This window comes from Carassius gibelio, chromosome B9 (genome assembly GCF_023724105.1).
Source record: "Carassius gibelio isolate Cgi1373 ecotype wild population from Czech Republic chromosome B9, carGib1.2-hapl.c, whole genome shotgun sequence".
In the NCBI taxonomy this organism is placed as follows: Eukaryota; Metazoa; Chordata; class Actinopteri; order Cypriniformes; family Cyprinidae; genus Carassius; species Carassius gibelio.
The window spans coordinates 4,693,101-4,765,189 of NC_068404.1; the positions used below are offsets into that span (position 1 = coordinate 4,693,101).

The 72,089-nt window shown below is 37.9% G+C and overlaps 3 protein-coding genes across 27 annotated transcripts in view; all 3 read left to right on the top strand.

Annotated features, from left to right (window-relative positions):
• The first annotated feature begins 25,498 nt into the window (after positions 1–25,498).
• On the top strand, positions 25,499–33,198 carry si:ch211-222f23.6 (uncharacterized protein LOC100141493 homolog). 10 transcript variants are annotated; one of them, XR_008155256.1, is made up of 8 exons: positions 25,499–25,685; positions 25,981–26,310; positions 29,215–29,517; positions 29,881–29,986; positions 30,611–30,750; positions 31,495–31,592; positions 31,695–31,811; positions 31,923–33,198. XR_008155256.1 is itself a non-coding variant. In XM_052565669.1 (7 exons), the coding sequence occupies exons 1-6, from the start codon at positions 25,601–25,603 to the stop codon at positions 31,581–31,583; spliced, it is 1,053 nt and encodes a 350-aa protein (XP_052421629.1). In that variant the 5' UTR covers positions 25,499–25,600; the 3' UTR covers positions 31,584–31,592; positions 31,695–33,198. The 10 variants fall into 10 exon arrangements, 6 of the variants coding, with proteins under 6 accessions (XP_052421629.1, XP_052421628.1, XP_052421627.1 ...); XR_008155255.1 differs by having other exon boundaries at positions 31,495–31,817; XR_008155254.1 differs by having other exon boundaries at positions 31,495–31,811.
• Positions 33,199–41,010: 7,812 nt separating this feature from the next.
• Positions 41,011–51,173, top strand: rbm45 (RNA binding motif protein 45). 2 transcript variants are annotated; one of them, XM_052565672.1, is made up of 10 exons: positions 41,011–41,426; positions 41,498–41,620; positions 42,259–42,385; positions 42,470–42,589; positions 42,674–42,850; positions 45,087–45,210; positions 45,528–45,624; positions 47,058–47,221; positions 48,126–48,342; positions 50,771–51,173. In XM_052565672.1, the coding sequence occupies exons 1-9, from the start codon at positions 41,160–41,162 to the stop codon at positions 48,316–48,318; spliced, it is 1,392 nt and encodes a 463-aa protein (XP_052421632.1). In that variant the 5' UTR covers positions 41,011–41,159; the 3' UTR covers positions 48,319–48,342; positions 50,771–51,173. The 2 variants fall into 2 exon arrangements, with proteins under 2 accessions (XP_052421632.1, XP_052421631.1); XM_052565671.1 differs by lacking the exon at positions 50,771–51,173 and adding an exon at positions 50,368–50,684 and having other exon boundaries at positions 41,013–41,426.
• Positions 51,174–60,909: 9,736 nt separating this feature from the next.
• osbpl6 (oxysterol binding protein-like 6) overlaps positions 60,910–72,089 on the top strand; it is a 73,682-nt gene continuing 62,502 nt past the window's right edge. For 12 of the 15 annotated variants that reach the window (XR_008155076.1, XM_052564815.1, XM_052564814.1 and 9 more), the window contains exon 1: positions 61,486–61,713. The gene's annotated coding sequence lies outside the window, so the exon portion shown is untranslated. Of the gene's footprint in view, positions 60,963–61,471; positions 61,714–72,089 lie in introns of those variants that run through there. The other 3 variants (XM_052564825.1, XM_052564826.1, XM_052564817.1) reach the window with 2 other exon arrangements.

Sequence of the window (72,089 nt, forward strand, 5' to 3'; positions counted from 1 at the left end):
AGGCTATTCCAGAGTTTGGGAGCCAAATGTGAGAAAGCTCTTCCTCCTAGTTGACTTTGCTATCCTAGGAACTACCAAAAGTCTAGCGTTTTGTGACCTTAGGGTGCGTGATGGGTTGTAACGTGGTAGAAGGCTAGTTAAGTACACAGAAGCTAAACCATTTAGGGCCTTATAGGTAAGTAATGCTAATTTGTAACTGATACGGAACTTAATAGGTGCAGAGACTGTAACATTGGGGTAATATGATCATATTTTCTTGACCTGGTAAGGACTCTAGCTGCTGCATTTTGGACTACCTGTAACTTGTTTATTTGAAGAAGCAGGACAAGCACCTAGAAGTGCATTACAATAGTCCAGTCTAGAGGTAATAAATGCACGAACTAGCTTTTCTGCATCAGAAACAGATAACATGTTTCGTAGCTTAGCAATGTTTCTAAGAAGGAAGAATGCAGTTTTTGTAACATGAGAAATATTATTTTCAAAAGACAAATTTCTTTCTTATATAACACCCAGATTTCTCACTGTAGAGGAAGTAACAGTACATCCGTCTAGTTGCAGATTGTAATTACAAGATTCTGTGTAGTGTTTTTTGGTCAAATAATTTATATCTCTGTCTTATCCGAATTTAATTGGAGAAAATTATTTGTCATCCAATCTTTTACATTTTTAACACACTCTGTTAGCTTAGATAATTTAGAAGTTTAATCTGGTCTATATAGCTGAGTATCATCAGCATAACAAGCTAATTCCGTATTTTCTAATAATATTACCAAAAGGCAACATGTATTTTGAAAATAGAAGGGGACCTAGGACGGATCCTTGTGGCACTCGATATTTTACTGGTGATAAATGAGATGACATACCTAAAAAAGAAACCTAAAATTCTTCATACAGATCATTTTTGTGCAGGAAGGTTCTCAGTTGAGCAGACACAACTTTTTCTAAAATTTTAGACATGAATGTAAGATTTGAAATAGGCCTATAATATGCCAGATCAATTGGATATAGTTTCATGTCTGGGAGATGGATGGAGTCAAATCTATAGCAATCTGTGTTGCAAAAATGTAGTTCCGGTTCTAATCCGGGAGGCCATGTAGATATTTATGTGGTGATGTTCTACTGTGAGGTGTGAATGGCCCCTTCAAGTGTCTCCAAATCCATCTCCCACATTTCAGGTTGTGTTCTAACAATTCTGTTGTCCTGGTTTGATGCAGATGGGACCAGACTCCTTCCTGGTATCTGTTCTCCAAAGAATTGCAGTGGTCAACCTGAGACAGAAACAAATACAAAGAGAACCACAGTTAATTTTGAACTTTTCATCAGTTTCATGTTCAGGCATGTGGAATTATTTTAACTACATTCATCCTCATGTATTGTAGTTTTAATCCAGATGTCACATGAAACGGAGTTCCGTTGGTCAGATCTGAATTACTGCTACTGTTTCAGTGCAGTCTGAGTCTGTAACACCTGATGCTGCTCTTGCAGTTGAGCCTTCACAGTCTGCTGTGTCATGAGCATTAGAGACCCCAGTTCAGCTTGGGACATTTTCTAGATTAATTGGTGTTTTTATCACTCATGTTATCAAGAATTCCAATGGACCAATGTCCATGGCTTTAGTTGCATTTGCTCTAATTACAGTCAGATCGGTGGGCAGAAATGTGTTCATCTGTTTCAGTGTTGTCTGTTTGACAAATTTTGTTTTATGGTGTTGTTCACTCATTCAGATATCTGTGGCACATGAAGACCTCTAGTATTTTGGTCTGATGTTTAGTATTTTTACACCCTCCTTTCATTATTTTTCAAGTCTATTTAAAAGATCAAATGGTGTTTTGTGACTGCATTCAACTGTGGCTTTTTGTAAATACAGTCATGCTCCAAACAAAGGCAACAAAGTTTTACAATTGTGATGCAAATATTGTCCTGTAGTAACACAGAGCCAGCCTGAGAATGTGAGTATGAGGTGTGATCTGGCTGAAAATGCTTCCATACCAATGTTTTTTGTTAAGGGGGTCACACTAAATTAAAACAAACCTCCTCCCATTTTAGGGGACTGGGTAGCAGACCAATGAATTTTAATTTTAAGGGTTAGCAAATCACATTCCTTCATGTTTGGTGATTATAATATAATGTACATTATAAATTGATTTATAATACAATTATATTATATCAAAATAGAATATATATATAAATAATATTATTTCTGGTCTCTGGAGAGTCTTTGGAATAATATAATTGTCAATTTTTCCGTCTCGGAGAGGACCTTGTGATTTCGCCATGTAGTCACTGTAGTACACACATTTACATTGTATACACAATAACTAGTCCTTCTCAAAGCCAATGAGAGACTCTGAAGTTGTTAACACTTAATGCAAGCAAGCATATTTGGAGTATATGGTCAAATCACAACTTGTCAGAAATAGTCCATCTGCAATAAGGTCTAAGTTGACACAAATTGCATTCTCATGTCAATTCATTTGAATATGAAATGGTGCTGAGGAGCTGGGAAAGCTCAGGGCTGATGCAATAGACAAGTCACCTTCTTTATGTCTCAAATGTTTGTCTGTTTAATGTAGTGTGTTTAAAGACTAAATGAAGGCCCACTAGCCATTTGCTTGGTATAAGGTGTGATATGTTTAATTGTGTCTATTTGGCCATAAACACCTCCCATTCAACAGGGAGAGAAACATGAGTCTTCTGAGTGAGTGCTTTGATCCACTCTCAGAAACAAAGCCATTTGTTTTATCTTATCATCTATTGTTTTACTGCAGTCAAGAGGAGTTCTGCTTTGTAGTGGTTAGTCCTCAAGAGCTTAGGTACCATTTTGGCCTCAATTAAGCTTTCGTGGAAGCTCTTTTATCTGTGTTGTGATTTTATCACTCTGTTACTTGAATGTAGCAAATTAAATTGTCTTCCCTTATCCACTTAATCACAATTGATTTTCCGATTGTTTATAATTTAGCATTTTATTCTGTTTGATCATTATCGTTAAAATGTTACTCATTTGTTACAATGAAGCAAATAAAACAATATAGAACACAGTTTGCTGATTAAAGCCTTAGGTTCTATTTTGAACTCTCTGTTGAATGACAATAATTTGGATGATGATTTTCCAATTTTAAGTTTCATCTCTTGTTGCTTAGGCATACAAAGAGATATTTCCATTTCAGAACAAGGGATATCATTCCTCATTTATGCTGTGGCTATCATGTCTCTGACAAGTTCATGGTTTTGTCTAATTCTTAAATCCACCGGATCCGGTCTCCGGTCTAACAATATGAGTATTCCGACTTGTTTTAGATATGTATATGTATGGGATGCGTCTGTCTTTACCTCAATATTTCTAAAAGGCAAATAAGAATTGACTTACCACAGCAGCTCTACGCGCTGAAAGACATCACTAGCCTGTTAAGCAGATCACGTTGCCGTTGCCGGTCACCACTTTGTAAGAAGATCACGTCGGGGTCACCACTTTGTAAGGTCCAGGCACTCGGCCTAAGGAAGGTATCCGGAGCTGAATGAAGGTTTACTGTGTGTTTGGTCTTTCAGTGTGTAGAGTTATTCATTTTAAATTAAACTAAAATCCAGTTCTAATCTGACTCAATTTTAATATTTGATCTGACTCCATTTTATTATGACCTCGAATTTAGGTTGAAAGGCAAATTGGTTGTTTGTCGGTCTCTAATTATTATTATTGTTATTCTTCTGACATTTGATTATTCTAATTTAACTCTTTACCTTATTTTACTCGTTCATTAGGAATCTGTCGCTCAGGGTGCCCCATGACGGCCGTTCTTCTACATGTGCCCCACGATCACAAACTTAAACAGTAGCCAGAGGTTATGACCAGTAGTCCCCCTCAGTTACCCATGTAGCTAGCGCTGCGCGGTTAAGAAATTTCCCTTGCGGTTATTATGGGTGGCTCAGTAGCACGATATGCAGTATTACCGCCATTTTTTTTTTCTTTTACATACCTAATTTATCCTGATTTTGCTACAGACAAAGCTCTATCATTGAGTTATGTAGCATATATTGTTGCTTTTTTAACTGACAGAGAGACACATTTTAAAACATTTTTGTTTATTGTTAAATAAGAAATCAAAGAGTTCTAACATGTATTACACGTATTTGCGCGCGACGTTGGACAGCAGCGGAAATCTAGACTGATTATCACGCCACCACTGGCCCACCAGGACAATGGATTCGCGTTGGAGTCGATGCACTCCTCATGCAGATAACGTGTGAGCTCGTTATCTGCTCACACTCTCTTGGGTATGGGCACTGACGCGGAGGTTGTCCGTGACTTCAGCAGGTATGCCTGTTACTTTCACGGCTATATTTAACAGATTTCGCAAAGGCTTCAGCTACTCCTAACTGTCGGCCGGTCTCAGCTGTTCTTTTTGATGTTGCTCCGCGACCTGATGCTTGAGGGGACAGCTGTGCTGGATGACAGGGGACACTCTAAAACGCTTAACGTGAAAAACGCTTAACATGGCTTAATGTACTAAAACAGTGATATTAACAGACCAAACTCACAAAAAATCATACTAATAAAGTATACTATCTATAAAAAAAATCAGATGAGCCCTGAATATGAATGCAACTCATTTAATAACACGTTAAGCCTTTTCCTCCCATAGAAAACCGTTATAAGAAAACACTTAATGTGGCTTAATGTACCAAGACAGTGATTTTTAAAAACCAAACTCACTAAACATTATACTAATAAAGTATTCGATGTACAAAAAAAACAAAGAAAAAACAAAAAACAAAAAAAAAACAGATGAGCCCTGAATATGAATGCAAGTCGTTTAATAACACGTTAAGCCTTATCATGGTTTTCTATGAGAAGAAAAGGCTTAACGTGTTATTAGGTTTTGGGAGGAGATCGAGCGCCTCCCATCGTTTCAGCCGGCCTATTCAAAACAAATGAAGCAAAAAAAAAAAAAAACTGAACCTCTGCGGTTTGCTTGTCAATAGCGCGGTATTACAATATTACGGTTATCGCGACAGCCCTACATGTAACTGTGTTTTAAAGCGGATGTACTGCTGACCTAAATGGACGTTCAGAGCGTCTGGGGGAAGTTCCCTGTTTGCTGGTTTAATCCCCTATCTTAGCGCCATCTACTGTTTTGGAAGAGGAAGTTACTTAACTACATTTGTGAGAAAATATTCCTGTATGCATGTGAGAAAATCTGCTTGAGCGCGTGTGAGAAAATCTGCTTGAGCGCGTGTGAGAAAATCTGCTTGAGCGCGTGTGAGAAAATCTGCCTGAGCGCGTGTGAGAAAATCTGCCTGAGCGCGTGTGAGAAAATCTGCCTGAGCGCTTGTGAGAAAATCTGCTTGAGCGCGTGTGAGAAAATCTGCCTGAGCGCGTGTGAGAAAATCTGCCTGGACGCGTGTGAGAAAATCTGCCTGAGCGCGTGTGAGAAAATCTGCCTGGACGCGTGTGAGAAAATCTGCCTGAGCGCTTGTGAGAAAATCTGCCTGAGCGTGTGTGAGAAAATCTGCCTGAGCGCGTGTGAGAAAATCTGCCTGAGTGCGTGTGAGAAAATCTGCCTGAGCGCTTGTGAGAAAATCTGCCTGAGCGTGTGTGAGAAAATCTGCCTGAGCGCTTGTGAGAAAATCTGCCTGAGCGTGTGTGAGAAAATCTGCCTGAGCGCTTGTGAGAAAATCTGCCTGAGCGTGTGTGAGAAAATCTGCCTGAGCGCTTGTGAGAAAATCTGCCTGAGCGCGTGTGAGAAAATCTGCCTGAGCGCTTGTGAGAAAATCTGCCTGGACGTGTGTGAGAAAATCTGCCTGAGCGCGTGTGAGAAAATCTGCCTGAGCGCTTGTGAGAAAATCTGCTTGAGCGCGTGTGAGAAAATCTGCCTGAGCGCGTGTGAGAAAATCTGCCTGGACGCGTGTGAGAAAATCTGCCTGAGCGCGTGTGAGAAAATCTGCCTGGACGCGTGTGAGAAAATCTGCCTGAGCGCTTGTGAGAAAATCTGCCTGAGCGTGTGTGAGAAAATCTGCCTGAGCGCGTGTGAGAAAATCTGCCTGAGCGCGTGTGAGAAAATCTGCCTGAGCGCTTGTGAGAAAATCTGCCTGAGCGTGTGTGAGAAAATCTGCCTGAGCGCTTGTGAGAAAATCTGCCTGAGCGTGTGTGAGAAAATCTGCCTGAGCGCTTGTGAGAAAATCTGCCTGAGCGTGTGTGAGAAAATCTGCCTGAGCGCTTGTGAGAAAATCTGCCTGAGCGCGTGTGAGAAAATCTGCCTGAGCGCTTGTGAGAAAATCTGCCTGGACGTGTGTGAGAAAATCTGCCTGAGCGCGTGTGAGAAAATCTGCCTGAGCGCGTGTGAGAAAATCTGCCTGAGCGCGTGTGAGAAAATCTGCCTGAGCGCGTGTGAGAAAATCTGCCTGAGCGCGTGTGAGAAAATCTGCCTGAGCGTGTGTGAGAAAATCTGCCTGAGCGCTTGTGAGAAAATCTGCTTGAGCGCTTGTGAGAAAATCTGCCTGGACGCATGTGAGAAAATCTGCCTGGACGTGTGTGAGAAAATCTGCCTGAGCGCGTGTGAGAAAATCTGCCTGAGCGCGTGTGAGAAAATCTGCCTGAGCGCGTGTGAGAAAATCTGCCTGAGCGCGTGTGAGAAAATCTGCCTGGACGTGTGTGAGAAAATCTGCCTGAGCGCGTGTGAGAAAATCTGCCTGAGCGCGTGTGAGAAAATCTGCCTGAGCGCGTGTGAGAAAATCTGCCTGAGCGCGTGTGAGAAAATCTGCCTGAGCGCGTGTGAGAAAATCTGCCTGAGCGTGTGTGAGAAAATCTGCCTGAGCGCTTGTGAGAAAATCTGCTTGAGCGCTTGTGAGAAAATCTGCCTGGACGCATGTGAGAAAATCTGCCTGGACGTGTGTGAGAAAATCTGCCTGAGCGCGTGTGAGAAAATCTGCCTGAGCGCGTGTGAGAAAATCTGCCTGAGCGCGTGTGAGAAAATCTGCCTGAGCGCGTGTGAGAAAATCTGCCTGAGCGCTTGTGAGAAAATCTGCCTGGACGTGTGTGAGAAAATCTGCCTGAGCGCTTGTGAGAAAATCTGCTTGAGCGCGTGTGAGAAAATCTGCCTGAGCGCGTGTGAGAAAATCTGCCTGAGCGCGTGTGAGAAAATCTGCCTGAGCGCTTGTGAGAAAATCTGCCTGGACGTGTGTGAGAAAATCTGCCTGAGCGCGTGTGAGAAAATCTGCCTGAGCGCGTGTGAGAAAATCTGCCTGAGCGCGTGTGAGAAAATCTGCCTGAGCGCTTGTGAGAAAATCTGCCTGAGCGCGTGTGAGAAAATCTGCCTGAGCGCTTGTGAGAAAATCTGCTTGAGCGCTTGTGAGAAAATCTGCCTGAGCGCTTGTGAGAAAATCTGCTTGAGCGCGTGTGAGAAAATCTGCTTGAGCGCTTGTGAGAAAATCTGCCTGAGCGCTTGTGAGAAAATCTGCCTGAGCGTGTGTGAGAAAATCTGCCTGAGCGCTTGTGAGAAAATCTGCTTGAGCGCTTGTGAGAAAATCTGCCTGGACGCATGTGAGAAAATCTGCCTGGACGTGTGTGAGAAAATCTGCCTGAGCGCGTGTGAGAAAATCTGCCTGAGCGTGTGTGAGAAAATCTGCCTGAGCGCTTGTGAGAAAATCTGCTTGAGCGCTTGTGAGAAAATCTGCCTGGACGCATGTGAGAAAATCTGCCTGGACGTGTGTGAGAAAATCTGCCTGAGCGCGTGTGAGAAAATCTGCCTGGACGTGTGTGAAAAATCTGCCTGGACGAGTGTGAGAAAATCTGCCTGAGCGCTTGTGAGAAAATCTGCCTGAGCACGTGTGAGAAAATCTGCCTGAGCGTGTGTGAGAAAATCTGCCTGAGCGTGTGTGAGAAAATCTGCCTGGACGTGTGTGAGAAAATCTGCCTGAGCGCTTGTGAGAAAATCTGCCTGGATGCATATTATATATGGAGTGAGTAATTTAAGTAAGCATGCAGTGTAATGTAAGCGAGGAATGTGATATAAATGAGCAGTGTTATATAAGTGATTTGTGTAATCAGTGATTTATGTGACTTCAATTATTTCTTATTAATCTTAAATCAAAGTAAAAAGTTTTTTTTTTTTTTTTTATTATTACTGTAGTAGTTCAGTTCCCTTTACATCTTTAACTAGCCGTTGATAAATTCAACTGAATGGGTGACCTTTCCTCATTAATCAAGCAAACATTTGCCCCCCCCCCCCCCCCCCCCTGAGATAACTGGCAGGAGCTGCCACTAGAGTGAGCCATCACTTTACTCTCAGGGACTTGCTGCTTGTGTCAGGGACTGTGGTGAGCATGATTTCACCAAGTACATGTTTCTGGATCAAGGGATGATCAACAAGGATGATCCTGGAACAACATTCCAATCAACCAATCAGAATTAAGATATAACTTCTCATAAAATATCTCTTTTAGGCTTATAATCAGTTAGGTGCTTCTACAGCCTTGTAATCAGCTATCATTTCACACTGATTTAAGGAATAAATTATGGTTAGGGTTAGGTTTAGGGGCAGGGATTGGGTTAAGTCTATATTTTTTGAAAATAATTTTGATCTGGGATCATCAAAAGATGTTGATCCTGGAACATGTCTTACTTGGCAAAATCCCGGCGACCCAGGGACTGTCAGGGACTTTCTGTTGCTTGGAGCTGTTTGTGCCAGGTGTAGACACAATGTAATATATTGAACACTACATTTATTGTAATTTTAGAGAAAAACAGTTCAACACATCAACCAGTAGTTTGTTATGGCACCATGCAATTAAACACAATTTCTACCAAGGGGGGCCCCCAGACTCCGCTTGCTTAGGGCCACAAAAATTCTTAACATGCCCCTGACATCTTGACAACTCAAGGATTCAAATGATCCATTTAATGTGAGTGTCCAGTGAACTAAATTCACAATTAAGAACCAGGAGATCTTGTGAGCGTGCACGCGACTGATGCTGCTAAAACTCAATTACTAATGTCTAATTTTAGGTTTAATTATTGTAACCAAAAATCATATTAAGGTCAAAACTGTCAGTTTGTAAAAATTTGCTGTAAAGGGTGATTTATTGAAGCTCACTGAAATACTAGAATACAGACATCATCATGAGTGTCACTATGTTTTAGGTAAAAATAAAAAAACACAAAACATTAAAATAACACAGATTAAATAAAATAACCCTTGCACGTTCAAATTCCCCTGCTGCCATAATGTTAACAGTTTTATTGAAATGCTACGCATGTCCTATGTGACGTCTGTTTTTATATTGTTTATCAATGGTATACATTTTATTAACTAGCTGAGTAGACAGATATACATTTTTATTCATTATACTGAAAATAAGTTAATATTGGTAGCTGATGCTAACTGTCTAGCTAACAAGCTAGTTGTTATCAAGTTGAGGTAATTTGTAGTTGTTATCAAGTTGAGGTAATTTTTAGATATAAAGTCCAAATATTTTTATTCAACCACCTAGATAGATTACATCTGGGGGGAAAAGAAAGCATGCGATGTTCAGAACATGGTAACTACAGTGATTAAAGTTGGCCAGGAAATCATTATGAAAATATAATTATGTTTTCCTCAAAATGTTATTTCTAACTTCAGGCCTTATATTCTTATGTCATATATAACTGTGATGTTCTGCAAAACAACCTTTTTGAAAATCAGATGGTCAACTCTGTTTTCTCTCATGTAGATTGCAGTGTAAGCTTCACATTGTCAGTGAACATTACTGCATCACTTTCGTCAATGTGGTCCATATCTACAAAAATATATCTTGACTCTTGTATTTTGAGCAGTAGGATTATAAAAAATATGTGCTAATTTAAAATTAAATTATGTAGCTATAAAATTGCAATATACATCGATCTATCAGTACTTTATTTTACTTAAGTACATAAAAAGCCTAAGACTTTTGTACTTTCACTAGAAAAGGAGTATTTTTACATTTAAAGGAGTAATATTTTATTACAGGTATCTGAACTTTACTCAAGTACTTGATTTTTGAACTAAATCAGTATAATTATCTTCTTAAAAACATTGCAAGAATTTTTGTTTCCAGTCTCCAGATTGGAGAAACTTCATTCCTTTATCACCAGCAGTGAAAACTGTTGCAGCTCATCCAGAACACTGCTGGAAGGATTCTGACTAGAACCAGAAAATCTTAGCCTATAACACAAGTCCTCGGATCCTTAAACTGGCTTCCTGTTACATTTAGTGCTTTACTGCATCACCGATTGGTCGACACCCAGCAGCCGGCACAGAGCGGCACCCTCAGACAGATGGGGAAAAATGGAAGCGTCAACAACGGCAAGCTCTTTTTCAGAGGAAGGTTCCCAGCAACAGAAAGCTAGTTTCGACGGGTGGAGATGCAGTAATTATTTTGTAGGGGTGCTCCGATCACGATCGGCCGATCGTTATGCGCATCTCGTCAGTAAAGCCGGTTCTCTAATCAGCGGTTAATTCCATCAGGTGCGTGATTTCACATAGAGCAGCTGTTACTACACAGAGCCGTTGTTAACGGAGAAGATGTGCCAATAAACGCTGAAAATGAACGTGGATTTGCGCATCTTCTCAGTTAATAACTTTGTATGTTCTCCCTCCATCTGATGCATCTCAGGCAATCATAGAGTAATTAAGAAAAAAATGTAACTAGTAATATAACTAGTAATATAACTAGTTACTTTCTCCAGGGAGTAATAAAGTAAAGTAAGGCATTACTATTTTGGAGAGTAATATGTAATATGTAATATATTACTTTTTTTAGTAACTAGCCCGAACACTGTTTGTAAATCACTAAATGGCCTAGGACTTAAATACAATGCAGACATGCTCACTGAATATAAACCTTACAGACCACACAGATCATTAGGATTGAGTTAGTTAGAAGGGTTCACACAAAACAAGGGGAGTCTGCTTTTAAGTATTAGAAAGAAGAGATCAGATGTGCTAAAACATTAGCCACATTTAAATGCAGACTCAAAACTCATCTGTTTAGCTGTGGAATTATTGAATGAGCACTGTGCTACCTTCAAACTGATTGCACTGCATATTATATATATTCGTTTTCTATCTTTAATCATTTTAAATACATTTTAAATACATTTTTAATTCATGTTATAGTTTTTTTAATTCCTTGTTTTATTGTTGTGATTATTTTACTTCCTTTTATGTAAAAAACTTTGAATTACCATTGAGTATGAAATGTGCAATATAAATGAAGGTGCCTTGCCAATGCGAAAGAGACCACTGCAGCAGTCACACTGAGACATTTCCAGGCATTTCCATCTCCAGGCAACTCAAACTACAGACTTGGGTTGAAAACTCCATCTGCAAGTGTCTTTCCTCAGTGAACTACAACTAGGCAGTGTGAGTGTAATCTGTTTTCAAGTCCATGTAAATATGGTACCGTTAGTAGTGTAAGGCATGGGGATTTAGCTGCCCGTGGGTTGATGTGAATAAAGACACACATCATGGACTTGAAAATATTGATGGCTAGTAACTTTTTATTTGGCGAAGTCCTTGAACTGGGGAGGAGAGCAACACTTGTCTCCATGCCCGCCACACTCTACTCTCCTTTTTCCCGCACTTCTCTTCACATTACAAGATCCTCCTTCTCTGAGGATGAAAGACCAAAATAAAAGTCCTTGGCAAAAACAGAATACATCTTGTTACGTATGTAACCTTGGCTCCCTGAATAGACATCCAGACAAGTAGAACTTTATGAAAGTGCTAAGAGAGGACTAACCTGCCACAGCACAGACATCTCCATACAAAGTTCTTTAAAGAGAGCCTGAAAAGAAGCCATTGCTCTTGTAAAATGAGCATGCACCTTAGAGGCAAAGTCACACCACGCGCCTAATAGGCTAAAGATATAGTACTATCTAGCGAACAGTGTTGAAGCAGTCTTATTATATACTAGGCCTAGGAAGCAGTAAGACTTAACCAACCTTGGGGAAAAGTCCATACAAGAGGAGCTGACAGAGCCTGCAGATCCTCATTCCTCTAATAGAGAAGAGATTATTTCTAAAGTTATCTGACAAACTAAAATGGCTCAAATGGATGGCCTGCAAGGCTTTCCAATCGAAATAAGTCCCAAAAAGGACCTGTGCAGGGTGAAAAGGCCTACACCTTCTCGTCCATGCATAATGGAAAACCAGAGGGTGACATCCTTCTGAAACACAGCTCAGCAGATATGGCAGCTACATAAACCTGTGGCAGGTCCTTAAGGGTAATGGACTGGGTCCAGAATGTGCCTACTTAAAGGCATACAGTGCCATGTACGAGTGGGCCAAAATGGCACCACCAAAAACAGATGTTCACTCAGACCAACCTTACTCTGAACAGAATCGTTTGGAAACAAACAGGTCGATGGGAAGGCAGAAGACTGGTCCTGGGCCATTCTTTGCTAGAGCGTCCACTCCCAGAGGTGACGGAGGGCAACTGGGTGACGGTGAGGCAGCGTAGTCATGGGTCAAAACACTGCTCTTCTGTTCCGATCAAAACATTAAACAGGTTCTCCCCACTCAGTGATTCATCCAATGAGAAACCTGATGAAAGTGCTCCAGTTATTGGTGATTCTATTGTACGGAACGTGAATATAGAGACACCAGCCACCATAGTCAACTGTTTACCGGAAGCCAGAGCGCCTGACATCTTGGCAAATTTAAAAGTGCTGGCTAATGCTAAACGTAAATACAGTAAGATTGTTATTCATGCCGGCGCTAATGATGTTCGACTTCGCCAGTCGGAGATCACTAAAAATAACTTTAAAGAGGTGTGTGAACTTGCAAGCACGATGTCAGACACTGTAATATGCTCTGGTCCCCTCCCTGCTTTCCGTGGTGATGAGATGCATAGCAGATTGTCATCACTCAATGGCTGGATGTCTAAGTGGTGCCCACAGCATAACATAGGTTTCATAGACAATTGGACGAGCTTTTGGGGCAGACCTGACCTGTTTAAAAGAGATGGTCTTCATCCCTCCTGGGGTGGCGCCACTCTTCTCTCTAGAAATATGGCAAATAGTCTTAGTGTTTATACTTGACTAACTGGGGCCCAGGTCAGGAAGCAGACAGACTGGCTAAACCGACCGTCTGCTAGCTGCATCACGTCACAGAGGTCAGTTAATTCTCAGCACATAGAGACTCTTTCACCTAGATATCACATTATAGAGACTGTGTCTGTTCCCCGAACTAGAAAATACAAAAAACGTCCAAACCAAGTTAAGGTTAACAATTTAATTGAGGTTCAACAAATAAAAAACAAATGCAATATGGATAAACAAATTATAAAGCTTGGCTTATTGAATATTAGATCCATTTCTAAGAAAACACTTTTTGTAAATAATATGATAACTGATCATAATATAGATGTGCTCTGTTTGACAGGAACCTGGCTAAAACCTGATGATTACATTATTTTAAATGAGTCCACCCCCCAAGATTATTGTTATAAACACGTGCCACGTCTAAAAGGCAAAGGGGGACTAGTTGCTTCAATTTATAACAACGTTTTCAGGATTTCTCAGAGGGCAGGCTTCAAGTATAACTCGTTTGAAGTAATGGTGTTATATATAACATTATCCAGAGAAACAAATGTTAATGATAAATCCCCTGTTATGTTTGTACTGGCTACTGTATACAGGCCACCAGGCCACCATACAGACTTTATTAAAGAGTTTGGTGATTTTACATCCGAGTTAGTTCTGGCTGCAGATAAAGTTTTAATAGTTGGTGAATTTAAAATCCATGTCGATAATGAAAAAGATGCATTGGGATCAGCATTTATAGACATTCTGAACTCTATTGGTGTTAGACAACACGTTTCAGGACCTACTCATTGTCGAAATCATACTCTAGATTTAATACTGTCACATGGAATTGATGTTGAAAGTGTTGAAATTATTCAGCCAAGTGATGATATCTCAGATCATTATTTAGTTCTGTGCAAACTTCATATAGCCAAAATTGTAAACTCTACTTCTTGTTACAAGTATCGAAGAACCATCACTTCTACCACAAAAGACTGCTCTTTAAGTTATCTTCCTGATGTATCCAAATTCCTTAGCATATCCAAAACCTCAGAACAACTTGATGATGTAACAGAAACTATGGACTCTCTCTTTTCTAGCACTTTAAATACAGTTGCTCTTTTACGGTTAAGGAAGGTTAAGGAAAACAGTTTGACACCATGGTATAATGAGCATACTCGCACCCTAAAGAGAGCAACCCAAAAAATGGAGCACAGCTGGAGGAAAACAAACTAGAGGTATTTCGTATTGCTTGGCGGGAAAGTAACATATCCTACAGAAAAGCATTAAAAACTGCTAGATCGTATTACTTTTCTTCTCTTTTAGAAGAAAACAAACATAACCCCAGGTATTTATTCAATACAGTGGCTAAATTAATGAAAAATAAAGCCTCAAAAAGTGTTGACATTTCCCAACACCACAGCAGTAGTGACTTTATGAACTACTTTACTTCTAAAATCTATACTATTAGAGATAAAATTGCAACCATTCAGCCGTCAGCTACATTATCACATCAGACAGTGCACTATAGACCCCCTGAGGAACAGTTCCACTCATTCTCTACTATAGGAGAGGAAGAATTGTATAAACTTATTAAATCATCTAAACCAACAACATGTATGTTAGACTCTATACCATCTAAGTTCAATTCAATTCAATTCAAGTTTATTTGTATAGCGCTTTTTACAAAATAAATCGTTACAAAGCAACTTTACATAAAATTATGTTTATACAATATTTAGTAGTAGCTAGTAGTTTGTGCACATTTGACAGGATTTTAGAAAAAATTAAAAAAATAATAATAATACAAAGTTCCTAAAAGAGGTGCTTCCAGAAGTCATAGGTCCTCTTCTGACTATTATTAATTCCTCATTGTCATTAGGATATGTCCCCAAAACCTTCAAACTGGCTGTTATTAAGCCTCTCATAAAAAAACCACAACATGACCCCAAAGAACTAGTTAATTATAGACCAATCTCGAATCTCCCTTTTCTGTCCAAGATACTAGAAAAGGTGGTATCCTCACAATTATATTCCTTCTTAGAGAAAAATGGTATATGTGAGGATTTCCAGTCAGGATTTAGACCGTATCATAGTACTGAGACTGCTAGAGTTACAAATGATCTGCTCTTATCATTTGATTGTGGGTGTATCTCTTAGTTTTATTGGATCTTAGTGTTGCGTTGGACACAATTGACCACAGCATTCTTTTGCATAGACTTGAACACTTTGTTGGCATCAGTGGAAATGCATTAGCATGGTTTAAATCGTACTTATATGACCGCCATCAGTTCGTAGCAGTGAATGAAGATGTATCATATCGATCACAAGTGCAGTATGGAGTACCTCAAGGCTCAGTACTAGGGCCGCTACTCTTCACGCTTTATATGTTACCCTTGGGAGATATCATCAGGAAACATGGTGTTAGCTTTCACTGTTATGCTGATGATACTCAGCTCTATATTTCTTCGCGGCCCGGTGAAACACACCAATTTGAAAAACTAATGGAATGCATAGTCGATATAAAAAATTGGATGACGAGTAATTTCTTACTGCTAAATTCAGAAAAAACAGAGGTGTTAATTATAGGACCTAAAAACTCTGCTTGTAATAACCTAGAACACTGTCTAAGACTTGATGGTTGCTCTGTCAATTCTTCGTCATCAGTTAGGAACCTAGGTGTGCTATTTGATCGCAATATTTCCTTAGAAAGCCACGTTTCTAGCATTTGTAAAAATGCATTTTTCCATCTCAAAAATATATCTAAATTACGGCCTATGCTCTCAATGTCAAATGCAGAAATGTTAATCCATGCATTTATGACTTCAAGGTTAGACTACTGTAATGCTTTATTGGGTGGTTGTTCTGCACGCTTAGTAAACAAACTACAGCTAGTCCAAAATATAGCAGCAAGAGTTCTTACTAGAACCAGGAAGTATGACCATATTAGCCCGGTCCTGTCATTGCTGCACTGGCTCCCTATCAAACATCGTATAGATTTTAAAATATTGCTTATTACTTATAAAGCCCTGAATGGTTTAGCACCTCAGTATTTGAATGAGCTCCTTTTACATTATACTCCTCTACGTCCGCTACGTTCTCAAAACTCAGGCAATTTGATAATACATTGTTCGGGAGGCAGACACAATCTTGCAGTTTACATCTAGATTAAAGACCCATCTCTTTAACCTGGCTTACACATAACATACTAATATGCTTTTAATATCCAAATCCGTTAAAGGATTTTTAGGCTCCATTAATTAGGTAAACCGGAACCGGAAAACACTTCACATAACACCCTATGTACTTGCTACATCATTAGAAGAATGGCATCTACGCTAATATTTGTCTGTTTCTCTCTTGTTCCGAGGTCACCGTGGCCACCAGATCCAGTCTGTGTCCAGATCAGAGGGTCACTGCAGTTGCCCGGATCCAGTACGTATCCAGACCAGATGGTGGATCAGCACCTAGAAAGGACCTCTACTGCCCTGAAAGACAGCGGAGACCAGGACAACAAGAGCCCCAGATACAGATCCCCTGTAAAGACCTTGTCTTAGAGGACCACCAGGACAAGACCACAGGAAACAGATGATTCTTCTGCACAATCTGACTTTGCTGCAGCCTGGAATTGAACTACTGGTTTCGTCTGTTCAGAGGAGAACTGGCCCCCCAACTGAGCCTGGTTTCTCCCAAGGTTTTTTCTCCATTCTGTCACCAATGGAGTTTTGGTTCCTTGCCGCTGTCGCCTCTGGCTTGCTTAGTTGGGGTCACTTCATCTACAGCATTATCATTGACTTGATTGCAAATAAATGCACAGACACTATTTAAACTGAACAGATATGACATAACTGAATTCAATGATGAACTGCCTTTAACTATCATTTTGCATTATTGAGACACTGTTTTCCAAATGAATGTTGTTCAGTGCCTTGACGCAATGTATTTTGTTTAAAGCACTATATAAATAAAGGTGATTGATTGATTGATTGACAAGGAAACCAGAGCGGGCAATGTGCATGCTCGAAGCAAACAATCCACTTCCGCTCAGCTGAACCTTGCCATATGAGACTCACCCAACTGAGGGTGCAAGAGTAAGTCCACTCCTGAGGTCAGTAGACCCGGAACATGAACTGCTCTGATCGACAGGAACCTGATCTGCATCCAAAAAATAACACATCTCACCAACCTGACAGGGGGCAAGAGCGTAATCCATTCTGACCAATGTATAGTTCAATAGAATAATAAAGTATTGGCAAACTTCATTCAAAAAGCAAACCTGAGGAGCTTCCTGTGTCTCTTGACGATCTGGATGCAGAAGTATGCATCCTAGACTGATGGTCACAAACCAAACTCTGGTTCAGATAGAGACAGGATGAGATTCTGTGTCCGCATCTTGATATTGCTTACTCCAAGCATAAGGTTAGGTGATGCAAATCCAATCAACCCAAATAAGCTGGATGGTGTAACCATATGACAGCCTGATCCTCCCTCATGAGGCCCCAAGACACCTGAAATGTGGGAAAAACCTCTGAAACAGGAATGGATACTAAATCAGGCATGCCAGCACCAACCACAGAGTAGGGACTTGGATGTCAACATAGGCCCTGCACCAATGGCTTCAGGGCTATCCTCTCCATCTTCAAGCTAAAGTGCGGAGAACGGTAAAATCAGTCTGAAACACAACATGCGGTGGAACAGCTGATAAAGGCAGCAAACTTGTAGGTTGTCCACATCTATAAACAGTTCCAGCTCAATGCAACCGTGGAGCTGAAAAGAACAGAGTAATGAATCATGCAAACCACTGCTTGGTAGCATGAAGCACCCAACATCTCTAGTGCACAATAATGTATGCTGTAGTACATAATGTGGCCATTCATGTTGGTAGCAAAAGCCCCGAATCAATCAATGAAGTAGGCTGACCAATGTGAGCATTTATAGCTTGCCAAAAGATAGTTTTACACGTGAACTCATTCACAAAGTAGCTTAGCTCAGAGTAACTCAGTTGGGATGAGAAGAATAATGCTTAGGCCAATTATGAAAATAGTTTTGATAGTCTGAAGTGCCAAAAACCATGTTGCATGACAAATGTGTGTTGCAAAACTCCACAGATCCAGCTCATAGCACAGAAAAACAGTGGAGCTGAAGAATTATTATTAGCTGGACAGTCTAGTTCTTGGTAGCATGAAGCACCAAAAACCAAAGGGCACTGCAATGTCAGCTGTGGAGTCCGTGATAAAAACGGGTCACATGTAACTAGAGTTGGAAGCGTAAGTGCATTAATTAATGCAGTGCAGGAGCAGAGACAAGAAAACCCCTTCTCACTCTGCAGCTCGAGTCATTAGGTTTTTCGTAAAAACATCTTGCCATAGTAATCTACTCAGATGTGAGCTCACCCACTGATTTGTTCCAGCTCAAGCATCAGTGGAGCTGAAAGAAAAATTAATAGCCGGGTAGACTAATGCTTGGTAGCATGAGTCGCCAAGACCATATTGCAAGACAAACATCGGATGCAGAATTCTTAGAGTCTAGAAGCAGTACACGAAATAAGAACTGGAAGTGTAATCACCAATTCAACGAACGTGTCTGCATTAGTACAGCTAATGAGTTTTGGATGGAATGTAGGAAAAGAAGCACAGAACATAGAAAAAATAATATAAATAGTAATCCCACAGTGGTAATACCATCAATACCTCCATGGCTTTTCCCTAGACCTGATGTAGATCTAACATTGAAAGACAAGATGAAAAAAAGGAAATAATCATAACAAAAGATATAGTTGTGAAGCAGCACCTAAGTCAAGAATAGTATAATAGTATTCAAACATTCACAGATGGATCTAAAAATACAGTCACTGGACATAAAGCAGCATCAGTTTACATTCCTCATTTTAAATATGGTATTGAAAAGAGAATTACAGATCATGTTTCAGTATACACCACAGAAATGATTGGAATTTTAATGGCACTTCAGTGGGTAGATGTTCATCCTACGGATGTAGTGATTTGCTAATATTCCTATTCAGCTTTAATGAGTGTAAACAGTGGAAAGTCAGCATCCAGGCAGGCTATTTTGTTTGAAATACTACAAAATCTAAAACTGGAAGCAATAAAAGACCACGAATCATCCAAATGCCACATCCAGGTAAAAAAGAGAGCGCAGGGAAAAGCAGCCATGGAGAATATGGCTGCCATGACGGCACTTACCAGCATGAAGACGGCCCAGTTGGATATGATGATACTGTTTCGGAATGTCCACGCAATCGCGAAAAAAGGAAGGCCATTTCAAGATTACAAATGGCAATGCAAGTAAGTCTTTTCTTTTTTGTCTAGAAAATGTTGAATAGTAGATTTTATATTAAATGCTGTATAAGGTCAGAAGAATATAGCACCCATCTAATTAATGTCAGTTAGCTAGGCTAGTTTATATGCATAAAGTAGCCTATAACGTTATTGCTATGATACGATTATTTGCGTCTTTTCATTGTTTATTTTTTCATTTTCATTTTATAGATTAGATGAGAAAAAGGGAATTAGCACAGGTAGCACATACGTGAATCAGAAGCAAGCCAGGGTGTTTATTGAGCACATAGTTGCAGCTGAGAGGAAGACCCTTCAATAAAAGATAGCGACATCGTATTTCCTCTCCATTATGTGAGCGTTTTTCATGTTTTGCAACTTCATGCATGATTCAAACCTCAGCTATCACAGTGGCTGAAGTACACAGCCGCCTGACAGCCACCCAAACAGTGCTCACAAAATACAAAACCAGGAGTGTGTCAAAGTGAGAACCGAAAAGTTGTGTTAATGTGTTTGCTGCTTAGCTGAATATCTTAAATCAGATTGCTCTAAAGGTATGTGGTTTAGGTTCATACATAACATTTCATCTACAAAGTCATCTAACTCAATGCTTATTCATTATGTCTGTCTCTTTTCAGAATTTGTTGAATCAGAAGTGGAGGAATTAACTACACACTTCCAGAGCATCTCGACATCCTTGGGGGTCATGGTGAGCTCATCCTAGATCAGTGGATCATTCTCAAGACAAGACTGTCTGAGACGGGAGAGAGTCTCCACATGAAGACCTGGCCAGAAATCAACAGGTCTTTGCAAATGCAGTGCCCCGACGTCCTCAGCCTGGTTGACCTCATTCTCACTGTACCAGCCTCTACTGCAGACTGTGAAAGAGGCTTCAATCAAATTAAGTTAGTGAAAAGTTACTGGAGGTCCAGTCTTATAAAAAGAATCCTCTGTAACCTGCTGACTGTCCCTCTATTAAGAATTATGACCACACCCCTGCTATCCAGCTCTGGCATCAGGCTAGCATCCGGCCTAGAAGGCCACAGTTCATAGACGGGAAGAAGAACGCTCAGAAAAACACCTCTGAGATTTCAGAATCTGATAATCACCAGCCACAATTAACACCAATGGCATGACAAAACAAGAGCCACAATTGGGGGCAGTTAGATTATGTGGCAAGCAGGCTGAAGACGAGAGCTGTGGGAATGGAGCGAAGCTGAGGGAATGGAATGAATGTTAATGAAAAACAATGGCACACCCCACTGTACTAATAAAATCTTCCAAATCATCAAATAAAGACTTTAATTACAAAAATAAACACAAAACAGCGCATCAGCCCCAAACACAACTTGGGGCAAACACAACTTAAAGCCCAGGCCTGGTCCTCTCTCGTCCTTCACTGTTGTCGCTCCAGTTTTATATCCTTCCATCTCCTCTATGGGACTCGAGACCGGTGGTGGGTCACAGGTGTCACTCATTTCCCAATCACTCCACCGGCCTCGCTCGTTCCCACATCCCTCGGCCCCGCCCCACTCTTCACATACCGCAGGTGGGGGGTACTCTCGAGACTGCGCTCTACCCCCCCTTCCCTCTGGGGGGGGACCGCTCACGGGGACTTGCGGGGACCTGGGGGTAGGACAGACGAGGAGAGAGAAAAGGAGATGGAAGGAGGAGCAACAGAGACGAGAGAGGGGAGAGAGGAAAAAAATGAATTCCGGTTCCCAGACGCACTGCTGCTCGGCCCTCCACCAGCTGGCTGATCTCCTCCGTGGTGCCTGGCGGTGGCACTGGACGGCCCTCGGCGGACGGCGCGACACTCCTCCACCGCCCGGAGGATGGCGACGGCTCCTCCAGTTTTGGGCAGCCGGCAGGATTCCCCTGTTCCCTGCCCCTCCGGATACCTTCATGGAGGCACCAGGCCCCGGCCCCCTGGCGAATGGCGCCGACTCCTCCGCTCCCTCACGGACGGCAGCCGCCCCTCCACATCGTGGGCGGCCGGCAGCAATCTCACCCGTCCTTTCAACTCACTCCAGCCCACCGCCTCGAGCGTCCATGGCGGCACACTCCTCGCCTGCTCGATGGCACCGCGGATTCACCACAGCGGCGAGGGATCTTCAGCAGCGCGTCCCTCCTTCTCCCTAAAATCTTCCTAATCATCGGGAAGAAGGAGGCGGGAACCGGCAGACAATCAAATAAAGACTTCAATTACAAAAATAAACACAAAACAGCGCATCAGCCCCTCACGGACGACTGATGTGCACAAATAAAAGGCAAACACAACTATAAGCCCAGGCCTGGTCCTCTCTCGTCCTCACTGTCGTTGCTCCTTGTTTATATCCTTCCATCTCCTCTGGGTGACTCGAGACCGGTGGTGGGTCGCAGATGTCGCTCATTTCCCAATCACTCCACTGGCCTCGCTCGTTCCCACATCCCTCGGCCCCACCCCACTCTTCACACCCACCTATCTCAAATCCCACAGAGGAGCTCCAAAGGTTATGCTAGGATAATTATTGGGTGTTATTCATACCTTCCAACCATGATTTAAGGAACCTTGTTTATGAACAGGTCACACAGTTAAATTGACTTTGCAAAGTTGGTCTTTATATCGTTTTAAATTCACCATTTGCTGTATACACTTGGTAAATGCATTGCATTGCATTATTGTTATTTGAGCAGCAGGAAATAACGTCACACTTGAAAGTGGTTTATGATACTCAATCTCCAAACTCCATTTTTTGGGAAAGCTATATTATCCAATCTAGTTGATCATATCTGAACTAATTCCAGACAGTCAAGACTGTGCAGATATAATGACGATGAAAATTTGACACTCTAAATTTTAATTTGATTTTCTACACTGTTCAGCTTCGATGCAGGTTGATCTGGTTGTTCTAAAATTTGAGTTGGCATACCACAAAACAGCCAACATCTAAACTGACTTCCATTATGACTTTATTGTTGTTCATGGCTTCAGAGCAGGCTGGCAGCAGAAAGGTTTCTCACAATGTAGTTGCGACTGAAGGAAGAACCATTGCAGACCAGGCATGAGTGTCATACTCATTTTAAAACACCTCAATCACAGATACAGCCAGAACGCAAAGTCTGTGGATTAACTGATAGATTCTGGACCTTTTTTGCATGTTAATGTTTAAGCTATATTGGAGAAGGGTTTTTAGAAAAGGTTAAGATGTGTGATGTCAGGCATAATTTGTCAATCTGATTCTATTTAGTTGTGAAATACCAAATGCCATTTTATGACTCTTTCTAAATGTTATCAAGATGTTTTGGTTACAGTTGAAAACTGCACACTGCTGTCTATATGGCACATAAAGAGTTAAAACATACTTTAAAATCAGAATGGCAAAATATGGAAAGACAGCGCTCATGCTGCCTTCTCGAGCTATCCTCAACGTCCTATTTTCCACATGTTTGTGACGATTCCTACATTTCAGTCAAATAAATGCTATGTTTGCTCTGTTCAATACATACAATATGCATCAAATGATTATTTATATTCATAAATCTGCATGACTGAATTGGCAGTAGAAAGCAATGTAGAAAATGGATAAAACTTCCCACCTCTGCCATGTCTTTGGCCCAACCAACTCGGAAACTCAGGTTTCATAATTACCTCAGAGTTTCCCAACTGTAACTATGATTCATGTTCAATTTTTGGAAACTTAACAATAATTAACATAGCATGTGAAGGCAGCATTACATGGTAATTGCTCATCCATTACTTCTGTGCATTAGGATATGTCCCCAAAACCTTCAAACTGGCTGTTAATTAAGCCTCTCATAAAAAAGCCACAACTTGACCCCAGAGAACTAGTTAATTATAGACCAATCTCGAATCTCCCTTTTCTGTCCAAGATACTAGAAAAGGTGGTATCCTCACAATTATATTCTTTCTTAGAGAAAAATGGTATATGTGAGGATTTCCAGTCAGGATTTAGACCGTATCATAGTACTGAAACTGCTCTCCTTAGAGTTACAAATGATCTGCTCTTATCATCTGATCGTGGGTGTATCTCTCTATTAGTTTTATTGGATCTTAGTGCTGCATTTGACACAATTGACCACAACATTCTTTTGCATAGACTTGAACACTTTGTTGGCATCAGTGGAAGTGCATTAGCATGGTTTAAATCGTACTTATATGACCGCCATCAGTTCGTAGCAGTGAATGAAGATGTATCATATCGATCACAAGTGCAGTATGGAGTACCTCAAGGCTCAGTTCTAGGGCCGCTACTTTTCACGCTTTATATGTTACCCTTGGGAGATATCATCAGGAAACATGGTGTTAGCTTTCACTGTTATGCTGATGATACACAGCTCTATATTTCCTCGCAGCCCGGTGAAACACACCAATTTGAAAAACTAATGGAATGCATAGTCGATATAAAAAATTGGATGACGAGTAATTTCTTACTGCTAAATTCAGAAAAAACAGAGGTGTTAATCATAGGGCCTAAAAACTCTACTTGTAATAACCTAGAACACTGTCTAAGACTTGATGGTTGCTCTGTCAATTCTTCATCATCAGTTAGGAACCTAGGTGTGCTACTTGATCGCAATCTTTCCTTAGAAAGCCACGTTTCTAGCATTTGTAAAACTGCATTTTTCCATCTCAAAAATATATCTAAATTACGGCCTATGCTCTCAATGTCAAATGCAGAAATGTTAATCCATGCATTTATGACTTCAAGGTTAGACTATTGTAATGCTTTATTGGGTGGTTGTTCTGCACGCTTGGTAAACAAACTACAGCTAGTCCAAAATGCAGCAGCAAGAGTTCTTACTAGAACCAGGAAGTATGACCATATTAGCCCGGTCCTGTCCACACTGCACTGGCTCCCTATCAAACATCGTATAGATTTTAAAATATTGCTTATTACTTATAAAGCCCTGAATGGTTAAGCACCTCAGTATACTCCTCTACGTCCGCTACGTTCTCAAAACTCAGGCAATTTGATAATACCTAGAATATCAAAATCAACTGCGGGCGGCAGATCCTTTTCCTATTTGGCGCCTAAACTCTGGAATAACCTACCTAACATTGTTCGGGAGGCAGACACACTCTTGCAGTTTAAATCTAGATTGAAGACCCATCTCTTTAACCTGGCATACACATAACATACTAATATGCTTTTAATATCCAAATCCGTTAAAGGATTTTTAGGCTGCATTAATTAGGTAAACTGGAACCAGAACACTTCACATAACACCGTACTTGCTACATCATTAGAAGAATGGCATCTACGCTAATATTTAATATATACATTGTCCTGAGGCAAATGTACTTCATGGTGATACAAGTACCAAACCCCAACAAACAGAATAACAGGAAGTTCAGGAAGCTCAGACTTCCTCGTTATGTTCCTCATTTGACCTCACTATGTTTCTTCTAGAAGAGCAGACTAAGGAGACATTTCATGAACTACATTCTGAGCTTTAATTGTCACAATTACAGTATATAAGGTACATGACTAAAGAAACTTAGGCAGAAGTTAACTGTTTCCTTTTATCTTTTGGAGTGTTTTAAAAGTCACAGAATTGTAATACACACTTAAAAGGCCAATCAATGAACAGTGTCTTAAAGAGTTCAGCTCCAACCAGCTCCAAACCTTTCTATAAAGGTTTTTATAATCTCTAAACTTGATCAGCTAGTTCAGGTATGTTTAATTAGAGTTAAAGCTAAACTTTGCATGACACTGACCCTCCTGGAACCGAGTTTGACACCCCCTCTCTAAAGGTATCACTTCCTGTTTTCATCTGCAGTATTTCATAAAAGTATTTAGTAAGACATTTCTTCTTTTTAATAACATAAATGAATGTAGAGGAAAGCATGACTCATCAGACAGGCTTCTTCTGCTCTGTGGTTCAGTTCTGATGCTCACATCCCCATTGTAGGCAATGTCTTCAGTGAACGGGGTCATCATATGTAACAAACTGCAGCTCAGAAAATGTTGTTTTTATGTGTTTCAGCCATGCATTTACACAACAGCAGCATTTTGGGGCCCTGAAAATGGTTTTTGAAAACGATTGTCTTAGTGTAACTGAATTTGTGAAAACAGTGATGAACAGTGAGCAAACACATTTTTTTTTTAGTCTTCGTCCGGCCTCCCCTTCCTTTCTGCTCATCCAATGGTCTACTGATTTTTTTGTCTCATGTGAGGGTAGTCAGCAACAGCACACAGTCTAGAGCGAGAGACCTGATAGTAGTTCATTAGAAGTGGTTTTAACAGCTTTTGGACAACATGCATCTTCTGCTTTGGAGAAGAAATGTTTTTGACTTATTCTTCAGTCTGTTTTTCTTTTATCTCAAATGTAACAGCATAACAGGCAAGTTGCTTTTTCTGTATTTACTATATGTTAACTTTTATGTATTGGATATAGGAGTTTATGATCTTGGGGTTTAATGATTTTTAAATTGTGTTACATCTTTTCAGTAAAAAAATAATAATAATAAAATTAATTTGGGTCATTTGTGTTATTATGCTAAACAAAAAAAAGAAAAAAAAAACAGCCTCGATTCCATTTTGAATCGTGAGAACAACTCACTTTTTTTTCAGGAGATATTTATATGTTAACTCACACTTTTTTTTTTCTTCTTTTTTTTTTTTTACATATTTTGCAGCTGTTGGTCATGATGTATCAGTCAAAAAAGGAGGAAATATCACTTTGTTTTGTCATCTGATTGAGACAGAGGAGAATTTAATTCATATTATCTGGCAGAAACAGACGAGAGAAACCCCTAAACAGGAAACCTTCTTAATCGTTGACAAAGATGGAAAAACTGAACACAAAAACGATTTACTGGACAAGTTCAAGTTTACTGGAAATATTAAAGAGAAGAATGGATCGGTTCAGCTGCTAGGAATGACACTGCAGGATGATGGGATCTATACTTGTATCTCCATATTTCCTAATGGAAAAACTCAGACAGACATCAATGTCACCGTACTTGGTAAGACCGTAAATGTTCTTCTCTGAATTAAAGCTGCTTTAAAATACAAACTTGTAAATGCTTAGGATTCAACAAAAAATTATATGTTTTTCATTTACCCACCCATGTGCCCAGAAAAGCAATTTTTTGATTAAAAGACATCTATTAGTGGTCTAAACACACCCAAGATGTCTAGGCTATTAAAAGACTACATATATACATTTAATAGACAACAAAATGTCAATCCATCCAAACTAATCAAATATACAGCTTTTAATAAGAAAACTAAAGACAATACTAAATTATAATAAATACAAAACAATTAATAACAAAAATATTTTTTATAAATACAATACACTTAAATATAAATATAATAATGATAAAAAATCTGTAATTTTTAACAACAAGATAATAAAAATATAAAAATGAATATATATTAATTTTCTATGCATGAGACTAGGTTTGGCACGACATGCAGCAGTCTCAATCTCTGTCTGGTGCAGGTAAAAAAATTACAGTGCTTAAGGTGAGGTACAATTCATATTTCTTCATTAAATAACTAACAAAATAATTTGAAAACTTTAAGTGAGGCATGAGTGCACAAATGCACAAATGGCTTCACATCACCACATCACGTCTGCACTTTGAGTGAGCTGCACACAGTGTTGCCAGATTGGATGGATGATTTCCAGCCCAAAAGCTCACAGAAACCTGCCCACTCTAACAACAAAAAACACCCAAAACTTTAACCGCCAAAATAATGTGATAGAATATGTCATTGAAGGTTGTTAAGAGCCATTTTAACTCCTTAAAACAAAATAATTATGACAAAATAAACCATAATAACGTTGGATACATTTCCCATGGATCAAATCGGGGCAAATGCATTAAAAAGAATTACCAAATATGATTAAAATATGCAAGCAGTCACCATCAAAAAGTCAATCAAGTAATTTAACGATACCCTCGAAAAACAAATTCATCATCATCAATGTCAACATACAGAATTTAAATGAAAAAGAGTGCCCAATATAAGTGATAGTAAAAAGCAACGTAATAGATATTTCACACTTTTTTTATGCACATGTGACAGACTCAAAACTGTGTTGTCATTCACTGATACAGTAAATACTGCATAATTAGACAATACAGTTTTTTACAAAAACAACAATAATAATCATCATCTGAATCCATGAGTTTTATCTCTGAGCTGATATGTAAATTTATTTTGTTACAGAGGTCCCCACGAGAAATAATAACCGTCAGAATCGGACTTAAGTCTTTCGTGAAGTTTATATTGTAGAACATTACATATCTTTGCAGTCAAAACTAACAAGTCCAGCTGCTTTCAGGGATATACGAGTCTGGACTGTTTAAAAGATAAAAGACAGGATCGTATAGATAGATTTGATTTTGATTAAATAATTAAATAATATTACTGTGCTCTAATTTCAGAGTTGCAGCAGAACTTATATTTAGGCATCATGATCACCATACAGTTCATATATTTAAAATTAGATCTGTTATTGTGCTAAAAACCCCCACTCATGAATCATCACATCTGTCTGTAGATCTCTAGTAATTGGCTAAAAGTATGGCAGTGACGTCCACATCAGCATTAGCGTCTATGCACTGCAGTGTGTCTGTGTTTATAACGTGATGAGTGTCTGGATGCAGTATATGCACATTTGGGCTTTCAGTTAGCCTTTACAATTGATATGTTTGAAAACGCCAAACTGACCCCAAACCATCCCAACTCAGTTGCCTCATTGTAAAAACAAATATACACAGCATGACCAAATTTTAATTACATATTTGTAAAAAAAAAATAGAAAGTCAAAAAAATTTCACCACTCATATAAAATCCTCCCTACCACAAGAGTCACCTAAGAGGGGAATTCCCCCCATATTCAAAAAGGTCCTGAATAAATGTTAAAAAGAAGCCTTTTTATCATGTAGATTACTGGTTCCCAATCCTGGTCCTGGAAAACCCCCAACATTGCATATTTGAGATTTCTCTCTTTTCATATATATATATATATATATATATATATATATATATATATATACAGTACACACTTTTATATATATATATATATATATATATATATATATATATATATATATATATATATATATATATATAATGTGTGTGTGTGTGTATGTGTGTGTGTGTGTGTGTGTTTATAAAAATAGAGACACCAGAACTCTCCATTACATTCTATTGTGCTCCTATGATATGATGGGAAAATCTCTCTCTCTCTCTTTCTCTCTCTCTGAAGGGGCTTTTTATTTAAAAAAAAAATTCTTTATGTGCCTTTTTCCATTTGCTTTTGTAAACATGCATTTGTAAACTGCAGTAATAAAATGACTTGAAACATTTTATCTTTTTAAAATATTTTATTTTGCACCAAATTATTGAGAGTAACATGGCAGTAAAGTACTTGATATCGATAAAATGTAAACGATACCCATCCCCAGCCCGAGAATCCATCACAAAATCCTCAGAGGGGGCCCCCAAAACATTAAACACCCCCCCCACCCCTGGGTGTATGATATAGCCCATTGTCTCAAGCATCAGAATTTAACACATAATGGACAGAATTTTCCATTTTAAACGATTCATCATTGTATTTCCTCTTACAGAACAAAACGTGTAAAAGAAAAATGTTACTGCTTAGTGCACAAAAATAACATAAAAATTATTAACGGTCAATGTATTTGACATTCACATTTAAATTTGAAAGACAAAAACTATTACGTTTTTTATTTAAGTATTAAGTATTTCATTTTTATACACTCAATAATTAACCATTTCATAAAAATAAAAAAAGATTAACTACCAGCTTTTAGAAATAATCAATGTTTGTCATGTTCTCGTTGTTGACATAATTCATTAATTGTCCTTTTTTGTTTCAAATGTAGTTCCTCCGGTGGGAAATGTAACAGGGAAGACACATGTTTGGGGTCATTCTGACATTATTCTGGCCTCATGTGTCGCTTCCCATGCCCGGCCTGCAGCAGAGGTGTTTTGGAAATTAGGAGCTCTGAATGACTCACTGAGGACAGAAACCAGCTACACAGAGCACACAGACGGAAGCGTCACATCTGTGTCCCACACACTTGGTGCACCATCTAAAGATTTAAACCAGAAGAAGATCCAGTGTGTGATAAAACACAGCACACTGACAAAGGAGCTAGAACTTGACTACATAATAAATGTCCACTGTAAGTAACATATGCATTTACATATAACATATATGTAATATGTAAACTGTCATAAACTGCAAACAAGTATAGCTTAGTGCAAAAAGAATACAACAGCAACTGCTAAAGGCTGAGTAACTCTTAACAGATTTTATGTGACAGTAAGTTGTGATGGGCCTCTGTGTCTGCAATCTGTTAACTGGTGGAGCTGGAAAGCAATCACATTTTCATTCCTCTAGAAGAAGAAAGTTAAACTTTTCCTGGCCTACATAATGCTTTTAACCGTCCAGATGTGAAATGTGATTCGCACGGATTCCCTCCTGTAAATGAATTATTATTATTATTAAAGCATTAAAGTATTATTATTATATTTGCAACTTTTAGATCCTCCTGACTTGGTGGTGATATCTCCTGATGACCCAACACAGACTCAAGAATATCTTTGTTCAGTGGATTGTAACCCAGCACCAACCAGCTACATCTGGATCAAGTAATGAAATCATGTGCTTTTTAGTTCTTTAATTCCTACACATTTCAGACAGCTTCAGAGTTGCTTGTTATTTTTTAGGCAGAGCTGTTTTGTTTTACTCAGATAGGATGATGGAAAACAGTATGTGTAAGTGTTATATCTGGGAATGTTCTAGTACTCAAGATTTGGGAACATTTGGATTCAGAAAACAAGAAGTGTGCAATCAGACACGTTAAAATAATTATAAAATATAAAAAAGTATAAAAACGTTTTTAATTTTTTTAGTATAGGACAATATTGAATTAAAATTTTTGAAAAAATAAATAAATAAATTTTAAAAAATGCCTTTAAAGTTGTCCAAATGAAGTCATTAGCAATGCATGTTACTAATCAAAAATTAGTTTTTAATATATTTACCGTTGGAAATATACAAAATATCTTCATGGAACATGATCTTTACTTAATACCCTAATGATTCTTGGCGTAAAAGAAAAATGTATCATTTTGACTCATTCAATGTATTGTTAGCTATTGCTAGAAATATCCCCATGCTACTTATGACTGGCTTTGTGCTCCAGGGTCACATATGTTCATGTATATATCACGTTGGATTCACTAGTTTCTCTAATGTGTCTTTATTAACAGATTGAATGGAAGTACTCTTCGTTCTGAAGGAAACAAGCTTTTCATCCCAAAATCCTCTACTGATTCTAATGGTGTATACATCTGTACAGCATCAAACCAGTATGGAAGTGCTTCAGGTTTCCTCTATGTGAATAACACTGGTGAGTCGCCTAATAATCTTTATATTTAAACACTTTCTTTAGCTGCTTCTGTTTTAAGCTACTTCTTGTTTTTAAAACAATGCATAATTGGCATCAACAACAAATGCATTTCAGGTTTTGATGCATTACAGAAAATCTGTACAATCCTGTAGGGATGTAAATGTGAGGATTAAAGCCTGCTCAGACTGTGAATTATAGCTATGCAAATAACGATAATGATATTAGCATCCACACCAAAATATAACGACTTTCCATTTATTATAAGTGCTTGCTACAGTTATTTCATCTGCTGCTTTAAATGCTCAAGCTTTTTAAAGTCGAGTGGATTGGGATTGACTTTTTTCATCATTTACCAGCTGGAAAAAGTCATTCTGATTCCAATGATATTGCTCCTCAGTCCTCTTTGTCTCCATGGAAATAACTTTGCACTGCAACACAAGTTCAGTGGCCCATAAATGAATGAAGAACAGAGACAGAGAAGTTCAACCCTTTTATTCACAAGCAGTACCCATCCATATAGATGGATGTTCAACTTTAATATAGTATCAAAATTAAGGGAATCACACTTTAAAAGTGATGTACTTTAGACCTAGTTAAAATCATAACCCACCATTCTTAAAATATAGGGTTACCAAGCCTGCCGGAGGAAAGGGGCAAATCATGGGGCCACAGACCCCCAGACATAAGAGCACACACAGCACACATGCACTAATATACCAATCACTAACCAACAGCATTAAAAAGGTGTAGTGAATGATGCAAATAGCAGTCTCAACTCAGCCGACCCCAAGCATCGATGGCCTTTCATGAGTCACAACACCGGAAGGAGATAGAAGTCACATGTAAGGAAGTTACACAACCCACTAATCTTTTTGCGCTATTTATAGGGCAAAATAAATACATGTCCCACCCAAAAAAACATCCTTATTAACATTTTTTTATAGGATCCACTGATGACTGCTGGCTTCTTTTTGGTTTGGTCTTCAGCTGTGCCGTCCTGTGGATTTCTCTGGCCTACATATTGAGCAGTGGTCGAAAAATGCATCGTGTTTAACACTCAAGTAATAGTAAAGCTTCATTTGGACAACTTGTGATTTTCTCTGTATTTAGATTTTTTTGCACCCTTAGACCATTTCAATGAATTGACCCTTGTGACTGGTTTTGTTATCCAGGGTCTTATCTGTGCTGCACATGTGAACCTGCACGATGGGACTGTTGTGATATGGATAGAAAAGCAGAAGCTAGTCATCAAGCACTACGCTCATATTCCCATCTGTCATGGTCGGAGTTGTTATGGTCATAACTGACCGCGATTACCAGAAGCTCTGTTTTTTGAATGATTTGACTTAGATGAGTAGATGAGTTTGCAAGCTGAATATCTAGATCAGCATGCAGTTTATAATGTTACCAATCAGGGGCGCTGCAAATGGGGCGAAGTTAGAATGATTCTAATGGCACATGCACTTTGGGGGGCCCAAGAGATCTGTTTAACTATAAATAACAGTCATGTAATAGAAATTTTAAATATATCTATGAAAGAGTTAAAGGGTCAGTTTGCCCAAAAATGTCATTAATAACTCACCCTTATGCTGTTCCAAACATGTAAGGCCTCCTTTTATCTTCGGAACACAGTTTAAGATATTTTTAGATTTTGTCCGAGAGCTCTCAGTCCCTCCATTGAAGCTGTGTGTACGGTATACTGTCCATTTCCAGAAAGGTAAGAAAAACATCATCAAAGTAGTCCATGTGACATCAGAGGGTCCGTTGGAATTTTTTGAAGCATCGAAAAAAAAATTTGGTCCAAAAATAGCAAAAATGACGACTTTATTCAGCATTGTCTTCTCTTCCATGTCTGTGTGAGAGAGAGTTCAAATCAAAGCAGTCTGGATATTGGGTTCACGAACGAATCATTCAGTTCACCAAATCGAACTGAATCGGTTTAAACGGTTCGCATCTCTAATACGCATTAATCCACAAATGACTTAAGCTGCTAACTTTTTTAATGTGGCTGACACTCCCTCTGAGTTCAAACAAACCAATATCCCGGAGTAATTCATGTACTCAAACAGTACACTGACTGAACTGCTGTGAAGAGAGAACTGAAGATGAACACCGAGCCGAGCCAGATAACGAACAATAGACTGACTCCTTCACGAGTGAAGAACCGGTTGCATCGGTGATCGGATCACCAGTAGTTCTTTCGGACAGTTCGATTCAATAAACCGGTTGAAGAAAACGGTTCACCGGTTCTTTTGCGCTCGACTTAATGGCGTCATTTGCGATGATCACTGTTGGGAACGTTACTTTAAAAAAGTAATTAGTTATAGTTACTCACTACTTGTTCCAAAAAGTAACTGAGTTAGTAACTGAATTACTCTATAATAAAAGTAATTCGTTACCAGGGAAAGTAACTATTTGCGTTACTGTAAAAAAAAAAAAAAAAAAGAAGCCACTAGCTTTGTAGATGCGTGTGTCACACTTTACATGTACACATTATATTCACGTTCTTGCCTTTGACCACAATGAATTTGAATTAGTGCTTATATCTCTACCTAGCTGCTGCTGCTGTGAATCTCGCGTGCGTGTGTGTTTGACGCCACTACGGATGCCTCTGGCGTAAAAACACTGGCTCTGATTGGCTACCATGAAACACGTGACTCTGCTTAGCCAATCATAATCGCTTATCTCGTTATAAACCCACCTCTTCACTCGCTGTGTGAGCCAGGGATGCGTTTGGATTACATCGTTTATTTAAACAATGCATAGTAAAGCACCGCATTTAACTTCCAGTAATGTTAACGGCATTATAACGACGGGAAAAGTAATTAGTTAGATTACTCCGTTACTGAAAAAATAACGAGCATTTAAAATTACAGTAACATTCATAAAAACAAATACAATAATAATATACGAGAGAAAAACATACAGGAAAAGAAACCAATACTATAATGATCCATTTACATACCTGTTTCAAAGTATAACAGACACCATCAGGTAGTAACAGAAGAATATCCGGTCTAGCAGTGCCTGACAATCATTGCGGAGTGTTACCATGTACACTTATATAACAGCAAATACATTCAAACCTCTCATGGATCATTAAAGTTAAACAGACAAACTTCACGCAATTACTAATGTATAATTCATAACTGAATAACTCTGTTTTACTGAAGTATGCATCATTAGGTAATTAATTCAGCAGCATACTGCACGTGTAAATGGCGACCATTACATGAATACACACTTCGATTAAACATACTTTTTATAATGTTACTAACTTGGACTAGTAATCCCATAATAAAGAAAAATTTACAAACAAACTGATTTCGTGCAAAAATAAACAATAATCAGTAAGTAATTTAATAGATTCAATCACTTTTCTGAGGAGCTGATAAAATATACCTTTCATCGCAACGACATCCCGCGAAAGAGAGAGAACAGGAAATTACATCAGCTCTTCCCTAGTGCTAACACACGACGTAACTCACGTAAACGGTTCTTCCTAAACATTTTATATAGATTAACAATTCCATAAGGAAAATCTAACTAATAACAAAAGAAATACAAATTATATATGTAAAAAGAAATTAAAATAACAATAGTTTTGTGCTTGAGATCACATGACTTCACTGTGCAATTATTCCTGATACCAATTTCAAAATAAAAGCCTCTTGTATTAGTGCTATTAGTTAATAATAATTTCAATAATCTAGTGTAACAACATTACACTTGCCACACGCGCTCATAACATTAGCACAGAATCAGTTCAGAATCAATCACCAAAAGAATCAGTTCAGTTCAGACGCTCTGTGTGTCGGTCTGCTTCATGCTGAATCACACATGCGCAGTTTCATCAGCTCCTCTGTTCTCGAATCGGACGCGTCTGACAGAAACGGTTCTTGACTCGTGAACGAGTCAATGTTTTGTTCGTTATCTGGCTCGGCTCGGTGTTCATCTTCAGTTCTCTCTTCACAGCAGTTCAGTCAGTGTACTGTTTGAGTACATGAATTACTCCGGGATATTGGTTTGTTTGAACTCAGAGGGAGTGTCAGACACATTAAAAAAGTTAGCAGCTTAAGTCATTTGTGGATTAATGCGTATTAGAGATGCGAACCGTTTAAACCGATTCAGTTCGATTTGGTGAACTGAATGATTCGTTCGTGAACCGGATATCCAGACTGCTTTGATTTGAACTCTCTTTCACACAGACACGGAAGAGAAGACGATGCTGAATAAAGTCATCGTTTTTGCTATTTTTGGACCAAAATGTATTTTCGATGCTTCAAAAAATTCTAACGGACCCTCTGATGTCACAGGGACTACTTTGAATGATGTTTTTCTTACCTTTCTGGACATGGACAGTAGACCGTACACACAGCTTCAATGGAGGGACTGAGAGCTCTTGGACAAAATATAAAATATCTTAAACTGTGTTCCCAAGATAAAAGGAGGTCTTACATGTTTGGAACAGCATAAGGGTGAGTTATTAATGACATACATTTTCATTTTTGGGTGAACTAACCCTTTAAGGCTTATTTCTGCACCTCAGGTAACCGGTAAGTGATTGATGGTTGTTCATGTCTATGCAATTTCACGTATTGCTGTAAACTTGGGATTTCACATTTCCATTCTCTTAAACTCATTTTTTCCCTAACTTTCGATCTTCCTGCAACTTGTGTGAATGTGTGAGTGCGTGCGTTTATGTGTTAGATTAGTTTCTATGTCTTAGATTTATCTAATAAAGCCTTATTCATATTGAAACGAGAAGTATCTTGTGTTTTGTGCTTACAAGTTAATGTCTTAAACTGCCGATCTTGTTACTGTGCTAATTAACAGTGTTTTCACTATACGTTGTATATTAATATCCAGTGCAGAGTTGATGTTAAATGGCTCGCTCACTGAATCGCAGGGTGTCTCAGTGATCAGCGTGAAACAGTGATTCTGTTCAAATTCCCTATAAAATCTTAAATGATTCACTCTAAGCAAAATTGACCTGTTTCCCTTACACATCACTGATTGCAGACTGTAAGGATATGATAATGGGGCAAATATGTCAGGGTAGATCAAGGGAGGAATATTACATACAAATAATCTTGCCACATTTTCACCTTGTGCTTCCCATGCATTTAATCTTGTGGGTCTGCATGCTTTTTTGGCTACATCAATCACCTGTAGAGTTTTGTAAGTGCCAGTCCAGAGTGATGGGCTATATACAAAGACACTGTAGGCTGCTCTCTGCATAGCTTTTCAGACGCTCAGTGGAGTACTTGAATAGATGCTTTCAAGCTTGTGGCTAAATGGGCCTGAGTGCAATACTAAACACGTGCAGTCTTTCAAATGCGGCCAAGACAGAAGTTTTTAGACTCAGAAAGTAAAAATTAGCATTTTAGCATAAGATTGTGTTCCAGCTCCAGAGTTGTTCCCTATTCATGCTTGCCAGAGAAAACATAGATAGAATAAGTTTTATCATAAACCAGTTATGTAGGGTAATTAAACTATCTGAAAGGCTTCAGTTTCATAATTCATTTTGAGGACAACCCAAGAAAAACAATGTACTTAACTGTACAAACAAGTCACATCAGAAAGTGTCCAACACAAACACAAGAAAGCCCAGAGTGCTCAACCAGTGAATCATGGGAAGTGTGTGCCATGGAATTGATTTTACAACCTAATAAAAAAATTCAGTTGTTTAATGAAGTACTGTATGTGTAGTAAAGATCTGATTTATAATTATAATAAAAAAATCTAAACAATTTATGAAAATTAATGAGCAAAGAAAATTAAATGGGTCTAATTTAACTACCTAATGTAAATAGCCTAAAAAAAACTATAACCTCTCTTTTTAATTGTATCACACTCAACAAAAACAACTATAATGTACACTGCAAATATACTTTTTAAATACACACCATTGTTCTACAGATTTGGATAGCTATGATTTCATTCATTCATTCATTTTATTTTTTTAATAAATTGCTATTTTTATTCACCAAGGATGCATTCAATTAGTCAGAAATAACAGTAAAGATTTTTCAAATGTTACACAAATAAATACTGTCCTGAATACATAATATCATATAAATACAATGAATCCCGAAGAAGACACATGATCGTGATTTCAACATTTATTAAGCAGCACAGCCATATTCATCTGTGATAAGAAATGTTTCTTGAGCAGCAAATCAGTACATTAGAATGATTTCTGAGGATCATGTGACACTGAAGACTGGAGTAATGATGCACAGGAATTTATCTTACTGTTTTGTTCTTGATATAGGGATATATTTGTCAAATATTATTTCCAAATAGGTTTAGGAAAGGCAGGTATCATAATGATTCGTTGACATATCAACTTACAATTACAATGTTTGTTTTGGGCCAGTCTCTGAACAAACATGCAGTGCTGAAATTCAAGTCACATAACTCTCAGTAAACTAACTTCAGCTTACCTTGCACCACGATTACAGTTATTCTGCCATTAGAAATAAAACACTTCTGGGTCTGAGAATAGTTACTCATAGTAACAAAATTCTAAGAAAATTCTTAGAAATGTGGGTGTTTCCTCTTGAAGTTCAAGAAAATATCATAGTATGTATATATATATATATATATATATATATATATATATATATTTATAGTTATTGGGACCCTTGGTAACTATGGACAAGGAAGGATCTAAAATTAAATATACACTGTTAATCATTTTGTTCTTTTATTAAAAAAAAAATCCTAAAACCTTAACCTTTCACATTCAAGGAAAACAGCTGAGTACAAGTATGGGAACCTTGAGGGTTTGTTGCCAAAAAGCTATTTTCATCAGACCATAAAACCCAGTCCTTTGTGAATTGCCAGTCATGTCTAACAACTGAATATGAGTTTATTTTTGAGAGCAGAGGAATTTGTTTTTAACCCTCCCAAACGATTTGTGGTGTGTTTTTCTTTAAGGCTTTCTGACCCCAGGCCTCAACTATTTCTCTCCCTCCTTGTTTTATTATCCTGAATCTCACCGGCAGTCTGAAAGCTTTACCCTTATAAAGGGGATTTTAGTTTAGGGAAGAGCCAAAGTCGCATGGTTTGGTGAACATATATACAGTACTTTAAATTAATAATGATGATCTCAAAAATACAAATCTTGCATGTAAAATTATTTAAAAAGATGTATTAAACTGGTCATAAATTAGCTAAAAATTCGAAGTCTTTTGCATTTTTGCTTTGCATTTGTCCATTCTTGTGGCTAAACAGCAGCCTTTCTACACCGGAATCGTCTGCTCACTTTCAATGTCCTTGTTAGTCCATGTGTTTCATTCTGTGAGTTTGTGTACTGTACTCATTTATGTTCAAAACTAGTCATAATGAAATAATTGCAATTTATCTGTTTTTCAGCTTTTAAATTAGAATAAAACAGCAACGTTATCAACATTTGTAAATGTTTTAAAATTATTAATAGTTAATAGTACGTTTTAAATTCCTTTTTATAATCCAATGTTGTACCAAGCGATAAAGTAGTTCCTAAAATCTGCATACTATTCAAATTACTTTTTTAAAGTAACTTTACAATTTACAGTAAACTATCAGCTACAGCTGCTTTTTGAAATAGGCTGAGTAAGGCCAGTTATACTTTTTGTTTTCCCATTTATTGTCTAGCAGGAAGTGCAATGTTTAATACAATGGTTACTTTAGTTCTAGACTAAATATGAAAATCTCAATTGCACAAAAACAGATTTAGTATTACGTAAAAAGAATAAAAACTTGAATGCAACCTCAGCAAACCTGCAATAATTAAATATGTTAATCATTGAATGTACATTTCCTAACCTGAGGCTTATTCATTTCATTTTTGGTGGGAAATGTCTTTTACACAAGCCACAAAAAAAAAAAAAAAAAAAAAAAAACATTTAGATTAAAAACACACAAGAATGTGATGAGAAAAAATAATGCAAAAGTAATGTAATTCATTACTTTCCATAAAAGTAGTGCAATTAATTAAATTTTAGGGGAAAAATTATTAATGCATTTCTTTTGAAAAGTAACTTTCCCCCAAGACTGGTACAAGGTGAGTGCAGGAAGCTGCTAGCACGCTTGCTATCATAAACATTGCAGACGAGCTGCTACATGAGATCACGTGAGGCGCTCCTTCTGGCATGAAAATCTTAAAGTGGTCATATGATGTGATGTAAATTTTTACCTTTCTCGTTGAAGTGTTTCAAGCTCTTGGTGCATGAAGAAGATCTGTACAGTTCGCAAGACTGAAGTCTCAAATCCACAGAGATATTCTTTATAAAAGTTAATAGTCAACCACACGCCCCTAAAACACCTCATTTGAACACGCCCCCACATGTCTACGTCACTATGTGAGAAGATTTGCGTAACGCCAGTCAAATGTTCACGCAAAGAAAAAGGCACAACTTTTATTCTCGCTGTAGTATTGTTGTTGCCACCATGTTGTGGAGACGCTGTGTGTTTCATTGTGAAAGCAAAACTACTTTGTTTGACCTTCCAAAAGAGGACGATACCTGCTTCATCCTGCCTAGAGCTGATCTGTGCTGATCGCTGAAGAAATATATCAACTTCGCGGTGTGAATCGCCTGATCAGCTTTCACCGTGGATGAAGCAGAGTCCAGCCCGGGGTCATCACACCTTCATGACCTTCATCAAATCTGCCAGCCGCGCCGTTCTCAAAACCACAATGTGTGATGCTGTGTGACTGTTTCCCTGAACCTGCAGAGCAGCCTACAATGTGCTTAAAGGCTGTTTCTATAAAGTGAGGCAGTTCCAACTTTGCAAGCACTGATGATTAAAACACGAGTATTGAGCAGTGTAGCGCTTGTGGTTGTCATTTCTCCGATCACAAATGCAGACATGTTTTATGTTTATGCGGCGTGATACTCAACACAGCGTATAATAACACAGTATAAGTCATTATAATCAGTAATTATGTCTTCAGTGGATGCAACAAATGCCCAGTTTTTGTTATTGTTTTTATTGGTTTTGTCTCGTGGTGCTGGGACACGCATCACAGTATGGTGAGGGGTGTAACATTTCCTGCTTGCTTGAGTTATTCAGCCAGTCACAACACACTGGATAGCTGGCCAATCAGAGCACACCTCGCCTTTCAGACCGATGAGCCACTCTTGTAAAAATCAATGTGTTTCAGAAAGGCATGGCATAGAGGAGAAACAATAAAGTACAATATGTGGAAAATAATGTTTATATTATATTATTTATTTATTTTTTATTTTTTTTACCTTGAACCGTATTACATCAAATACACAACATAATGTTCTTTTTCACAATGTCATACGACCCATTTAATAATATCTTGCAGTGTGTGATCTTACCACGATTTTCAAATCTTTTAGTGTGAGCATGTTTAAGATTTGCAGGAAGATAATCTGCAAAGATTCTTCTTATGTGTGTACTGCAACCAGATTTCACAATCAGTTAGGATTTTAAACCTCCTGTAGTGTGAGCTTGGGTTCACTCTGGGTCACCCTGGCTATGGATGATGCGTTTGTTCTCAGTGCTGTGTTCAGATCCACACAGAGCACAGGATCAGCTCTCTCTGCTGGCATCTCCTCCAGCACTCCTCGCAGCCAAAAACATGCTGCTGGCTTCTTTTGAGTCCCATCAAATGTGACACGTTTAACTCATTTCTCTGACTTCTGTAAACTCTGTAAACAAATTTGCAATCACCACCCTGCTGTCCTTTACAGGTTATTCTTTATCAATTACAGTGAGCATAAAAGTGGCATCCTGCATTGTCAGTCTGTGTTTTTTATGAATATTACCAATTTTAAGTTCTTATTTTTTAAGTAATATTATTAATTAATAAAAGTGCTTGATTCAAGATAAAATTAGATTAATTCTGCTTTAATTCTGTGAGTTTATTATGTCATTATTAATATGCTTAGTAAATTTGGTTTGCAATGTGAAGACATCATTTCAAGGTAAGTCTTCATTATTTTTAGTGTTTGATTTGTATTTATTTTTTTCGATTAAAAATGGTTTATATAATTAATGTAAATGAAGAGAGTTTATTTATTTATTGTTCATACTGAACACTGGCCACTTGCTGTAAACATTTGTGTTTAAAAAAAATTGTTTTTAATTTCTCTAGGCAAAGGTATACTCGATACATAATATATTTATTTACAATATTACAATAGAATTTATAAAATATATATTTAATTCGAATGGATGACCAGTCTCCAAACCTGTCATGTGACTTAACCGAGCCACCGTCTTCTGCAGTGACTTTTATTATGAAAAGCGTTCCTCGCGTGTATTCTGTTGAGGTTTTGTTTACGTTGGTTGTTGCGGAGATATTCTATACAGTCTATTTCTAAACAGGCGCTAGCTGGCTAAACGGCTGAAAGTTAATACTATACATTTTATCTGTTAGTGTGAGAATGGACGAATATAACCGAGCCTCGTATCTGGACGAGCCACCGAACAGTCGGCTGTTTCTCGTCACCAGTAAATCCATAACAGAGGAGACTATAAGAGAGCATTTCACAGATTTCGGGGAGATCCAGGACATTCTGGTGGTGAGGGACAAGCAGACGAAAGAGTCGAAAGGAGTGTCGTTTGTGAAATTCGCCAAATCGTCGCAAGCCTGCACTGCGATGGAGGAGATGCACGGCCGAAGCCTGGCCGAGGGGACCAAACCCATCAAGGTGTTTACATGACCCCTGTACAGTCCCAGTGTGAGATCTCAAACAAACCGTGACATGTGTGTCTTGTCCAGGTCTTCATCGCTCAGTCCAGGGCTTCTGGCAGCCACAGAGATGTGGAGGACGAGGAGCTCACCAGGATCTTCGTCATGATCCCAAGATCCTTCACCGAGGAAGATTTAAAAGACACGTTCAAGGTATTATTTGGATGGAAAACCATGCGAATTTCCCTAAAGTTAAAAGGAAAATACATTTTGTATAAAGGGGACGAAATGTATTTCTTGAATCTATCTATATATGAGGGTTTTCCCCCTTCAAAAATAACAATAACATAATGTACAAATGTTAAAATGGCTCATATATGTAAATACAGTTTGGATGTATTACTCTTGAGGCATTTCCTGATGGACAGTTTGAAAGCATAACCTTAAAAGGCAGAAACTGTACAAACTTCCAAATTAAAAGGAACTCAATCCAGATAATGTAATATAATATAAACAAAATAGTGCATTTAGATGAGAAAATGTGCATGCTGTGGTAGTTGAGCTTTCCCAAAGTCCTTCGCTGAGGAAGATTTCAACTTTCTGAGGGACCGCTTGAACACACATTACACTTCACCCCAAAATTAAAAACGTGTGACGTTATATTTCGCAAAATTCTAAGATATGTGTTTTTTGCACCAATTTTTGCATTCAGTAACAGTGATAGAACCAATTGAGAGACTGTGATAAATTTTCCATGAAATAATGCATGGTCCTAAAAACAGGTTAAGCAAACCTTAATTTGTTATATAGTCTTTAATTTGATTTTCGACATGTTGTGGCCTCTTCCACAGGTGTATGGAGATGTAGAGTACGCTATTATCATCAGGAATAAGACCACGGGTGAAAGTAAAGGTCTGGGTTACGTGCGATTCCACAAACCTTCACAAGCCGCCAAAGCCATAGAAAACTGTGACAAGAGTAAGCAAGTCATTCCTCTTACTTTGCTGTTGTTTTCAACTGTATTTATTAGTGTATGAAGTATGAAGTTGTCTGTCTCTGCAGCTTTTAGAGCTATTTTAGCCGAGCCCAGGTCCAAAAATGCATCCGCAGACAGTGAGTATGTCAGTAACCCCAGATCGGATCACTCTGCCAATGATCCAGGCTCGAGCTCGTACACCTCTGGTAAGTGTCAAGCCGCTTCATGCTTCTGCGTGCAGTTTTTGGATGCGTGAGGGGTTAGTGTGATGGTTTCCTGGTTTGTTGCAGCACACGAGTCCAGCAGCTACACCACGGGGGACACGTGGAGCTCGGACGTCATCACGCGGTGCCTGCTGGTGTCCTCGCGGGCCACAGTCACGCAGGAGCAGATCTACGGCCTGTTCGACCTGATCCCGGGAATGGACTTCTGTGAGATGCAGAGAGAGCAGTACAGCTTCAGCAAAGGTTACACACCACACACTCAGTGCTATAATGTTATCTCTCTGTGCACAACCCTACTAAAATGTTTTAAAGTGTCATTTTCCCCAAAATTACAAGTTTATAGACAGCATGTGAATTATACACTAATGCTGAAAAATTTGGGCTCAGTTTTGTTTAAACTGAATTAATATTCAACGATACTCATTGGCGATGTATTATATTGAGAACGGGTACAGATGTTTTGGAAAAATAAATGCTTTTTTGCACTAAGCAACCATCTATACAGTCCCTTTGGAAAAAGAATTCGCATTAGCTAGTAAATCTTTTTATTTTACCCGTCAGCACTTTTTTTCATCTTCATGCAAATATATATATTATATAAATATTATATAGATTTTTTATATACATTTTAACCCTTGTGCTGTGGTGAAAACCATTTACTTAATTTGGCCTTTTTAGAAAATTAAAAAATGCAAATAAAGTTCTATATCATCACAAAGTCTTGGATTCAGTTGGATTGAATCTTTTTTGGGTTTGTGTTTTTTTGGAACTGATTGGTTGAAGCCCTCGTTGATCTGAGCTTATATACAGTAGATCAGTTTTTGAATGAAAAAAGCATTATTTGTTAATTATTTTGGCAGTATTTTTGGTGCATAAACTTGACCAATGAGGTCTACAATTAAATAGTTAAAAAGTATATACAAAAACCTGTGCTAATTGAAAGAAAACAAGTTGACGATCAGACTGAATCCAAGATTTGGTGATAATGAAAGATTAACAATCAATGTTTAAAAACCTCATAGATCATCAAAACCAAGATTTGGTAATAATAACATAATGAAAGATTTACAAGCTATTTTTTGTAGGCTGGTCATTTTTGAGCATGAACACCTGAAAAAGTAAAGAAGATAAAAAAAGAGGTGCATTTTTTATATATTCCCTGTGTGAGCAAAGTCAGTAGCTTTAAGTCCAGTGCGAAAACATTAACAAGCATTTGCGAGAGAAAAGGACATTGTCTTCGTGTCAAAATGGCTGGAACACAACTTGAGGCTTAAGAAGGAAGTTTACTTCTTGTTTTACTCCATTTGTCACTCTTTCCCCTACTAGCTGCAGCAGGATGCTTTGTTTTCAGCGGGACAGTCACGTCACGTCCACCCACGCCCTGATCAATGTGCTTTCTTTCCTGTCATTCAGAGTCTTCCAGCGTAAACGCTCACATGTGGTCAGAGGACACAACACACAGACAAAATACACCTGGTTTTTCCTCTGCTTCTAAGCTGAAATCTAACCATTAGTCAGTGGCTAATGACAGACATTATTTAGTCGCCTGGTGTAAAGTTTAACCCTTTAACTGTCACCCCGTCCCATATACGGGACGCCTACATTTACTTCACTATATCACAATTAAATCTAATCTAATCTTGACCAACTATATTTCGTTGGAAAGACTCCCAAATATATATTTTACCAATGTTTTTTGTACAAAATTATATAGGAAAAGTAATAGATTAATTTATGACAAGAGTGCACCCTAAACAATCTACATTATAACAGTTTTGCCCTTTGTTTAAAAAAAAAAAAAGACTTCTTCGTTGCCTTTTTCTCTATCACATTTTAGAAATCATCAGAAATTATATATCAACTGAAAATCTCAAAATTCATCCTTTAACACCCATTCTAAAATCAGACATTGCATTGCCATGTAAATGGTACATCAATATCATGTTACAAAATGGTTTCATTCATGAATTATAAAAAAATAAGTTTGGATCGTGCACTATAAAGTGTTATGTTCAGAAATGTGAGTGAGTGACAGTTATTAATCACACGTGAGTGATTTACTCGCAGATAGTGTGTTGTAAAAATACTCCTGAAAAAAAAATTCTAAGCATATCAGAATGATTTCTGAAGGATCGTGTGACACTGAAGACTGCTGAAAATCAGCTTTGCATCACAGGAATAAATTCTATTTTAAAATATATTCAAATAGAAGTCAGTTATTTGAAATGGTAACAATATTACACCATTTCTTTACTGTATTTTTGATCAAATAAATGCAGCGTTGGTGAGCATAAGAGAATACTCTTCAAAAGCATTAAATAATCTTGCTGACCCTAAACCTTTGAACTGATGTGTATATATTAAATCTATGTTGAAGTTAAGTTTGTTCCTCAAACAAAGCTAACATATGACTTCAGAAAGAGAAGATGAGTAAACTTGAAGGGTCTCGTTCGATTGATGGCATGTGTGTGCTCTGCAGGTCTGGTGCGCTATAATAACCTGGGCTCTGCGGTTTATGCTAAAGAGAAGCTGAATGGGTTTGAGTATCCGCCTGGTAACCGTCTCTCGGTATCTTATATAGACGATGGGGAGGACAGGACGAGGTACAGTCACCTTTACGTTCAACTCAATCTGTCTGATGTTTGATCTTCTGTATACCCTGCTTCATTAAATGCCACGGATCTTCAGTTAGCATTATCTTGATGAATCCATCATTACTCAACCTGGCTCTTCTGTTATATAAGGGGTTGTGGGGAACATAGCCTAAAAACTTTACTAGCTTCTGGGCACGTTTAGGTTGATGTTTTTTTATTTTGATTTGAACAATTATAGTGTTAGAAACCGTGCTAGCTGAAGAAGATGAGATCTTGAGCTGTATGTATGGAGATGCAGGTTTATTAGTTGTGTTGTCTGTGTTCAGTTCCGTGGGGAAGATGGCGATGCAGCTCGTGGCCGCTCAGATGATGTCTGTGGTGTGGAACGGCCCTTCTGGAGCGCAGCTGATGAAGACTAGCGCAGTGAGTAACGTGTGAGAACAATGAGACAGTCCTCAAGATCTCTTAGTCATTTCTGCCAGCTCTCTAAATTAGGGATTTGTTCAGATTCGTTCTACTTTCGTGCTCCATGGAAGACAGAAAGTCGTACAGTTTTGTTGAGTGAACTATTCCTGTATAAGCCAAAGTTACCTCATGTTTCCACATGCTGTTGTAGTTAATTGATCATCAGTGAAAACTCATATGTGAACCTGGAGCACAAAACCAGTTATGAAGTATATTTGTAGCTATAGCCAATAAATCATTGTATGGGTCAAAATTATTGAATTTCCTTTTATGCCAAAAATCATTAGGATATGTAGTGAAGATCATGTTCCATGAAGATACTTTGTAATATTTCTATCTTAAACATGTCAAAACTAAATTTTTTGATTAGTAATACGCATTGCTAAGGACATCATTTGGACAATTTTTTTTTAATTTATTTTTTTATGCACCCTCAGATTTCAAATAGTTATATCTCGGCCAAAAATCTTCAGATCATAACAAATGTATATATATATATCTCAGTTCAAAAATTAACCAGGGACACATATGTCAAACTTACATAACCTTTCAAAAGTTTTGGTCAGTACTTTATATATATATATATATATATATGAAGTAATTATTTTATTCAGCAAGGATGCAATGCATAAATAAAGTTACAAAAACTGTTTTACCATCACAAGAATAACATTTTAATATATATTAAAATCACATTTTTCTTCAAAACTATTAAGCTGTGCAACCGTTTTTGTAACACTGATAATAATGAGAAATGTTTCTTGAGCAGTAAATCATCATATTATTCTGATTTCTGAAGATCACGTGACACTGAAGACTGGAGGAATGATGCTGAAAATACAGCTGCACATCACAGAAATAATACATTTGTACAATCTAGAAAATAATTTCAGAGTATCATTTTATCATCTTCAAACAAAAAATGCAGTCTTAGTGAGCACGAGGTTGCTTTCCAAACGATTTTACGAATGTTACCGACCCCAAACTTTTGAATGGTGGTGCACAGTTCGCCGCTTATTGATAAAAAAATAATTTTCAATATACAAAGTGATAGTTCACCCGAAAATGAACATTTTGTCATAGTTTACTTGCCCTCATCTGTCTTTTTTTTCTTCCATGGTCAACGTTTTTAACATATTTTAGCTATTAAAAAGGTTTTTTTTTTTTTGTGTGTGTTTGTCTTTTTGTCCAGTTGAATATGTTCTAGAATAAGATTGTCCCTGAACCTAAAACCACCTACAAATGATGCAACACTTTTGTTCGTCGTGCATCTTTGTTGTTACAGAGCGCAGTATTATTGATCTACGTTGAGCTCGTCCTCCATTTGACTTGAGAGACTTGATGATCAGAAGTCATCGAACTGATTATTGACCAGTGTTTGTGTCCTGTAGGGCTACACAGCACCGTTTGTAGCTCAGAAAGCACGTGTGCAGACAGATGTAGCTCTGCCTCCTCTGAGAAAGCTAGTGGCGTCTGACAGCGTGGTGAAGGAGAGGCTCTTCGTCATCTTCAACCCCTCGCCTCTGCCTGTGGATGTGCTGGAGGACGTCTTCTGGTGTGTGTGTGTGTGTGTGTGTGTTCACGAGTGATTTACACACTGCCTCTGATAGTGTTGGACCCTGGTAGTGTACTGTGTCTTGAGTGAACTTTTGTTTTCCTTAAGTGTTTTCCTACATGACATGAACACATTTTTTAAAGTCTGAATTATATATACATATATCTCTCCACACACACGGTTAAAGATTTGGCAGAATTTAATTTTTTTGATTAAATATTTTAGTGTTGTTAATGTCTCTAATGTGCACCGTGTTGTGAAAACTGTATGGGAAGTATTGTAACCATAAAAAAAAATAATAATAATATATTTAACATTTTAATTCATCCCTGTGATCAGAGTCTTCAGTGTCACATGATTCTTCAGAAATGATTATAATATGCTGATTTGCTGCTCAAAAAGGTTACTTGAAAAATAGGAAGTCCAAAAGAACAGATTTATTTGAAATGGAAACCTTTTTTAAAATTATAAATGTTTTTACTGCCATGTTTGATGGTAATGTGACCTTACAGTATCACAGTTTCCACCAAAATATTAAGCAGCAAAACTGTTTTTGACATTGTCAATAATTCAGAGTGATTTCTGTGACACTAAAGACTGGAGTAATGCTCCTAAAAATTCTGCTTTGCATCACTGAAATAAGTCACATTTTTTAAGATATTAACATGAGTTTTACTGTATTATCAGATAAGTGCAGCCTTGGTGAGCATCAGACCCTTTATCAGGAACATTAAAACAATTATAAATATTCCAAACTGTTGACCAGAAGTATATTTGAAATTATTGTATGCATGCATCACTTCCTTGTTTCATAAATGGCAGTATAATTTTTTAAAGAGTTAAGATAAGTTCGATTCATTTCCTGTTTTTTTTTGGTGTGTGTGTGTGTGTTTTCTCCATGCAGCCGTTTCGGTTCGCTGATGGAGGTTTACTTGGTTCCGGGCCGGAATGTGGGATATATAAAGTTTGCAGACCGCAAACCTGCTCACGAAGCCATAGCACTGCTGCACGGTAAAGTGATTAACGGCGTCAAGATGAAGGTCTTGCTGGCAGACCCACCGAAAGAGGAATCACACAAACGCCAGAGAACTTACTGACCTTTGACCTTCCCACAGACTCGGGTAAGTAAGCTCAGGAGGTAAAAGACAAGCTATTCACATATTTTTGAATCCACCACACCATTAGTTATTTCTGCTCTGAGTCGAAACGAAGAAAATCCAGGAGCAATGTGAAAGTCATGGCAGAATCTTTAATAGTTAGTTTGTTGTTGATGACTTGAGACGTGATGTAGCACTGACAGCTGAACTTAACTGCCCGAGAAACAATCCTTCTCTATGTCTCTTTTGGTCTACTTACATGAAAGGATCTGTCTTTCTTCCAGTCAGACAACATAATGTCACGCCAGTCAAACAGAAACATCTTTTCAAACAATGCATACAATGCTTTTAACATCATCCCTGTCTTCTGCCATTGACTTGAGCTCATACAATTATCCTGTGGCATTTGTAATCATTTGTATGATATTGTTCAGAAGTGCAGTGTGTAATTTCACTAGCACTAGTGGCCGGACACAGAGTTACACTTGTTCTTTCAGCAGCCTGACAGGTTTTCACAAACGTTTGCCAAATAATCTTCTGTGCTCAACAAGGCTACACTTATTTGATCAAAAAAAAAAAAAAACGATATCATACTAGCTTAACAATCTATGCTAACTGTGTTCTATTTTCATGTTTTAAATAAGGATGTCATATTAACGTGTTAACTTAATTGGTAAATTTAGTTCCTGGATGAACCCGTGTTTTGAACGAATCGAGTGAATCAAAGATTCGAGAGTCGTTTATTGAATTCCTGAATGAATCAGCCGTTCGGACTAATGAAACCTAAAGATTATAATTTAATTAAAAAAAAAAAAAATCAACAAAAAATAACCTTTAAAGGGTTAGTTGTCCCCCCCAAAAAATGTAATTACATTATCATTTACTCAAACCTGAATTTTGTGGAGCATAGAAGATGTTTTGATGGTAACGAAGCTGTTTTGGTTATCAATGACTCTCACTGACTGAACTTCGCAATGGAAATGTTTATGTTCCAGAGTTAATGTTGGGCCATTGTAGCCTAAACGTTTATGTTTATTTAATGTCGAATCAAATAAAATAGTTCTTTCTAAAAACACAAATAGCTTTAACTAACATTTTGGGGGTATTTTCACAGCCAAATGTAATTTGCGATTAATATGTTAATCTACACATATAAAAAATATATATATATATTGGAATGGCCTGACAGCCTTAGTTTTAAAATGAAATTTATTCTTGCAATGACAAAGCTGATTTTCAGCCTTCAGAATCTGTTTAGTCACTTTTTTTCTCAGCGGCTCTGGTCTAATGCAACAAAATGAAACAGTTCAGGATGCCACAGGGAATTATGGGATGTTTGTTTAAAGACGTCATTCCATAAACTGGCTGAATTAATGGTGTTTTGTAGTTAGTCTTCATCAAAAACACAACTAATATGTACAAAATAATTAAGTGAAAATTCACAATTAAAGCCATTATGGTCAATAGCAAAAGGCTTCTTCTATAGGTGCATCCCATCATGCACCGAGGCACTATTCTGCGACGTGTTGTAGTATAAATAGTGCGAGTAGTGTGTTCATGCTGAATTATTCCATAAAGAAAAGGGGTGCTTTAAATACACGGATGGTGCACTTAAATAACCAGAAAAATGTTGTGTGGAATGTTGAACCCATTGTGTGTCATCAAGTGCTGCTTCATGCTTTTATTGACCGCAGACAATGGGACCATTGTTTAAACCAGGGGTGTCAAACTCAGATCCAACCCTGCTCCAAACCACAAACCATATACTCTAGTTCTCAAGTGAGCCTGAAGGACCTGATTCGCTGGATCAGATGTGTGTTTAATTAGGGCTGGAGCTAAACTCGGCAGGAACTGAGTTTGACACCACCGGTTTAAACTATACATCTACATTTAGTGGCTGAAACATTATTCTGAAAGTTGGTTGCAGATTTCTTTTAATGGTAACTTTAGGTTATGAGGTTAAGACATGAATCATTCAACTGAATTGTGAGCAGTTTCTCAAGATTGTGGACTTGCAGAAGTGTGACTGTGCTGTGTTTGTTCTTACAGAGGTTAAGATGACATGACCCATGACCCCGACATGACAGGACGGCTATTTATGATGACACGACCTCATAACGACGGACTCTGACTGCCTCACTGCCGTTTCTGTTCTTTAAAAAGTGTTTTACTGTCTTTTTAATTCCTTTTACTAAGTGTAGGGACTTCTTTTGTTTTATACAAAGTAAATGATGACAGGATTGTTACATGTGAACTATCTCAGTCAACAAAGGTGACAGACAGAGCTTGAGAAGCGTTTGAGCTCGTGCATGGCCTCTGTATGTGTCTGTATGGAATGAGCAAATAAAAAGAGTTTAACAAGTGAAGCTTGTCTTACGTTGCCTCTTTATTTCTTCTTGATCTAACAGTTGAAACCGTCCTGGAGTGTGTTTATGTGTGATATCTTACACAGGTGATGTTGAAGTACCCGCTCCTCAGACAGGCTGTGTTTGTCTGATTTAGAGAAGTGGGCCTCACTCTCCTCTTCTGCTTCCCAATATGAGGGATCCCAGGGCTTGGATTTTTGTCTGGATCAGTGTCTAAACCTGATGGACTGAGTTCCTAATGTTCACCCTCTGACTGAAGCCTATCATCTCTGAAGTCATCATTGATATCCTCTTCGTCTTCAGGAAGCTGCTTGATGCACACAGTGTGGGTCAGGGCTGAGACACGAGGAGCGTCACCAGAGGAGGGCACATTTTGGTTCAGACACAAGGTCTCATGTCCTTATGGCAGAAATTTACCGTAAAATTAAAGCAGTTAGTTTATGTAATTAGAAGTGAATACTTTAATTCAGCAAAGACACAATTCATTGATCCAAACTCATGAAGACATTTATAACTGTACAAAAGATTTTTATTTTAAATAAATGCTGTTCTTTTAAACTTTATATTCTTGGAATCCTGAAAAAGAAAAAAAGATTTTTTTTGAGCAGCAAAATCCTGAACTTTTCCTGATCGCATTGTAATTCTTTTTATTACTATTATTACTTTCCTATTACTATGCAATCTATTATTTATCACTAAAACGAGAAGTGATAGTTTTGTCAAATCAGTCAAGTCATAATGGTATAACCAACATGCAGGAAGTCATTTTATTGTCATGTGACAGAAAGGACATAATGGTAGTCTCTTAAAATATTTATTATCATTAAAAGCAAAAATATACATCACAACATGCAAAATTAGCCCAGGTTGTCAACTTTTCAGTGGTATGACACCAATAATTATGTACAAATGAAAAAGGTGCAATATATTTTTTAAGGTCTAAAGAAAATGTATTATTTATAAAAAATGAACCTAATCCAATAATTTTTTTATTTATTTATTTTATTTAGATTTTAAAAATTCCCCCTTGAATGTCAGTATTCATAATTATTCCCTGATATATGAATGAATTTTAAAGCACTACACACATCTGAACCAAAAGCGTATAGATTTCCATCAGAGATGGCAAAAGTGCACACATCCTTACCTCAAGTAGAAGTACAGATACTCATATTTAAAATGGAAAGTCAAAGATGGAGTACATTTTTTTTTTTTTTACTCAAGTTAGAGTAAAGTTTGGGCTCTGGCACACACTTACAGTTTAAGTTAAAAATAAGCAATTATTACCTGTTTTAGTGTCATGCTTCTAAATGGACCTCACATCATACATTATAGTTTTTAAAAAATGCGTAAAAGGCCCACTTAGTGAAACCATTCTCTCATAGACCTAATCTTTAGACCAAGTCTGCAAAACTCGGGTTGATACTGTAAAACAAACTTTTGCAAAACTCTAAACAGTTCTGTACATTACACATAATTCAAAACTAACAGCTCTTTTGATTTATTTGGGAACATCATGTTGTCTATTTATGTATGGTATTTCTATTTACATTGTATCTATATTGTACAAAGTGCGTTATAAATAAAGCTAACTTTCTTACTTAGCCTATATGCATTTTCAGTGTGTGTGTGTGTTTGTGTATGTATATATACTGTACACTATGGGTAAAAAGTTTGGGAGCAGAACAATTTTTTTTTTTTTTTTAATTAATTAATTAAAAAAACATGTATTTGGCCTGGACAATTTGTCTTAAAGACAGGATATTAAAGTGTGTGCCATCAGCACTAGCAACATGTGGCAACTTCAGCAATTCACAACCTTTCACCATTTACTTCTGTAAACATCTGTAACTAATTACAAGTCTTTACTGTCATTTTTGATCAGTTCTGTGTTCTTCCTGGATTATAAGTGTTTAAAAACCTTACACACACCAAACTTTTGAACGGTTGTGTAGGTGTTTACATGTTCATGAACATAAATGGATGAAAGAAGAGGGCTCACTTTTTGACTTCAGTCTCATTGGTCCATGCCACCTTTGGAGCTTTTTTACTGGCAAAATAATACATTTTCTTTTAGAAAAAACAACAACCACATGCTTTTAATGAATGTTATCAGTTATCAGGTTCAGTTATCATTTTAGGGCGAGCTAACCCTTAAAATCTGTATATTAGTGCTGCTTGTATTCCAAGAATCTCACCACTGCTCAGGTCCAGGTTAAGACAGCAGATGAATAATAAAGATGTAACTTACATAAGAATGTGTTTACAGGAATTCATTTACAAAAGACAACTATGGAGTACATGATTACAGAAGATTTATGTGCATATAAAAAAAAAAAATATATATATATATATATTTTGTTGATTCTTCTATACAAAAATGTGTTATTTAAATTGTCCTTTATGTGTGGGAGTTCTTTCGTAGATTTTTTGGATTCACTTTATTTTACAGTGTCCTAGGTGTAACTGTAAATGTAAGCACTGAGTAATATTAACATTTACTAGTATAGAATTAGGGCTTTAATTTAGAGTTAGTTGCAAGCAGTTATGCATTATTTAATATTATAAGTTTTCTCTATGTAAACAAACAGTACATTTCTAGTATAAATGAGTGTCATGAGAAAATTACCGGATTTACATTGTCATCAAAGCAGTTAAAAATGAATATAATGTTGCCCGTATGGTAAGTAACCATTTTATCATAAAGTATAATGTATATGTTTTATGGTTATGTATGGTTATATTTTAACATTTATTTCAATGCAAAGTATTGCCCCTAACAGGCTTCCATTGTAAATTAATGAAACCACAATACGTGATTGTTTTTTTCACAAACTGAGGGATAGGCTTACATCATTTTTTTTTAAATAATCGTAAGCAATTTTTTCACATCTTGTACTGAAGCTTTTTGGAAAAGTCAATTCCAAGGGCGCAGTGAGAGAGAGGGTGCCCAGAATGTGGTTTTTACTGAGGGGGACACCTCTATGCCTACTAAGGATCTTTCACATAGAGACATGATTTGATGGAGCTTGATGACATGACGGCTTAGATATGCTGCCTTATAAGGAAGTGTCTTTTCATTTTGGGCTGCCCATTGTCTGATCACCCTTATGGAACCCCTCCTTGTGCCTTTAAACAACCCTCAAGTGATTTTACCTTCATCAAAGACTTACCTGTTCCATTCCAAGTCTCCAACAATCTCTTATATTCACCTTCATGATTCCAGTGATCTCCTATACTCACCACTGAGACTTCAGCGATCTCCTATGGACTCTACAGGACTCTACAGTGATTTCCTATACTCACTACTGAGTCTCCAGTAATCTCCTATACTCACTAGTTAGTCTCCAGTGATCTCCTATGATCTCCTTTAAGTCTCCAGAGAATTATAATCACCACTGAGTCTCCAGCGATCTCTTATACTCAACACTAAGTCTCCAGAGATCTATACTCACTACTGAGTCTCCAGCGATCTCTTATGATCTCCTTTAAGTCTCCAACGATCTCCTATACTCACCACTGAGTGTCCAGCGATCTCCTATGCTCACCGCTGAGTCTACAGCGATCTCCTTTACTCACCCCTGAGTCTCCAGTGATCCCCTATACTCACCGCTGAGTCTCCAGTGATCTCCTTTACTCACCACTGAGTCTCCAGTGATCTCCTTTACTCACCGCTGAGTCTCCAGTGATCTCCAATGCTCACAGCTGAGTGTCCAGCGATCCCCTATACTCACCTCTGAGTGTCCAGCGCTCTCCTATACTCACTGAGTCTCCAGCGATCTCCTATACTCACAGCTGAGTCTCCAGCGCTCTCCTATACTCACTACTGAGTCTCCAGCGATCTCTTATGATCTCCTTTAAGTCTCCAACGATCTCCTATACTCACCACTGAGTGTCCAGCGATCTCCTATGCTCACCGCTGAGTCTACAGCGATCTCCTTTACTCACCCCTGAGTCTCCAGTGATCCCCTATACTCACCGCTGAGTCTCCAGCAATCTCCTTTACTCACCACTGAGTCTCCAGCGATCTCCTATGCTCACAGCTGAGTCTCCAGAGATCTCCTATACTCACCGCTGAGTCTCCAGTGATCTCCTTTACTCACCACTGAGTCTCCAGTGATCTCCTTTACTCACCCCTGAGTCTCCAGTGATCTCCTTTACTCACCACTGAGTCTCCAGCGATCTCCTATGCTCACAGCTGAGTCTCCAGCGATCTCCTATACTCACCACTGAGTCTCCAGTGATCTCCTTTACTCACCCCTGAGTCTCCAGTGATCTCCTTTACTCACCACTGAGTCTCCAGCGATCTCCTATGCTCACAGCTGAGTCTCCAGCAATCTCCTTTACTCACCACTGAGTCTCCAGTGATCTCCTTTACTCACCACTGAGTCTCCAGCGATCTCCTATGCTCACAGCTGAGTCTCCAGCAATCTCCTTTACTCACCACTGAGTCTCCAGTGATCTCCTTTACTCACCACTGAGTCTCCAGCGATCTCCTATGCTCACAGCTGAGTCTCCAGCGATCTCCTATACTCACCGCTGAGTCTCCAGTGATCTCCTTTACTCACCACTGAGTCTCCAGTGATCTCCTTTACTCACCGCTGAGTCTCCAGTGATCTCCAATGCTCACAGCTGAGTGTCCAGCGATCCCCTATACTCACCTCTGAGTGTCCAGCGCTCTCCTATACTCACTGAGTCTCCAGCGATCTCCTATACTCACAGCTGAGTCTCCAGCGCTCTCCTATACTCACTACTGAGTCTCCAGCGATCTCCTATACTCACCGCTGAGTCTCCAGCGCTCTCCTATACTCACTACTGAGTCTCCAGCGATCTCCTATACTCACCGCTGAGTCTCCAGCGCTCTCCTATACTCACTACTGAGTCTCCAGCGATCTCCTATACTCACCGCTGAGTCTCCAGCGCTCTCCTATACTCACTACTGAGTCTCCAGCAATCTCCTATACTCACTACTGAGTCTCCAGCAATCTCCTATACTCACTACTGAGTCTCCAGCGCTCTCCTATACTCACTGAGTCTCCAGCGATCTCCTATACTCACTACTGAGTCTCCAGCGATCTCAGAAACTCACCACTGACTCTCCAGCAATCTCCTTTTTACCAAACACTGGGTGAAATTGCACAAAACAAGCACTAGCCTATATATTAATAAAAGATTACTCTTCATATTTAATGGTATTTAATCATTTGTATATTTCATTCAGTTGGTTACACATTCTATAAAACTTCTGTTTTATGAGTTTTATGAAAGTTGAAAAGAGTGGATCATTTTATGAAGCAATTGGTTCAATATATATATATACTCTTGACCCTTTAACACTTGTACTTTTTTAAAAGAGTCCAACACTAGTCTTCTCTGTTCATTTTATTTTCTATCTACATGTTTTCTTTTATTGTGTGTGTGTATTATATATAAACCTTTCTACATGTACTGTGTTAGGCTAACCGAGACTAGTCATTGCTTATTAATGCTCATTTGTTGGTTTTGATAGCTTCTATTGTCTTCATTAAGTCACTTAGGAGAATGACTGCTAAATGACTAAATGTAAATGTTTGGCTAATGGGTTTTAGCATATACAAACCTGAATACAACTAGCATAACAATAGCTGTACAAAGGTAGACTGCAATAAACACTAAATAGACAAATTATTTTAGATTTACACATAAACCTGGTCACAGCAGTCAGGCTGTTTTCTGAGCTTTCCTCCACTTCCATTTCAAACATCCACAAGGTGACATGAACTCTGCATGCTTCAGTAAAAATTAAGATGCCACACATGTTGAATCATTTATATTTATCAGGTTTCTCCTCAGAGTCAGTCAGGTAGCTGAGCCCATGTCTTACAGGAATAAGAAATGTTTTTCTTTAACATCTCATCTCTCATACATCTAGATAGTAATCTATTACAAACTAGTAATGTGATGCATATGCCCTGTGCAATGATTACACATGTTTATGGTGATCCACTCTAGTGTGTGATTTTAGGTAAACTATAAAGCAGAATTTAAGCAGGAACATGTGTGCTCTAGACTCTCTCTCTCTCTGTCTAGGCAGATCAGCAAGCAGTGGCATTGACAACAACTGCAAAACAGCCACAAGTTACAGGCGATATCAGAAAGTGGAAGTCACAGGTCAGACGTGTGAGAGAGAAGCTGACATTTCTCTGTTTACCTGCTCCGTCTCACTGGTAGAATTTGAGTTCCTGGCCCTGTATCTTCCCCCAAGCATGACCCTGATCTCCTCCAGGTATCTCATAGTCTCCTGTAGAGAGACTCCAGCATCCTGACACACACAGACACACAGGGCTGTTAAAGGAATATTGCAGATTCAGCGTAAATTAAGCCCAGTGAGAGCAGTGGCGGCAGAATATTTGATAACTACAAAAATATTTTCCAATTGTTCCCCCCTTTTTAGCAAAATTATGGGTTACTGCCAGGAACTTATAATGTAAGTGAATATGGCCAATTGTTAAAATTGAACATGGATAATTATTGTTAAAATACTCATTGTTTCAACAAAATGGACACAAGACATAGGCTAATCAATATGCATGTTAACGTGAAAACAGTGCGAAATCTCTTAATATAATGATTGGTCATCAGCTGTGTATTCACGATAAAGCACAGCTATGAGCACTTCACCGAGCCTCTTATACAGAGTCATGAAGCAACATATGAGTATGTAAAAGTCAACCTGTTTTATTTCATAATGTGACAAAATGCGACATTCAAACAAGCAAAGGGAAAATGTGCTGTGGGACTTTATGGAGGTAGCAACAAGTTGACTCAAAGTTGACCCAAAATGCGTCATTGCAGATTGGCATTTTGCTAATTCTGAAGTGATCTTCTGTGTCCAGCAGGTGGAGGCACCCTGATGGTTCAGTAATTCAGGTAATTTTGAAAGAAGAAAATCAGATCAAATGTGCTCTATTGTTGTTATAATGTATTGTATTGTTAAACTATTTTGCATAAATATGTAATAATGATATTAAGATTAGAAATCACTCAATGTCATTAATAGAATTAGATTAAATTGTTATCATGAATAATGAGTGTATATTAAACAGCTTTGGCTATTCAGAATAGCCAAATTTTAATAATATTAATATTTTTATTACCATATTGCTTGTAATATTTTCACAAGACTGTAGTATGAATCTTTGCATTCTTTGAAGACCTCATTGATGTAGTTCATTCACCAAGATGAACTGAACAAGAGAACGATGCTTTATACCATAACCACAATGCAATTTATTTGAGTTTAGTTTTTGGTTATTTGGTTGGACTGCTGAAAATTAATGTGTTATTCCACAAAATTGGACACAAAATAAAACATGGTATTTATTTCTGAAACTATAACCAAGTGGTCATGTGACCACAATGCACACCGTTGCTTGAAACTTAATCATTGAAAAATTGCATACTATTTCGTATTTCTTACTATTTTTAAAAAATGTTAATGGCATGGCACTCCAGTGTATGCATGTTTGTGTTGGATTTGGACACTGTGTTAGTTGTTGCTGTGGCCTACAGGCCTCCAAAGCCACACTAAGTTTTTATAGCAGAATCTTCCCCAATTTTCTTAGGGTCTTAATTATTGGGGATTCACATATGCTGCCCCCAAAACTCACCTGCTAAAGACTTTTTCAGGTTTTTTTTATTTAGTGCAGCTGGTTTAAAGACCTACTCATATACATGTACACACTCTCTATCTTATAATGTCTTATGGGTTCTCTATTGGTGATACTGAGACATATGACCACCGCTTTTCATTGTCATTGAATGCTGTAAAACCTCATGTATCAGCTCACCTGATGCAGAGGAACACTGCTGCTACTTCTGCTTCTTTTTCTTCACTGTTTGAGGAGTTTTCCCACTCTTATGCTCTCGCTTCATCTGAGCTCAGTCCTGCTTAACTGCTTTATAGTTTTACTTCTGTCTGCGCTATAATTTTGGATTCTGTGTCTGTCTCCAATGAGGACTTAATATCACAAGTTAACACCTGAGCCATGGTTGGATAATACCACTCAGACATTGAGACAGGCTCATAGAGGGCCAAGAGGAAATGGAAAAAAGGACAAACTACAGATTTCTTATGAAATGTTAAAGGATTCTCGTATCAGAAGGCAGTGAAAGTGGCCAAATCAGACTATTTGACTCTGATAGACAAAAATCATTATAATCCTAGAACCCTTTTTTAATACCATTAATGCTGTGTTAAACTCTGTTGTCTGTGTGTATCCTACAGAGTCAGTAGCTATGTGTGAGTGGTTCTGCAAGTTTTTAATTAATAAGATATCTAAGATCAGACATACCACCATCAAATCGGTTGCTGTTGATCCTGCAGGTCATTTAAGATATACAGGTGTCCTTATTCAGTTTACACCTATTTCTGTTTTAAATGAAATTGTTAATCAACTGAAACGATCTGGTTCAACCTTAGACATTATTCCCTCACGGTTATTTAAACAAATGTTCAATGTAACGGTCCAACACTTTTAAGTTTGAATAATAAATGGCTCGAGTTAGGGGTTGTTTCTTACTCTTTATAACATGCCTTTTGTAAAACCCAGACTTAAGAGGCCAAATTTAGATTCCTCTGATTTATCACTTAGACCCATTTCTAATCTTCCATTTTTAGCAAAAATTTTAATCAACGCCAAAGTTTCTTGGTCATTAAAACATTTTTTGAGAACGCTCTTTTAAACGTGTTTAATGAAATTCTTTCAGCTATGGACTCTGGAGATTCTGTACCACTGGTACTTTTAGACTTGAGCACTACTTTTGTACCTCTAGACCACAATGTTCTTCTGTCCCGCTTAGAACAGGTAGTAACCATTAGAGGTTCAGCCCTAAATTGGTCCCAGTCTTATCTTACGAGCAGGAGTTTCTCAGTTAATATGGGCAAATTTCACTCTTCTTCTGTACTTTTGACCTGTGGGGTCCCTCAAGGCACTATTCTAGCTCCCATGTTATTTGCCTTGTACATGCTTCCCCTCTGATCTATCTTTGATAGGTATGGTATAAGTTATCATTGTTATGCAGATGACACACAAATATATCTTCCTTTGAAACATAAGAATGGATTAGACCCGGTGGCCGCCTGCCTCTTGGATGTTAAAGGATGCCCCTAAATGAGTCTGAATGAGAGTAAAACAGAGATTGTGCTGTTTTTCCCTGTTGATAAACACTGTATACCAAATCTAAATCTTAGTGTTATGGCACCTTATGTAAAGCCGTATGTGAAAAATCTAGGTGTGGTGTTGTACAGTGTCTCAAAGCATGATAGACAAGTCAGCCAAGTTGTGAAGTCAAGCTTCTATCAGTTGTGAACACTGTAAAAATTAAGTATTTTCTTTCTTTTACTAATTTTGAAAGAGTAATCCATGCTTTTATCACCACAAGGCTTGATTATGTTACTCTCTTTATTTGGGGATCTGTCAATCTTTCTTAAACCGCCTTCAAGTGGTTCAAAATGTGGCTGACGGGAGCTCGAAAGTGTGAGTTTATTATTCATGTCCTACAGTCTTTACATTGGCTACCTGTGCATTACAGGATTAATTATTTTAATGTGCTCTAATTGGTTTTTAAGACTTTAAATGGTTTGGCACCCTCATACCTCTTTGATCTGTTGATAGACCACCAACCTGCAAGAGCACTAATTTAATTTTGTGGTTCCTAGGACCAGACTCAAGTCTAGGGGTGATGAAGCATTCGCTGTAGCCGCTCCAAGACTTTGGAATAGTCCTCCAACAGAAATCAGAACACCCCCTACACTATCCATTTTTATATAATAATATTCAGTTCAAGATGGCCACACATATTTATTTTAATAATGTATTAGGTTCAAATAGGCTGTTCAGTTTCAGGCCTTATTAGACGCTTATAATACCTTTATAATGCTATGTTAACAGATTATTATTAAGGTCATTATTATTTATAACTTATTAAAATAAAAAAACCGTAACTTTTTCCTTTTGTTTAAATACACACTGACTGTCAAAAAGTATGTGACGTGTGTTTATAATTTTTATGATAGGATGTTTGCTAATTTAAATTTAATCCCACTGGTCACAACAGTAAAGAAGGTTTTCATTTATAAAGCTCTAAAATGTTACTGATTGGTGGAAAAAATAAAGGGTCTTAATTAAATATGTGCAGTTTCACATATTTAGTGCAAATTGTCACATGACCAGACCAGTTTATTTCCTGTTTGCACCATGAGAAAATTATGACTGCATCGAAGCTCCAAAACTAAAGGTCAGTAGCATAACACAAAGATATGACAAAGATTTTCGGTACACATTATCTTTAAGGTGTCTAGTATTAATATATAAATTCACAATGATTTAGTTTTTGTTGAATGTAAACATGTTGATGGCAACAATAGTGACTTGTGGGATACTAACAGTTTTTTTTTCTTAGTATAACTATTCAGTTTTGTATAAGTTTTTTTTTTTAAATGTATAATAGTAAACATAGAATGCGATGAAACTGTGTAAAATGAGTTAATAACTGGAATGTATACACATTACACCCATCACTATTGTGACCAACCATAAAACACAGTTTTCCATAAAAAAATATTTTGATATTTTCATTAGTTTAAACCTGTTAATAAGCTTTTCGGTTTTCTGTCATCCAGTTTTAAAACACACAAGAAACTCCATATTTCTGATTCTGATCCGGGATCCTTCACTGACTACAGGCTCCTGGTTTTGCGTCTCGCCAGTTTCAAGTTCCTCGGGAAGAGATCCAGTCCGTACTTTACCACAGACCTCAGTCACCGTTACCGCAGCATCCGTCTAAACCTCCTTCAAATCCAGCCATACACAGCACTTTACATCACTTTCTTCACCTAACACACCAAACCTTGACATTCTCCTTCAGTATATCAGTGATTATCTGCGGGGACCGAGCGGGATACAACCCTTTAACCGCGACTAGCAGCTTCGCTAATTCTCAGCAGAGGGTTTCTGCGTCAAGAAATGATGTGGACACCGAACCGCTGGTACGTTACCGCTTCCGTTCCGTGGTTTGTATAGTTTATTTTCACCCTCCAACGGCTAATTTCCTTCGCTAACGAGAGATGCCGTCCGTTGGATATTGATAAGCTGATTAAAATGGATGAATGGCAGCCACGTATCTTTGCAGATGCGAAAGTCTCCGCTAGAGTTATCTCACAGCTTATTATTATAAACGAAGCCTGTGGGAATTCTGATATATCTTGAGTCTCATATGCTGTTTCCTCAAGAACCGGAGCTCATTGATCCGAGATACAAACCCTTGTTAATCTAAGCGTGCTGTTCTGCTATTAAACACCTGTCTGCTCGAGTTTCAGTGATCAGGCTTTAGTTCAGGAGAACAGCAGCTGCTCATGATAACGTTACCTGATCAGGTGAGATGATGATGATGATGATGGGCGGCTGGCCCGGTGAAACACGACCTTGGGGACTTTTTGGGGAGATCAGAAAACCAAGGTCAGGTGGTGACTTTGCGGTGTGTCTTATGGAGGCACTAGTATTTCCTTAACTTAAGTTGTTGTGACGAAACTGAGGTGGCTAGTTTGACTTCATAGTCAGTTTGGTTTGGTGTGCTGCTCTAGTTTAACTCTCTGTGATCCACAGTACAAGCAAAACTCAACACACCTGCTCTTTTCATAGAGTCCCTGTGTGTTTATTAGATAATTAGTACTTGAATCCTATTTGAAAATAAACTATAATCATATACGAACCCTCATGGATTTCCAAACCAGGATGTTTCCTCTGTGCAACACAAAAGAAGACATTTAGTATAATGTCCAGGCTGCTCTACACAATTAGAGTAATTGGGGGCTTTCAGGCTCCAAAAATATCATAAAAGCCCAATTAAAAATGACTCATATGATCGTATAGCCATGCACAGCTTTTGTGGGAAAACAGTTAACGTTAAATAGGATAAACAGTATTATTTAACTAGTCTCCGCTTTCTTGACATGCAGTGACTTTTTATTATTTATATATTGAATTAGCTCTTCTTTGTATATTTTTTATAACATGGTTTGATAACAAGGCAGAACTGTGTGTGGTCAGGTTACATTGCAATATAGTTAGTTGATAATATAAACTGTAATTTACTTTCTGCCAATCTTTTATTTCATAAGTGCATGATGTCGTTATAATTATGTAATTAAGGCTAATTTGGACCTCACGGCTATAGTCATTGTGGAAACAGTGTTCCTCAGTCATCTGTTCAGGTAAAGACGTGTCGATGTCGTGCCGCTTAACTATTAAAAGACTCTAACGGTTGTAAACTGACCCAGTGGCTGATTCTGCCAATTACAGACTCCTTTAATTATGCAGGAGGCTGGAGAGGACACCGTCTGTGTGGCCAGTCACTGCTTTATAGGGTCAGAAGTTGTATTTCTGTTCTTTTAGAGAAGTAAATCATTTCAGGAATCATTTATCAATCAGTATTTATCAATAAATTATGCATGCCATTCAATGAGTTGCTTCTTTCTTATGGAGCCTGTCCTCCAACAAAAAAACGACCATATAGGTCATTTGTGCAAGCATTTATTATGACCTATATTTACGTTTTAAAGTTATCGCGTTGCGTCTGTCGCGTTGCGTCTGTCGTCATGAATTGATGCATAACGTCATTACCAATCAAACGTACGTTTATTTAAATGCAACGTGTGGGCGTTTTACACCGATCTCACACTATTTCCTACATGTTTTACTACTGTAGGTGGCTTATTCGTTCGAATGACCACACCTAACCTAACCCCACCCCTAAACCTAACCCTCACACAAATCATGCTAAATTATGATTTATTGAGCATATACATTTTCGGGCATGTCTGTTCCCTGGGATGGAACCCATGATAGCATGATTACATATTAAGGTATAACGCAATAATCTACTAACTGAGCTACACGAAACGCAAACCAGAGGGCAAATAAAATAGTACAAAACATTAATATGATAATGACCTTTTGCCGATAGGGGCCCAATTGTAGTATACGCTCTGATGGGTCGTATTTCAGGGATTTGGACAAACGACCTATACGAGCATATTGGTTGGAGGACAGGTTGTTCTTATGTTTTCATAGTTGCTTATAGTTTTATATTCCTGCTTCTCATTTACATAGCTTTTTCTACTATATCTAATATTGAAATATTGTACCCAGTAGTACGTGGTATAGCTTTCTATTTTTGCTGCTCGTGTTCATATGCTCATCTAACCTAACAGTGTGTATCTTATAAATGCTAATTCCTTGTACGTCTTAAGTAAATCCATTGTATTTGGCAAGAAATGTGATTCTGATTCTGCAATACAAAAGATGTTTTGAAAAATGTGTGTATAATGAAAGTCAATGGGGTCTGAAACAAAATTAGAACACAAAGACTTAAAAAAAAGAACACTTTTTAGAAAAAATTTCTTCTGTGTTCCACAGGATTTTGAAACACCTTTTTTTGTATATCTTTATTTGAATTTTAGTGTTTTTATGTGCTTGTTTATGTGTTTTTTTTTTTTATTAATATTTACTAAAGAGTTAGTTGTAGTAATTTTAGTACTTCAACTTAAACTTTGAATTCACGTAAGAGAAAGAGAGTAAACGTACGGTCACATTTAGCGTTTTTTACAGGTGAAACGTAGTTTGTGTCAAGCAGGTCGCACCAGATCACAGGACTGTTTAACAGAAAGTTGATTGCTTTGAGCGTTACTTCTGTGTGACCTGGGCTTCATACATCTCTATGCTGCTGACAACAGACACTGGACCTTTTTTGTTGATGAATTTCACTAAAAATGTTATGTTAACTATGTAACTACTATTCAGGATTGGAACTCAAATTGTAATTTTTGGGTGAACTTTGCCTTTAATACTTATGGTTAGGGGGGGTTTTGTCACTCCCCTACACGTACTGTATATTAGCAATAACAGAGAGTGTTGTGTTAGCAAACAGCACTATTTAGTGTGCTGTGTGTGCGTGTTTTTAAGCTAAACAGCAGTGGTTTTTGTAAGTGGGCTACAGTAGTACTCTGGCCGTCCCACACTCAATGTTGAGGTGGGGGTGTTTCACTTAAAAGAAGCTACATCCTGATCAATAAGAGTAATGAGTTTTATCTCCAGTGCGCTGTGTGTTCGTCTGAGTGTGTGTGTGTGTTGTGTGCTGACTCGCTCTAATCCCGAGTTTTCATAGAAGCGCTTGATTCTTCCTGTATCTTGGCTGGTGTCTTTCACGGGACATTATCCTGCTTTACAGAGGGCTGGACTGAGCCGGGTTCAGCAGGTTGATTAGTGCGTCCATCTGTTCACTGTCTGCTTTGTGTTTACTGGAGTTTTTAACATGCTTTGCTATGAAGTCCTCAGACAGGTTGAAACAGTATGATAAGAAAAGCTCTGTACTCTGCCCACTTGCTGTTTTTTAGGGAAAAAATGGAAGGTAGAAGAATAAATAATGTGTTTCACAGCAAATGCTGTTTTTTTTTTCTTTCTAAATTTTATTCTATTTAAAATATAATTCACAAATACAATTCACACTTTAAGCAATATCATATAGCATATTGAATATCGCATAAACTTTTGCTGGAGCATGTTATTTTTTATTTTTTTGCAGTAAACTGAAAGCCAATGGAAAAATCTTATTGTGTTTTTGGTGAGGGAACCAGGATGATGTCACTGCAGCGCTCTATTCCAACTGTCCTTAAAGGTCCCCATGAAATCAAAACAAAAATAATGTTTTTTGGTTTTTAGTATGCATATGTTAGCCTTAAGGTTATCTTTTAGAAAGTGTGCTCCAGAACTGACAAAATTCTCATTTAGATGATGTAATCATTTAAAACTTCTGCCAGTGTGAATGAGCGATGTTCATGACATCACCCATGGCTTTTCATAAGATTTTCTGTCCAATTAATTGCTTTCTATTATCTGAAGTGTCCTGTCGCCCACACTATGAATAGATGCTGAAGCTGCGGCTGAAATCAGCCACTTGTTCACAGAAACATTGTTCACGAAACCTCTCGGACCCATTTTAATTCTACACAGAGTGCCATATTTTATAGCGAAATGGATAAGATTAGAAGAAGAGATGGTTGAACAAACAGCACTGATGAGTAGAAGAGATAACACAGATGCCATTCACCAGTATATTACACACAAACTACACATCCTCAGCACAATTACGCTCACCGTTTTGCTTTAGTAAGTTTCATATTGAATCTATGAGACTATCCAATACGGCTTTACCAAGTTCAATGGCTCGGCCGGAGCTGATAAAAATAAAATGCTATTTAAGAAAGAGGTGGAGCTGCTCGATACATCCTGCGCTGTCTTCCTGTTTCTTTTAAAAAAAGGCACTTCAGGGTATCTTTTAGTCACATGATATCTTTTTGTGAGAAACAATGAAATTTCTCATGCAGAGCTTTCTCTCTTATGAAGTTTTATGGGCCTCTTTTATGACACTATTTTTCATATTTGGTGCATGTGTAGGTGACTATATGAAGACAGAATTTCCATTTTTGGGTAAACAAACCCTTTAAACTACTTTGGAGGACCCTGAGCTCCTCAAGCAGTCAGCTATGTACAAACTAAAGATGGGAATCATAGCTGCCATAGGGGCGAATCCAAAGGAGAATCCAAAACCCTTAGAGGACCACAAAGCTCTCTACTGCTCAAGAACAGACTTCCTAACTGACAGGAAACTGCGTGAGGCTGAGATGGCACACACCAGCGCTGGAACTTCTTTGTCTCCTGACATAAACGTCTGCACCTCCGTCGACCCCTCTGTTAAGTTTGCAGATGACACAGCGCTGATTGGCCTCATAAGCTACGGTGACTAATCTGCGTGCAGACAGGAGGAACAGCTGGTGAGCTAAAGAAACATAACTGCCTGGAACTGATCAAAAGATGGTGGAGATAATAGACTTAAAACCACAGCTCCCCTCAACATCATCGACTTCAGAGGAAGTGCTTAGGAAACAGTTCTTAGAAACACAGTGGAAGGCACAATTTAGAAATAATTGATCAAAAATGAAAATGTACTTTGTGTGACATTCTTTCATCTGGGGAACACAAAAGATTTTAAGCAGTATTATCACACTGTTGTTTCCCATATGGTGAAAGGACAAAGTGACCTCGAGCTGACAGACTCTAGAAAGCACCATGAGAGAATTATATAAGTGGTCCATAAATTGTGCTCTATATTTAAACCTGAGAAGTCTGTGATGAACGGAATGATGTTTGGTTTTTATTCATTGAAAATGTCCACATACGTGCTTCCACATGCTGAAAACATTGCATGTTGTGAGCCAGTCATTGTGTGATAAAAATCTTGTGTGTTGTGAGCCAGTCACCAGTGTGATAAAAACAAAGGGTCTCTTTCACTAAGCATATTATGTATGCACACATTTTTATGAAACCTGCGTACAAACGTTTTCACGAACAAATCATAACTCACTTAAACTTTTGTGCTGAAATGTATTATAAATTTAAGAAAAATTAGAGAAAGCTGAAAGCACATGTATACGTAAAAATCACAATCTCTTAATGATCTATATAATATACTGTATAAACTATATATAAGCTGTATGTTTCATTATATACGTTAAATATGTTAATATATGTATGTACATGGCGTGTTATTTAGAATATTTCAAATTCACTAGCATTAGGATGAGATTAAGAACAAATTTATGCGCGGACGCAAGTGTTGTGAATTAGGCAGAAAAGTTTTCATGAGAAAATTCAAATGTACATATAAATATGAATAATCTATGCAAATGTGTGTATAAATACAAATAATCTATGCAATTATTAAGTGAAAGACCCACAGCAAGACATCTATTTTCTTTCAAGGATAAAAGTCAAACAGGTGATATAAGGAAATGATTTGGAGATATTTTGTAACAAGCATTATTATTTGTTGAAAAGGAAACAGTTATGGCGACAGTTGATGGTTTTTCAGGTCTTTACACTGCAAGAAGCAATTTAGAACAATAAAAAAAGAGACGGGCACAAAAACATTTCGTCCCCAGGCAGTGTCCCCAGTGAACAACTGAACTACATATCTGCTGAAGAACATCTTTAATCATTAGAAATATGCTGTTGAAATTCAGCATCTGAAACAAATGCCACTTGGGCTGATTATTTTAATGATTTCAAATATTACAGTAACAAGTGAAGGAGTGCAGGTGAAAAAATACCATTTATTTTTTTTATTTATATATTTATTTATTTATTATGGGGGCATGAGCAATTTGTGTACAAAACTTTAGACAAGCTACATGTGACTTAATCTTAAAAAGACTGACTTTAATACTCGAAGTAACAAAGAACTACACGACCCAAAATCCTGATTAGAAATTCACCAATCATTGATTCTGCTGAAATAAACACCAAAATAGTCCTTATCTGTGAATCCATTAAAATAAATGGAGTCACACTTTAGTTTAGGGCACAGATCTCACTATTGACTAACTGTGTATTTGGTGTAATCCAATGTGTTTCTGTGGTTTAAGGTACAAAACACATTATTTTCCACATAATATACGTTTATTGTAGCTCCTCTATGCCACTCCTTCTGAAACACGTACAATTTTACAATTCCCATTGTTCTGTAAAGAGAGGTGTGCTCTTACTATACTGTGACTCCGGCGCGACGAGAGAAAACCAATAAAACCCATTACAAACGAGGCATTGGTTGCATCACGTGTGGACATAATTACTGATTATAATTATTTATACTGTCCTTTTACGCATTTAGTTGTGTATTGTGCAGCATAAACATAAAAACATGTCATCAGTGGCAAAGTCTTTAAATCTGTAAACTAGGGTTGGGTACCGAACTCGGTACTTTTCAGGGTACTGACCAAATTGCTCCGGTACTACCGAGTACTGATTCACGTTAAATCAGTCGGTGCCAAATTTCGTTACATACACTACAGAGAGAGAGAAAGAGAGACCTGTGACGTGATGCCACCCCTTCAGCTCCGTCAAACAACACACAATGTGAAATGTTATGAAGTACTTTTCCAGGACCATATGGTAATTGTTGCAGTTTATTGCGTAATTAATTTTCAAAACCTTCAGAGATGATTTTCTTGATTTTACAAATTCCTTATTATTTCAAACCAGTGAACCTGTTTGGATTTAAATAAAATGCACATTAAATCTGTTTTTTGATTATTAATTTTATTCTGTTGAACTGGAAATAGAAGTTGTGACTGTCATGCGTATTGAGTCCTGTACTGTTGATCGTCACCAGTGCTGACTCACAGTGACATTTATGAGGTCTTAAATGACTGGAACTCGCAGTGAAGCTGATCTGTACACAGTATGGGGGCACGTGGGCCCCTCACAGACCTCGCACCAAATGTGACCTAGTCATTGTGTTGGTTTGCTCAGTACAATAATCTAGCAGGCACAGTTGAGTACAACAACATTCTTCAAGTACAAAGGTCTTCATCAGTCTCCATTGTTGCTGAGGACAGTTTACGGAAAACCTGTATGCTAACATGTGAGATAAATGGAAGAACGAACCTATTTCCGTTAGCAGTGTCAGTCAGGTGGGGGAAGGTTTTCCCGTTATTCCTAGCGGGGAGGATTGTGCTGAGTCAAGGGAAATCTATATCAGATGCTTTGAAAGACTTTATAAATGTTACTGATGCACTGAATGAAAATGGAATATTGAGACATTTTCATTTTTGGAATGGGTTGGAAATTAATTAGTATTAATTGATTAGTAATTCTAATCAAACCAATCAAAAAATGTATACCAATCCATTTATTTAAACATAATTTTTTTTCATATCCATAACTTAATGTCAAGTTCGCGACTACTCTCCCACACCATATTCAGGAAAACGGATGTATTTTTTTTTACTTTCATAACTTGTTTTATATGGACATTTTAACTGCATTCTAAGCTTCGTCAGGCAGTAATTGCTTTAGACTCTCAAGATGTGTTTTTGTTTGTTTTTTGCAATGTTAGTGACTTGATATTGTTAGCTTGCATATCATTAAAACAATGAAGACGATTCATATCGCACATCCATACTCTCTGCAATTTCCCACCAAAATAAACCTTGGTTTAACCCTTGAAAGTGCATAAATGAAGTCACAAGTATTTCAATTTTACTACTAATACAATTATTATGAAATATCCTTTTTAATTTTATGTGCAGTTGTATAGCAATGTTAATATGACTCTGTCTTATAATCATTTATAATACATTTTCTTATTTTTTATTTAATCACACTCACAACTGTCAATACCAAAGAGTCCCGGACAACAGGGATGTTGTGGAAATGTGTCCCTGTGCGATTTAAAATGACAACAGTAGTATTCAGGACACTTTCAGTTAAAAGCTACCACTCACTTTTACATGTTTAAATTTATTCAGAACTAGTTCCAGTCCGATTTGCAAATTAATGTTGTGTGAGCTGATTCATTTTAAACTCGATCTCAAAGTCTCAGACTCATCAGTCACAAATGGCTCACAGTCTGAACCCTCATTAGCAATGTTTCCATCCACCTATTTTTATGCACATTTTGGATTATCGCATAAAAAAATGCTGGAAGGAAATGCCAAGATGCGCATAAATTCTAAAAATGGGCATAAAAAACATATGCGCACAACTGAGTAGGATAAACTTTTTATCTGCTAAGAAAAATGATGATGGAAACACATTTACCGAATAAATTCCACCATGAGCATTGAAAAACTCATGTGACACCACGCTATGAGATGGGAAAACTTGACTAACTAGTGGACCGATCTTGTTGACCGCATTTATTGTTTTTACAATGACCAATGACCGCATTTATTGTTTTACGTCTGCTCTCTCTGAAACTAAAGTAATTTGTTACATATGAAAATTATTATATTCAGTGGTAGTTTATCAGGAAGTGACAATTTTGTTCTCTTTGACTCATTGGATGGAATCTGTGCTTTATTTGCAAATGTTTTATGCAATATCCCAGTTTTGCACATAAGTTAACATAGCTATTATTGAATTAACATCTGACTAAACTGTCATTACCTTTGATCGTATCCAATCTGAAAATGAGAGCCATTACTGTGTAATGTTGTAAAGTCTTATTACAATCTGAGAAATGAGTGGAAATTAAATGCTTCAGAATCACATGCCTGATAATAAAAAAAAAACAAGCTCACGAAGCAGCTCCTTAGGAGCAACCGAAGATGAAACGCTTCTAGAGAAGCTCCTGAGAAAGATTTCATAAAAAAAATAAAATAAATAAATATTAATTGTTGCAGTACAGAACCTGGTTGGGCCCCAGGAATACTAAGAGCTAATCTCACAGGATACACTCCTGAATTACACAACCCAATTCACAGGACAGTCCTGGGACATTAATATTTAACATTTACTGTGAATCCAGTGTGAGATATTGTACTAGCTACCTGTGCTGCTCTTGGTAACATATTAAGATAAGGCAAAAAATTGTGAGGGTTTATCTTGGGTTAATTTCATAATGACGTGTTATAGACTATTAAGGACTTCTGTTTAGTGCGTTGCCTAATTACCATTTTTGTTGCACTGTTGCATTAATTATAGGTTAGGTGGCTGTCTGCTTGTGGAGATGGGCTGTGTCAGATGTAACTGAATACCTGTATGTTTAAGAAGGAACTTTGTGTTGGTTCAGTTTGATGGAGAGGTCAGTTGCTTACAGGTCTGTTTCTTACAAATATGATGTAAATGCTACAGTCCTCTTCCTAAAAGTACATGTAGGGGGCTGAGATATCTTTCCCCCTTTTTATAAATGTAAATGCGTGTGCAGTGTTGTGGAGGGGTGGTGGGATCTGTGTGGTGGTGCTGAGCTCAGTTACTGTCTGATTAGGTACATAACCACATCTCGGTTTGAGATCGACTTTACAGTTGTTGGGCCCAAACTCCAGACATGCTAACAGAGAGCGCTTGCAGGTCACAAACCTGTTTGACCCATGCTAAGGCCAGTAAGAGGGTGGTCTTGAGTGACATGGTCTGTAGCTCAGCCGTTTGATGCGGTTAGGTTAGTGTTTACCTGTTCAGTGTGATGTGATGTTTAAGGTCCTCAATAACATAGTAGTCCAATTTCACTTGCCTTTTTCAAGACAAATTAAAAGGCCTAAAAAAATCTGTAAGTGGATATTACTGCGGTATTTTATGTTGTAGAGTAAAACATCAAAATATCTTGAGCTCATGTTAATCACAGACCTTATTTCAAGCATTTCAGATACCAAAAGGATGTTAAGGACTTAAGGATGTTGGACCTAGTACTGCTAAAATGCTTACTCATTTCCAGGTTTTTGCCTGTAAAATATCCTTCCATAGGGCCCTATGTAATCTGTTTTATTTTTAACCCAAGATCTGTATTATGTTTTTTGTTTTTTGGACTCCT

Excerpts from the sequence above, each read along its gene's own strand:
- si:ch211-222f23.6 (XM_052565665.1), top strand. The coding sequence starts at position 25,601 with ATGCATCTTCTGCTTTGGAGAAGAAATGTTTTTGACTTATTCTTCAGT. Across the intron at positions 25,686-25,980 it reads CAAATGTAACAGCATAACAG|CTGTTGGTCATGATGTATCA; the intron begins GCAAGTTGCTTT and ends CATATTTTGCAG. Across the intron at positions 29,518-29,880 it reads CTACATAATAAATGTCCACT|ATCCTCCTGACTTGGTGGTG; the intron begins GTAAGTAACATA and ends TGCAACTTTTAG.
- rbm45 (XM_052565672.1), top strand. The coding sequence starts at position 41,160 with ATGGACGAATATAACCGAGCCTCGTATCTGGACGAGCCACCGAACAGT. Across the intron at positions 42,851-45,086 it reads GCAGTACAGCTTCAGCAAAG|GTCTGGTGCGCTATAATAAC; the intron begins GTTACACACCAC and ends TGTGCTCTGCAG. Across the intron at positions 45,211-45,527 it reads GATGGGGAGGACAGGACGAG|TTCCGTGGGGAAGATGGCGA; the intron begins GTACAGTCACCT and ends GTCTGTGTTCAG.